A 72,089-nucleotide genomic window follows, 5' to 3' on the forward strand; every position below is an offset into this window, starting at 1 on the left:
GTAGATCTCGAAGAGATCTGAAACAAGGAGAAGCGAAATCTGTTCAACTATTTCCCATCATTGAAACCAGCGATAAAAGCATGTTCAAAAGGTGAAGATCTATACTTTTTCAATCCAATAGAATTCAACAAAAGGAAGTGATCCTGCATCTACAAAAAAATAGCAAAACAAGTGAACTAAATTTAATAGAAGTCCAAGGAATGCATTTCACCTTTAGAAGATAAGTGCTTGTGCTTCAGTAGTTTGACCAATGACAATTTCTATTTTTCATGTTCTTGGAGGACCTGGGAATATAAGAAAAGTGCAATGCATAATTAAAAAAATAGTTAACTTCAAGAGGATTTAACAACATAAACATTGTAGTCACCATACAATAGAGTTGCAACTTGCCATATGCACACAATCAGGCAAGAGTGACGAAGAGGTAGAGATTTTCACTATCCCAGTTTTGAGAAAAATTCTCTCCTTCGTTAAATACTAAAGGGTCAGATTCCTATATGCCGGCACTAGAAAAAATTTTCAAGAGGGCTCTAGCTGCCACAAAATGTAAAACATTTGCATGACTAATGCACCAGAAGTCATCTTGGTGACATGACATTCGGTGATATCGTTGTATCTAGATATCTGATAAATGAATGAAAAATGATGACTCCATTGACTACTTATGTATTACGGGTATGACTCCAGTGTCCGGTTGATAAAAAAGTGATAAATTGAGCAAGCAGCCAATGAGGGGTTCCACTTAAAAAAATAACCAAATTTATTTCCTCTTATGTGTTGCTAGTGTAAATAGAAAGTCAAAAAATAGGAACAAAATTATATGATTACATGCCTAGGACATTTATAAAAGTTCACCTGTGTATAGATCTTTTCTTCTGAAGGAGAAAAAGGACAAAAGGGTGTAACTGAAAAGCTTAGACATCTTAGGTTGATCAACTCCAAATATGTAAAAGAACGTCGTCACATGACCCTTCAGCAAGGAGTATCATAGACGAGGAACTAGTCAGGTTGACCAAACCAGAATATGTATTTTTACAAAAATAGAAATGGGCAGATGGAAACGTACCGGATGAGTACTTGTGACTTTAACTTCTAGGGAGCTTACATGTGAAAGCTTCGTCAAGAAATTCTGCCAGAGATGCAACTTGTAGTCAACCTCATCATGGTTGAGTAGTAGGGTAGCTTCATTTATGGAGACATTGAAAATATGATTGTCACAAACTTGACCCTTGTACTGAAGATTCTTCAGGTTTGGCGTTCTTATCTCCATCTCTTCAATATCAAAACATGACTCTATTGTTAATCTCTTCAATTGAAGATGGTCAATCTTTATTGAGTTTAGGGAGTCACAGTAACTAATAGTTAAGTCCTCAAGAAGAGGGGAGCCAAGAATTATCTCACCTAATTGAACACCATTAATTGTCACACCATAGAGAGCAACACTTCTTAGGGCTTTGTAACCCTTTAAATCATGCGGAGCTCTAGTATGCACCAAGTTAAGTCAAGAGATGATATTGATAGACAAGAGAAAAAAGAGTTTGGCATTCTCAATGAAGGTTCTCTTATGGGAAATGTGTATTTTTTTTTTTTTTTGCAAAGATATGATGCTACAAAAAGGAAACAACAAAAAGTTGACATAGTGGGTAAGATAGTATATATTGGTATCAGGTAACATATCGAATAATATTCGATCTGATACATACTGTCTGCACCATGTGTTGCACTTTATAAGACATGTATCATATTTCAGGGCTCTACGATACCATATATCCAATACGTCTCACTTGATATGTTATATGTCTTGGTGATTTAGGCACCCTTGGGTAAGTGGACCAAATTAAGAAAATCCATAACTATTTAAAAGTGCTTGAGGGAAGAGAAGATTATGTTCACATAAAAACTAATTAAAAGATAAAAAGAGGCAAGCATAGTTGTGGCCAAGAGGAAGTAAACCAAAATTTGCATATGAGTTCTAGTAAAATCACAAAAGTTAAGCGTAATAAGTTCTTATTGGAAGCAAAATGTGAGGAGCATGCCTATGTCAATATTTAAAAGACAAGATTTGGGAGAAATCTCATCATGGAGGCACAAAGAAGCTTTATGTCCATGACAAATGAGGTGATAATGAGAGGTTTCAACTCAATATGGTCACAATAAACTTTGTTTAAAGGGTGCATCTTTTCACAATTGGATTATTGTCAATTTCATATTTATGATAAGATGATTCTTGAGGCATTAAATCGTCGTGTTAAGTTATTTTATGGTGTTTATATGTTCATAATTAGCTTTAAAATATCTTAATGCAATTAGATCTAAAGGGGGAATCAACTAGGGGTCTTAGCTTATTCCTTTATTATTTAAGTGCCTTATCTTTGAGTATATTTTTGTTACCACAATTAGTTATCAATAGGAATAGTAATGCTTCCACTAACATTTTTTCTTAAAAAGGTCTCAACATGAATTCTACTTTTAATGAAGGGAAGTGAGTAGTAGGCAAGAGAAAAATGGAGCTGGTACAATCTATTAGGTCCAATGAAGGAGAAATCTTGGGGGGGGGGGGGGGGGGGGGGGGGGGGGGGGGGGTGTTGGGCGTTCATGCCACTAAATTGACAACAAAACTAACTTACAAAAATTCATCTTCACTTAGATTTACAATCACAAACTAGGCACATAATCCTGACCATTAAAGGGGTTTCTAGTAGCAAAGTAGACTACACATGCCTAGAGCTTCACAAGGATTTATAATAACTTATTAGGTACTAGCCTAGACTTAAGAATGAGATTTTCAAGAGTGCTTGGCTACATGAGGACTTATATCACACAATCATAGTAGCAATTCTTTACAACATTTCTTTTTCAACCACACATGAAATTGAGGTTAGGATGGTCTTGTCTACCCAATGCTTGACCCAATTTACAAGGGTTACTAGCTTCCTAATTGGTAGATTTTATAATCTAAGAGAAAATAATAAACACAACCAATTCTATGTACCTATATATGTAAGAAAATCTCAAATAGTCTTTAATCATTAGATTTCAAAATATAAGTCCAAGGTAAATCTTGGATTGGTTTTTAAAGCAAGGGTTGCACTCAGCTCAATGGAATCAATGGTTTGAAAGTACAGCTCATGTGTAGTAGTAGTCTAAACATCAGCGATTGATTTAAAAGTACGATGACACTACTTTAGTATTCTCAATAAAATACAATTTAAGATTTAAATGCAAATGCATGTATATACTTGGATTTTTAAATTCTACCCCAAACTTCTAATACTATGTAAAAACCATTTTAAATACCCTAATAAATCAACACACAAGAATGTATAATGTGATTAGAAAATAAGAAGCTCAAACAAGGGGCTGATAAACTAGTTTTGAGTGGTAACCATTCAAACAATCAATCGAGTATTGATTCAAATATGATCTTTGAATCAATAGGCTCACATTCAACAATCATAGTTCTAAATATTTAAACAATATTTAAAAGAAAAAACATTGATACTATTATCTCTAGGAGGAAATACTCAAGTTCAGGTTTTGACTTCCTTTAAGAGCTTGAGATGGTTAAAACCTCAAATTTGAGTCTAGGAGCATGAGCACTTCAAAACATTTCTGTGGTAGTATGTTGAAAACAAGTTTGTGGGAGATCTTCTTAAATAGAAATCTCTCCAACATTAAATAAAAACCCATTAGAGTTAGAAAATGATATTTTGTCACTTAGAAAAACAAGGTAAAAAATAAGTCAAAAAAATCAAATCAAATATATATTAAATCCTTTTTTATTACAAAACATATTGGTATGTCACTTATTGATCATTTGGGAGTGTTGTAACATCCAAATCTGGGCCTAACTTTTTGAAAAATTGAATTTTTGAAATAAGGGGTCGACTCTTGTATTGGGGCCGTAATCTTGTTTTGAAAATTTGGCTTGTTTGAGCAACACATGTTGTTGATCCCTTCCATGGGGTCGTCTGCTTTCTTCTTAATTCAAACATAAGTAACTTAAGTGTATGTTGTCATAAAAATTATATCCATGAGGATCTTGAGACCGGCACATTCATCCTATTACTCATGTGAAATGATCCTTCTTAACTAAGTTATTTTGGTCGGTAGTAATTAATTTAGCCCATAAGGTTCTTGATAACTACTATATGAAACATAAATATGCCTAAATGTATTTATTTATCATGCGTTGTCTCAAGTATATCTAGTTGAGCGTTCCTAACTACATTATTTTGGAGAGTACTAAGTAATTTAGCTTCAAGGATATTGGCTAACTACTATAAGAAACATTCATATGCCAAAAGGTATTTATTTTGAATGCTTTCTCACAAGTAAAGTATATCTAGCTTTAATACTGATTTGGTAACATAGAGTTCATTGCTTCCAAGATTCTTTTGTGTGATTAAAGGCATACATAGAACTGATATTTGGTATCACCCACAACTATGATTGCTTGGAAGACTTGTGCACGTAACCACCCCCGAAGGAGGGGCCTCAACCACCGCATACTCATTTGATTTTTTTATCTTACTTTGACCAAAACTTAGTGGATTAAAATTTGATTTGGAAGGGTTAGTATTTAAGTGTCACTCAGACAATTTTGAATATAGAAGTACCACAATTTCCATATCCTAAAGATTGATTTGCAGATTTAATTCAACAACTAAATATATTATAAGATTGGTGGTACACATGATTTACATGCATAGGGACTTCGATGGTTAATTAAGAAAATTAGATACTTCCTTGTATTTGGTAGTGTTTATGGCCAACTCAGAAGGATGAATTTCCTTTGACACTTTATCCAAAAATCTACAAAGTATATGTATGCAATTTTTCTTTTTCCTTATTTAGTATGCATTTCTATCTCAATATGCATGGTCTAAGATGTGTACTACATGTTGAGTATGGTGAGTCTTGTCTTGAATTTTTCAAGAGAGCAACTTTAAATGGTTTTATCAATCAATTTAAACCAAGAGGATGTAAGCCATATGTTGTGCCCTTTTGGAATTGATAATATGGGTCAACAAAAAGGGGGCAATTCAATGAAAATTAGCACAATAGTAGGTATTATATTATTTCCATATATCTTGCATTAAAGGCCAGATTGAGCTACCGTATTGCAAGTTTCTCAAGAGTGTGCTTGCTTTGTTGAGCGTATGCCATTTGGAAAGAAATTTTATCAATGTTGCCAATGATAGAGGTGGACGACACATTGACTTTACTTTAAGAGAAATTGACTGAATTGCCTTGTTATGTGAAATAGATAATTTCTTCTCTCAAGTATCTACTTTCTCCATCGAGATACTCAAAATGGAGTTGTATTTTCTATGCAAGCTACCAGATTGCAAGCCGCCTAGGAGTATGATTGTCATGTCAAGGTCTTTGATGTTTTCTGTATCGGCTGTAAGTGACTTCAAGATTTTGAACCACTATGGAGAATGAAACTCTTTGCTTCAACAAATTTTTAGAATTTTGGTGATGAACCGGGTCCTCTTGTTAGGAAACTCAAGAGTTTTATCTTCCACTCAACTTTTGCTAGAAAAAAATATTCCTTTGTGACTAAGAAGAGAAAAACGCAATGACAAGAACCCAAAGTTTGCATTGTCCTTCTTTCGACCAATGCATTGGATCGAATGACTTTGATGCCTTTTTTTTTTCCTTTTTTTTTTCTATGCTTAATTCACTCTTCACGGGCATTAAAGCTGCGAGTAAAATCTCAGGCACTTGCTTGCTACTTTTCTTGAGCATGATTTCTAAACATTTTTAAAAAAAAATTCTATATGTTGATTTCCTATTTTACTGATTGGTAATCCAATATATAGATGATCTACAATTAAGGTATATATAGTCTGATAAAATGGTAGGTTTTTTAACTTTTATTCTTAATTTGAACTGCTTTTACTTCGTTCCTATGTGCTTTTAATTAATTCAAAATCGAAGGTCAATTTTAAAGTTCATGTTCACAATGAGCAATGACATTCGTAGAAGCAATTACATACAAAGTACACATAGGATTTTTAGGGTGGTTTAAAGTCCTTCTAGCTGATTGCGAGTCTACCCCCTCAAGATGTTTCATAATCTTAAGGAGCCACTAATCTTGGCTTGCCCAAAAACATATAAAACAAATCACCTCGAAGGCCAATTGCAATGTTGCCCACAAATGGACTTATGCAATTTAATTGACCATAACAACCAACTTACAATGGTACTCCCTCAGATTTAACAACTAATTAGGCATACATGCCTAGACCCACAATGAGATTTTTAATCAATTGACAAGGTAGACCAGCACATAGATTTTCAACGACTCACTAGGTACACGAATCTAAGACCCACAAAGAGATTTTCCCCATCACCTACCTACACAAGGTTTTATGACTGGAACAACTGCAAACACAACTTCCCACCTTCAATTCCTTAGCCACAATTTTTTTTTCTTGAATAAATTTGGGGTGAGGATGGTCTTACCAAAGGAAGGTTTGACCCAATTGTAAGTATTACTTTTTTACAATGTAACGCAATATTAATTATCTCTCAATAGGAAAATTTTATTAATCTTGGTACAAACAAATAGGTACATCTATCCAATGTAATTAGTAGTTTAAAATAGTCCTTAGTGACTTGATTTTAAAATAAAAACAACTCATAGTAGTCATTTATGATTTGATTTGAAAATATAGGCAGCAAAAGATGTGTTCATTTGAAAATATCGGCTCAATTTAAATATGGGATTGGCTTTTCAAGTCGGGGGATGTAAACAATTGAACTCAAAAATAATAAATTTCAAACTATAACCCATAAGTAGCATTATAAATTATAGTAAATGATTTTTCAAAGTGTACTTAGCACCAGTTCATTGTACTCGACCAATTATCATTGATATATCTCAAAGTATATAAATGTAAATACTTGGATTTGAAATTCTATCCCAAAGTTTCAATACTTAGTAAAAGTTATTTCAAATGCCCCAATAAAAATAACATATAGGCATGCATTAATATGATATGAAAATAGAGGAGGTTGTAAAACTAATTTCAAATGGTTGTCAATAACACAACTACTCACAATGCAATGGTTGAATCAAATATGGTCTTAAAATCCCATAGCACATGTTTAACTAACTGAGATTTAAGTATTAAAACGAACAACACATAATTTCTTAGCTCAATAAAGAAAACTATCAACCTTTTAAGCTAGCTTTGAAGGAGGCAAAAACTTCTTAAATCATGTGCAAGAGCTTAGGAGGCTTGGTTTTCATTGTGAGAAGAGAGAATTTCATTAGAGGCGAGTTTGGGTTAAAGAGCAAATTCTCCAACATTTACCAAAAAAAGGTGAAAACAAAGGTCTAAAATTTATGAAAAAAATCAATTGTTCCTATTTTTACTACCGAACATATTATAGGTTACTTACATAATTTGAAAACATATAATTTTTTGATTTGGACTGATATTCAGGAAATTGAATTGCTACGACATGGCTTCCACAATGTTTTCTTCTAATAGCTTGATTTTGTAGTCGAATCCTCCCCAAAATTTGAATCCTCTCCGCCCCAGAGTTCAACTCCTCTTGCTTTTCCACCCTATAAGGGTCGACTGATTTTTTTTATTTCAAAACTTTTTAGTGCATAGAGTCAAATCCTTTTTGTTGTTTTTCACTCAGATGTGGTCAACTCCTTCGATGTTGTCGACTCTTACTATATGCACTTTAGTACAATAATCAACTCCTCCCACTATTGTTTTCCTCTGTTGTGGACTCAATAGCACACCAAGTCACACAATGAAGGAGGCAACAACAACTCACTCAATAGGATTTATTTCGTATATTACTTTGAGTAGGATTTATTTCTCATATTATTTTAAGTACGAGTTACTTCTAATTACTTTTATATGTAGGGGCATTATGGGGAATTATTGTAACCCTAACCCTAAAACTCCATGACGTGATCTATTTAAGGGAATGGAATGAATGAAATAGGTAAGCTTTGAGATTTTAGAATAACCTAGTGTAAACAGGTTGAGATCACCTCTTGATCTTGAGTTTAAGGTTTACTCCAAAAATCCAACCTATCCTTCACCGTCCATTGCCATCCATCTTCACCCAACTTCATCCATCATCATCCATACTAAGAAAAGGAACTTCCTACCCCTTTTTTGAGCCCAAAGAGAGGGTCTTCCCTCCTCATCAACGTCAACAACAAGTAGGGTTCAATTCCCTCTTGACAAGCAACAAAAAGGGAAGAGTCCTAGTTCTTTCACGTGAAAGATTAAAGCAACTCTTCTTGTTGGGAAATCATCATGGAAATAGAGCAAGAACAACCATCAACGTGAGGCAAGGTTGCTCCCTAAGCTAGGCCTTCAAATCCTAGCACGAGTTGCATCAAATCAGGGTTGAAACCCTGATTTACGTGAGCATGAACAGGTATTTTTCCATTATCTCTCCACCTGAATTAATTCCATTCTAGCTATAACTTTAGCACTAGAATGAGTTCGTAAAAAGGGAGACTGATCACTAGTGGAAGATTAGCCAAAGAAGGGATCTTTAGGCCTCCTTACCGAGTCCAGCAACTCAGTACCAGTGCTGGATTAATAAATCCCATGCCGTGTCACTCGAACCATGACCAAGGACCGTAACAACTTGGTATCAAAGCAGGGCAACATGGGGGATAATATCAGCAATGAAAAAATCCAAATCAGGATACAAAAGATAGAAGATAGCCTTGAAATAGCACAATCATTGTTGGGGAAGGTTTGTGGTTTGGAAGAAGAGATGAGTTGAGTCATCAGCATGCTAACGGAGTTGAGGGCAGAGAGACATCAGAGTCCAGAGGTGAGAGAGGTTGCTCAACCATATTACAGAAGAGGGGAACAGTGGCATGGGCGCACTGCTGTCCAAGGACCCCAGCATGGAGGCACAGTTCCAAGGTACACTAAGTTAGAGTTTCCCTCTTTCAATGGTTCAGTTGATCCCTTAATTTGGTTGCATAGATGTGAAAAAAAAAAATTGAACCAAGGGACTACTGAATAGAATAAGGTGCAACTAGCCTCGTTCCATATGACAGATGAAGCCATGTTATGGGTTACTCAAGTAGAGAAAGAGAGACCAGGGATGACTTGGAGAGAATTTAAAAATCTATGCACAGTTAGATTTGGTCCTTCCCCAACAGCAACCCCCTGGGAGAGTTACTCCTAATGAGACAAATTGGTTCGGTGGAACAATATCAAAAACTGTTCCAGGAAAAGTTGGCTCGTGCTGGTTAGAGGGTATTGGTTGACCAGTAGGTCTCCCTATTCGTAGCAGTCTCAATGAGTATTTACGGCTAGAGGTAGAACTCCTTATGCCTACGGATTTAGCTTATGCAATGGAACAACGACAATAGTTGCAGCAACGTAAGTCGGGTTGGTTAGGTGAGAGGAAAACTTCCTCCACGTGGCAAGGGAGCCGCTATAATTCATCTCAGGGAGCATCTCTGGGTAGCCCCATCGAGACACACTCCGACGACGACTCGGGTAGCCGATCCCCGCCCTGGTAATTCCCTACCAAGCTTTATAAAAAAATTAACGAGTGCGGAGATGGCAGAAAGGCAGTCCAAAAATTTACGTTATAACTGTGATGAGCAGTATCGGGTAGGACACCAATGTAAACGATTATTTTGGCTCGAGGTGGAGGATTCAGAGGATCGAGAGGAGCCAGAGGATATTATTGAGGAGGAACCACTGGAGATATCCTTGCATGCTATTACTGGCCAGAAATCGCCTAATACAATGCAAGTTTGAGCTCATGTCATCGACCGAGAAATGGTGGGACTAGTCGACTCAGGGAGTACACACAATTTTTTGAGTTTGACAGCCGCATAGCATCTCCAGCTCCAGATACACACTCATCCGACAGCCACCGTCTCAGTGGCCAATGGCGAGAAGGTCCCTAGCTATGAGATTAGTAAGGCGGTAAATTTTTCCATTGGTTCTACTTAGTTTAATGCTGAATTTTTTGTTATTCCCCTGGCGGGATTTGATATGGTATTAGGCACTAAATGGTTACAAACATTGGGGCCCATTCTGTGGGACTTTTCGGCTTTAACCATGAGCTTTGATTTGGCCGGGAGTTGGGTGCTCTTACAGGGCTGTCAGGTGGACAGGGCCCACCGCATGCACGCTTTGTAGACACATGAACAACGTGAGAGTACTAATGAGGGTCTGGTTGAGGAGTTCTTTGACCTCTTCCAGGAGCCTTTGGGTTTGCCTCCCATGAGGCACTGTGACCACAAGATCTGTTTGAAACCAGGATATGAGGTAGTGGTCATGCGACCGTACCGTTACCCACATCTTCAAAAGGACGAGATAGAGCGTCAGTGCCAGGATACGTTGAAATAGGGTCTTATTCATCCCAGTCGCTCTCCGTTCTCTTCACCCGTCTTACTTGTGAAGAAACATGATGAGAGATGGAGGTTCTGCGTGGATTACCGGGAGTTGAATGTGCAGACAGTAAAAGACAAGTTTCCGATTCCGGTAGTGGATGAGCTCCTGGATGAGTTACATGGGTTGTGGTTATCCACTAAACTCGACCTCCGTTTGGGATACCATCAGGTTCGGATGCACCCCTTTGATATCAAGAAGACGGCGTTCCACACGCACCATGGCCACTTTGAGTTCATCGTCATGTCGTTCGGGTTATCCAATGCACCCTCCACTTTTCAAGCTTAGATGAACTAGGTATTTAGCCCCTATCTTCAAAAAATTGTTCTTGTATTTTTTGATGATATTTTGATATATAGCAAGTCAGTTGAGGAGCACTTGGCACACTTGAGAATTGTTTTCGACTTGTTATGAGCACATCAGCTCTATTTGAAACATTCCAAGTGTTCTTTTGCGGATTCACATGTGGGGTATCTGGGACACATTATCTCACATGAGGGGGTTACGGTGGATCCTGAGCAGATCCGAGCTATTCACGAATGGCCGCAGCCACAGTCGTGTTCTACATTACGGGGTTTTTTGGGTCTTGCGGGCTACTACCACAAATTTATTCAGAACTATGGGCCAATAGTAGCACCATTGACCAGTCTACTCAAGAAAAATTCTATTATTTGGAATGAGGAGGCCACCAAGTCATTTGTGGCACTCAAAGGTGCCCTCGCATCCGCGCCAGTATTACAACTTCCCAACTTTGCCAAATTGTTCGTGGTAGAGTGCGACACTTCGGGCGTGGGCATTGGGGTCGTTTTACAGCAGTTGGGCCATCCTATTGCGTATTTTAGCAGACAGTTGGCAGTCCGTCATCACAAACTGGCAGCCTATGAGCACGAATTGATTGGGTTGTCCAAGGTGGTCCAACATTGGAGGCCTTATCTCTGGGGCTGGGCTTTTCTCATACGCACTGATCACTATAGCCTTAAATTCCTACTAGAACAACATTTGACAACGTCGCCACAACAACACTGGATCAGTAAGTTGTTGGGTTTTGACTTCTAGGTGGAATATCATGCGGAGAGATTAAATAAGGTGGCAGACACCTTGTCACGGTGTTTTGAGGATCAGCAGTCGGTCTATTCGATCAGCCAACCGAGATTTCTCATTGTGGACTTGGTAAGAGACGCACATGCCACTGACCCTGCACTGCAGGGACTGCATCAGAAGATTTCAGAAGGGACAATGAATTCGAAGTGGTCCATCTAGGATTCACTTATTTATTACGAGTAGCGGCTTTGCCTTCCTCCTAAGTCCGAGTTGATTCCAGCTATTCTCTCAGCCTACCATGACAATACACACGAGGGGTTACAAAAGACCTTGCACAGAATTCGAGCTGATTTTTACTGGCAAGCAATGAAACCCTCTATTGCGACTTATGTGGGCGACTGTGAGGTCTACCAGCACAACAAAGCCGAGCACTTGAGTCCAGCAGGTCTTCTCCAGCCTCTGGCCCTTCCTAACCAGGTTTGGGCCGACATTTCGATGGATTTTGTGGAAGGTCTACCCCTGTCCTCCAGCAAATCCGTACTTTTCGTGGTGGTTGATAGATTTTCCAAGTATGGACATTTTATACCGTTGGCTCATCCTTATACAGCAACACGGGTTGCTCAGACTTTCCTGGAGTAGATAGTCCGCTTACATGGCATTCCAGAATCCATTGTGAGTGACAGAGATGCAGTTTTCACGAGCACCTTTTGGCGGGAACTTTTTCGCTTGAGCGGGACTAAATTGAAGTTCTCCTCCACCTATCATCCATAGATAGACAGAGGTGGTGAACTGCACCATCGAGATGTATCTACGGTGCTTAGTGGGTGAACGTCCGTGGCAATTGGTTCAATGTCTTTCGTGGGCCAAAAACTGTTACAACACTTCGTTCCACTCTGCCTTGCAAGCCACTCCTTTCTGGGTTATATATGGTCGGGGTCCAGCTTGCCTTCTCTCGTACAACCTAGGGTCCACCTGTGTGGACGTGATTGATCAGGCGCTCATGAACAAGGATCTACTGCTACAAAATATCACAGAATGGCTTTGACACGGCCAAGCTCAGAAGAAGGATGTCTATGACAAAGGCCACCGTGAGGTCTCTTTTGAGATTAGGGAGTATGTGTTGGCTATGGCTTCAGCCCTACTGTCAGCAGTCTCTCCCCAATTTTTTTGACCGTTTCTCATTCTTTGACGCATGGGACCAGTCGCCTATCAACTCAAATTACCGGACATGGCCAAAATTAATGATGTGTTTCATTTCTCTCTTTTGAAGCCACATTCCGAGGCGCAGCCTACATCCGCTCCATTCCTACCACCGGTTGATCATGGCAAGTTTATTCTTAACCCAGTCACGGTGTAACGCGCGCGGTTGCCCAATGACCATCGGGAGATTCTCGTTCAATGGACGAACACTGACCCCAACGCTGCCACATGGGAACGTGTCGACATCTTCAAATTGGTCTACTCACCTTTTGAGCTTGAGGACAAGCTCTTTCTCCATGGGGAGGTAGAAGTTGTGGACTCAATAGCACACCGAGTCCCACAACAAAGGAGGCAACAACAACTCACTCAATAGGATTTATTTCTTATATTACTTTGAGTAGGATTTATTTCTTATATTGTTTTAAGTAGGAGTTATTTCTAATTACTTTTATATGTAGGGGCATTATGGGGAATTATTGTAACCCTAACCCTAAAACCCCATGATGTGATCTATTTAAGGGAAATGAATGAATGAAATAGGTAAGCTTTGAGATTTTAGAATAACCTAGTGTAAATAGGTTGAGATCACCTCTTGATATCGAGTTTATGGTTTACTCCAAAAATCCAACCTATCCTTCACCCTCCATTGCCATCCATCTTCACCCAACTTCATCCATCATCATCCATACTAAGATGAGGAGCTTCTTGCCCCTTTCCCGAGCCGAAAGAGAGGGTCTTCCCTCCTCATCAGCGTCAACAACAAGTAGGGTTCAATTCCCTCTTGACGAGCAGCAAAAAGGGAAGAGTTCTGGTTCTTCCACATGAAGGATTAAAGAAACTCCTCTTGTTGGGGAATCATCATGGAAACAGAGCAAAAACAGCCATCAACGTGAGCAAAGGCTGCCCCCTAAGCTAGGCCTTCAAATCCTAGCACGAGCTGCATCAAATCAGGGTCGAAACCCTGATTTACTTGAGCAAGAATAGGTATTCTTCCATTATCTCTCCACCTGAATTAATTCCATTCTAGCTATAACTTTAACATTAGAATGATCATTGGTGGAAAATTAGCCAAAGAAGGGATCTTTAACCCTCCTTACCAAGTCCAGCAACTCAGTGACAGTGCTGGATTCACAAATCCCATGCCCTGTTACTCGATCCATGACCCGGGACCGTAACATGCTCACTCCATCATGACATGAGGTTGATTCCTTCCATAGGGGTCAACTCTTCTTGCTCCGATTTCACCACATGCTTGACTCCTTAATTTTGTCTTTTCATTTTAGGCTTTCATTTTTTTTCACTGATTATGCTTGATTTTTATAGATGGGTTTGACTGCTTCGACTATTGGCACTTCAATTTTTATTTCTTCCTATATGGTCATCTCCTTTTGCGCATTTTATTCTTCCTGCCTTTTTTGGACCGGTTGTTTCCAAAAAAAATGATTCTTCCTTTGTCTTTTAAGTCAAATGGTGCTACTAGATGTTGATGGTGCGCTTTCTAGTATGAGCAAATTTCTTCCCTTTTCTATGGATCATTGAAATGGGCCATGGTGGATCAAACGAATATGCTGTTAGAAATTTTTTTAAAGGGCTTTTTTTATGCGCCTCATACTTAACATATATCATTAGTAATATTATCTTAATAGGGATCTTGGGACCAACACAATATATAAAATCATTTACTCTTTTCTAATTATATACTTTTTACTCCCTAGCTTGAACATGATTGTGTCCCATTCAAGTAAACAAGACTTCATGCAAAGGCTACATGTTTAGACATAATTCAACATACATTCAAATCAAACAACCTAAGTAGGAGTGTGCTTTTCGGAAGTAGTTCATAGCCATCTTCAATTGAGTTGCTCTAACTTCTTATGCTATAGGAAAATTAATGTTTCTCAAAATTTTTTCTTCTCCATGATTTTTTGTTGAGATAAGTATATATTTCTCGATGAAATTTGAATGTTGTCGAGAAAAAGATTCCCACTAAATGGAGAGAACCAATTATTCTCAATGAAATTAAAAAATCACCAAGATATTCTAGTCGAAACTATCTTGTCAATAATAAGCTAGGAAAAAAAAGAAAAATAATTCACTTACTCTCAAATAAATTCAAAGATTAAAAAAAAATATATTATTTTTGAAAAATTATTTCACCAAGAATAAGAGGGGAAATTAAAAATAAAAATATTCACTTATTCTCAAAGTAATTAAAAAATCACCAAGAAATATATACTATTCTAGACAAAAAAAAACCTCGAGAATAAGTTAGAGAAAGACAAAAAAAAATATAAACTAATTATTGGAAAATTTTAAAAATCTCTTAGAAATATATGCTATTCTCGACCAAATAATGTCACAAAAAAAAGGGAAAATAAAAATAAAAAATAACTTATTACTGGTGAAATTAAAAATCTTTATGAAATATATACTATTCTTAGAGAAGTAATTTCTCTAAAAAATAGTTAGGAAAAAAAAAAAAATATCCACTATTCTCTATGAAATAAAAAATCATTGAGAAATAGATTTTTTCTCAACGAAATAATTTTGCCAAGAATAAGTAGGAAACATTAACAACAAAAATTAATTGAGAAATATCTACTTATTCTTGATAAAATTCAAAAATTCTGGTAAATATATGCTATTCTCGATAAAACAATTTCATTGAAAATAAGTAGAAAAAAAAATTACAGAGAAATATTCACTTATTCTCAGCGAATTTCAAAAATCATCAAGAAATATATATTATTCTAGATGGAATAATTTTATCGAGAATAATTTGGAAAAAAATATAATCACAGATAATTAATCACCTATTCTCACATATAGTTATATTTAACATTTCCTCTTACTACCAAGTATAACATTTTTATCAATGGAATAAATAAAACAATTAAAATTAGAATTTAAATTTTCATTAAAAATTATTATAATTTATTTTTTGTATTTTAAGAAAATATTTAATTAAAATATTAAAGTTAAATTCAAAAAAAATTAAATGATCAATCAACTTAATTTGGTTAACATAATATAAAAATTAATTAATATATTTTAATTAAGTTATTTATTTGATATTATTAAAAATTTTCAATTATCCTTATAATTATTTTGATAAAAACTTTTTCTATAGATTTTCTTAAAATGGAAAATAGAAATTAATTAGTGAGATACACATAAATTCTTTTTATATTGATGGAAATACTTTCAAAGTTAGAAAAAGTAAACTATAAACTAAATATAACTATTTGGTTTGCGATTTAAATTATTAATTAGTGAGAGTATAATAATTTGCATGATCATACTGATGCACATTATAAATTGATCAAGTCATGTTAATGTAATATGACTTATGAAGTAACTAATTGAGTTATTGATCAAGTAATTAGTTAATATCAATTATTAAATATAATTTATTATATAATTACATTATTATCTCATAGATGATTTATTCTTATCCCAATGTTACAGAAAATATTTTTAGGTAATTATTAAAATAAATAAATTAAAGACTTGGTTATTATTAATAATCCTCGGGAACCTTTCGTGCGATTTATGGACACTATTTAATAGTGAAAAATTAAAAAAAGAAGAAGAAGAAATCCTTTTTATTAACATTCGGACTGTGATTGGTCATATTTATTTTTATAGAGAAATAGAAAAAGCCATACAAGGGTTTTGTTAGGCCTAAGCTATGTAATCATGTGATACTAAGAGAGCAGTAAAATTGTGATGTAGTTTTGAGAGGGAAAGAGCCACGAGGGTTACGAGTGTTAGGGTTTACTTTAGCTTTTATATTCCGTTGCAATTTTTTAAAAATATTTCTAATAAGTAACAACATTTGGATGAAGTTAATTGTGATCAACCGATAATGGGAGATGTAGATCGTCTCATTAGATATAAGTTAGCAGTTTGATTGACTGCTATAATTGCATTTTTTCACATAACTTTTGTAAGCATTGAATCGGACCTAATCTTACCCAGTTCAATTATGATCGGACCGATGGGTCAAGTTCGGTTCTAACAGCACTCGTCCATGTGGCTGTTTGCCTAGTGGCACTTTTTGCTTCCATCCTGAAACAGTTGCTGACACAGCAACATCTGTCACGCCCCGTTGTCAGGTTTGCATTGTTTGTTACCATCAGAAATGTGTAAACAAGAGATATATAAAGCAGGAGAGACATAAGAATAATGAGAGTGGAGGGAAAGAGAATCAAGAGTGTTTTATCTTTCCTTTCATCTTTTTCTTCTTTTACGTTTTGTAAAGAAATTGCAGCAAAGAAGAGGAACAACATAGCTATTCAAAGTTGTGATTACTGTACTGCAATTGATCCATTTGTAAGCCTTTTTCTCATTCATTCATCTATTTAAAATGTGCAATTCTGATGCTTTCACTATCGCTATTTGAATCCTCTTTGCTTTTTTTTATTTAAGGGTGCTTTCTTATATCATCTGAACTCTATTTAAGTTCATTTTCTTGCTTATAACAGGTAAACACGACGGGGTCCTAACAAGAATTTTATTGGAGCTCCTCTATTACCTAAGATATTGACAAGTTCAACTATCCAATTTTTCAAATTGAAATGCTCAACCCAACCGGTATAGATGCTGAAGTGGTTGGGTTGAACATTCAATTTGACAAATGTGATGGTTCAAGGTAGCAGCTGGCTGGGTTGAGCATTCAATTTGAAAAACTTGAGTTCTAGTGGTTTACATTCATGGATAGATCAAAGAAGAAATCGAGGTCAAGGATGAGCATCTTAGTAATTTCATTCAGGGAGGGGATGTCTTTGAAAATTGGCTTGTCAAAAAATCTACCCTTCTACTCAAGACTCTTCAAGTTTGGCTTACTTATTTTCATCTCTTGGGCCGAAGATGATCAATCTTCACTACTTTCACTTTTTAGAGATTTCACTCCCTTGAAATCGTAATGAGGCTCCTTTATGCATCAGGTAAAGTTGAATGCAGTTATTGATGGACAAGAAATAAGAGTATGTGATGACATCAAAACATGACTCCACTATTAATCTCTTCAGTGACTTCAGGGAATCGCGGCAACTTAAAGTCAAGTCGAATTATCTCACCTAATTGAACACCATTAAGGGTCATGCCATAGAGAACAACACTTCTTAGGGCTTGGAAACCTTTGAAATCATGCGGAGAGGCTCGACTATGCACCAAGTTAAGTCGAGAGATAATATTGATGGACAAGAGAACAAAGAGTTTGGCATTCCTCATTTATTCATCCCCCACCTGATATCATCATCATCAGTCGTGTCGGAGTGCCTTACACTTCCACTCAAATCCAGCACAAGCTCTCCAACTCCTTTGACTTTGAGATTTGAGGCCCTTGAAATCGTAATGAGGCTCCTTTTTTGCATTAGGTTAAGTTAAGTGAAGATATTTATGGACAAGAGAACAAATAGTCTAGTTTTTTGAATTTCTTCATCCTCTGGTAATCATCAAGTTCAAACTACTTAACCCCACTCGAATCAAGTTCAAGCTCCTCAACTCCTATTGTAGACAAATCAATCCACATCGAGAGATTAAATGAGTAGCTCTCATTGGGATCAAAGAACAGATGAATAATATTGTCACACAGGTTGCTGATCTTGTTGATGTTGTTTATCATACAAAGTCAATATTTTGTAACTCCCCTAATTCTCAAATAAATTGTAAAGACAAGTTTTCAGTGTATAATAATGAATCTTCTCTGGGGTTAATATTTGTTCCATAACTTCTCCCCTCAATAGGATTGTTTGCTGCATAGAATTTTGTTTGTTTAATTTATTTCCTTTTTAATTTTCTTCTAGTTAATTTACTAATTTTTATCTTGCTAATTAATTTTATCTATCGTCCCTTTGATTGAAGTAATTGTAAGTCTCTTTCATAACCCTCTTTTATTTTTCTCTCCCCTTCCTCTTTTCCTTGTCATTTTGATCTCTTTTCCTAGAATTATGGTAATCCAAGAGCTTGTAACGTAATAGTCATATTTTCTCTTTCTCACTTGAAATGAGGACGAGGTTGAGAGAAAAGGAAATGAAGTTGAGACAAGGTTTAGAGAAAGGGGAATGGTTGGGTTTCAGGGTCAAGCTTTAGTATCGGAATTTACGTTTTCAAGAACTCTACAAATCCTACGTGTGCCCACCCCTAGGATTCGATATAGCGAGGAGAGGAGTAAACATGTAAATAGGGATTTCAAATTTGTTAGTGATATTAGTCCCCTCTAATAACATGAAAAGGATAAATAAAATTGGTCTACATGGAAGAATGGTTTGTCCATGGGAAGGGAACCAACCCATTGCTAGTACATATGTACTAACAAATCTCACAAGCTATTAGCAAAAACTCCTAACCATATATATCCAACATACCCTTACATCAAAATGTAATACCTTAATTAAAATTATAAAATACTATTTTACACCTAATAAAAAGTAAAACTTCCCAATGGAGCTTCTTTGAAAGACATACAAATGACTCCAAGGCATTAGTGTATACAATGTAATCCTTAATGTTTGTATTATAAGATGAGCAAGGAAATTACTAGGGGTAAGTTAAGTTTAATAGGGTCATTTTTGGCATTTGGACGCCAAGCATGAGAAAGGGAGGGGGGTGCCACCTTCGGGTTAAATGGGAAAAGTTTTGTTAAGAGAAGCCAAAAGGTTGGTTAATGTAGGAGTTTTAGGGGGTCGGTCTTAATTTCTTATTAGGCGTTTCATAATTCTTATTTGATATAATCTCTAGTGTTGTATTTGATGTATTTGAGTCTGAATTGAAGTAGGAATTGCCATATTATTGTTTTCAAGACCCAAGGGTACTAATAAAAAGTCTCAAAAAGATTTCAAACACCCATATAAATAAAACGACCAACCAAAGCAATGCTGAAAGGTTTGGCCAAAAGGTTAAGTGAGAGTCAAATAAATGACGATAGGAGAAAAGAGTGCCAAAGGCTAATGGTTAATGAGGAAGATAGGGTGTGGAAGTTGGGTTCACTATGTGTTTTATTTTTGTAAGAAATTCAAATCTTCATTAGAATAACCAATGACGATAACAATCAGTAAATAATGAGCCTAAGACAAGCAATTGAGGAGTTTTTCTTCAATAAGAATGTCTCAATCAAAGAGACACAATAGTAGCAAGACAAATGGGCCAATGCCCAAATAACCGGTAAATAATGGAAGTCCTTCAGAAAACTGGATTGTTTGTTCTCTTGTCCATCAATATCTTCACTCGAGTTTACTTGATGCATAAAGGAGCCTCATTACGTTTTCAATGGTCTCAAATCCCTAAAAAATGAAAGCAATGAAGATTGATAATTTTCGGCTGAAGAGATGGAACCTGAAGAGTCTTAAGTACAATGGTGCAGTTTGGAACAAGCCCACTTTCAACAACACCCTCCCTGGATGAAGCTACGGAGATGCTCACCCTTGACCTCGAATTCTAATTTGAACTATCCAGGGATATAGATCACTTGAACTCAAGTTTTTGCCCAAAAAATAGATTGATTAACACAATACTTTTTTTGTTTTTTCAGATCACAAATAGTAGTATATAACAATCAAAAAACCAGTCAATGGACTTTCTGCATAAGAGAACCTTTACTGAGAAGACTGAAAATATCTACAAGCTACCAAAAAATATTATTCATCACATACTCACTTTTCTTCTATTGAAGTGTACAGTGATGACATCAATTTTGTCTAGGCAATGGATAAACATGTGGAAACCCCTAAGGATTTACAACACTATTACAGGCTTCACAAGGAGTTCACAACAAATTTAAAGAAGGCATATTATGTACAAGTTGTCTACCAACTTCTACAACTCCATACTCTGGACAAGATTAACAAGCTTTGCCCGTTCTTTTGTCCCGGTGACAGATACTCATCCGATCTCACAGAATGTATTAAATTTGTCAAAGTCGAAGGATTTGGGGAGCTTGTGCTTGATTTGAGTGGAAGTGTAAGGCACTCAGACTCAACAGATGATGATGATATCAGGTGGGGGATGAATAAATTCAGAATGTCAAACTCTTTGTTATCTTGTCTATCAATATCATCTCTCAACTTAACTTGCTGCATACTGGAGCCTCTGGAAGATGTCAAGGGTTTCAAAACCCTAAGAAGTGTTGCTCTCTATCGCATGACCATTACTGGTGATCAAGTAGGTGAGATAATTTGTGGCTCGAGGACTTGAGTTTGAGTAACTAGGACTCCCTGAAGTTAATGAAAATTGATCATCTTCAACTGAAGAGAATAATAGTGGAGTAAGTTGCTTGAACTTGATGATATTCGATGGATGAAGAAATTCAGAAAATTGGACTGTTTGTTCTCTTGTCCATTGATATATTCACTGAACTTAACCTGATGCATCAAGGAGCCTCATTACAATTTCAAAGTTTTCAAATCTCTAAAAAATAAAAGTAATGAAGATTGATCAACTTTGGCTAAAGAGATGGAGATAAGCAAGCCGAACTTGAAGAGTCTCGAGGTCAAGGGTCGAGTTGTGACATGCCCACTTTCAAAGACATCCCCTCCCTAAATGAATCTACCGAGATGCTAACCATTGACCTCGACTTCTACTTCGAACTATCCAGGGATGTAGACCACTTGAACTCAAGCCTTTCAAATTGAATGCTCAACCCAGCCAGCTGCTACTTTGAACCATCACGTTTGTCAAATTGAATGCTCAACCCAACCAATTCAGCATCTAGACTGGTTGGGTTGAGCATTTCAATTTGAAAAATGGATTGTTCAACTGGTCAATATCTCAAGTACTGGCGGAGCTCCAATAGTGTTTACCTGTGATAAGCAAGCAGGCGAACTTAAATGGAGTTGAGAATATTTAAGAAAGCACCATTAAAGAAAAAAAACAAAGAGGATTCAAATAGCAATGGAGAGAGCACCAAAATTGCACATTTTAAACAGATGAATGAATGAGAAAAGGCTTACAAATGGATTGATTGCAGTATGAGAATCCAGTCTCCTAGAAGAAAGAGGATCACAAGTTTGAACAGCTATGTTGTTCCTCTTCTTTGCTGCAATTTCTTTATAGAATGCAAAAGAAGAAGAAGATGAAAGGAAAGACAAAACACACTTTATTCTCTTTCCCCTACCCTCATTGCTCTAACTCTCTCCTGCTTTATATAACTCTTGTTTATGTATTTCTGACTGTAACAAACAATTCAGATATTCAATTCACTCATAAAATTGGTTGTAACAAACCTAAAAGTTGGCTGTAACTTGTAAGACACCAGCAAATCGGTGGTCTCCCCTACTCTTTCCTGCATTATATAACTCTTGTTAATGCATTTTTGGCTCTAACAAACAATGCAGTCATTGATTGCACTCATAAAATTGGTTGTTACAAACCTGAAAATTAATTGTAACTTGTAAGACACTAGGAAATAGGTTGTTGCAAACCTGATGATGGGGCGTGACAGATGTTGCTGTGTTAGCAACCATTTTAGGATGGAAGCAGAAAGTGCCAACAGCCACATGGATGAGTGGTGTTAGAACCAAAACTGACCCATCGGTTTAATGATTTTTTGTTTCTTATATAGGGAAAATAGATTTAGCTTAAAACCGGAAGATCTGGCCCGTTACTCTGGCCCTATCGTAATTGGACCGAGTAAGATTACGCCTGTTTCAATGCTTACAATGTAATGTGAAAAAATTCAATTATACCTTAATGGGGTTTCGTTGAGTTATGAAGTTTCTTTCCACATGATTTTCGAGATTTCTTTCAAATAATTTTCTGAGTTCAATAAACTAAACGAGTTCCTAGACTATAGAAATAAGAAATAGAATGTGGTTACCTGATCCAGTGCAATGACACATACATTGAGTGAAATATTATGGGTAAAGTCACTTCTCTTTGAATATACCTTGATGAAACTTCATTGTGACAATCAAACAATTATCTACAATTCAGTCTTTTCTAAAGGAACAAAACATTTTGAGATTGATTATCATTTTTTTGAGAAAAATAAATCAGGTGGGATTATATCCCTTGAATATGTCTCTTCCCAAAGCCAGGTGACCGATATCTTCGCTAAAGAGATTCCAATGAGACCACTTTTGTATACTTGTTCCAAGTTGGGCGTCTATGATGTGTATGCACCAACTTGAGGGGGAGTAGTGGAGAAGTGAAAAGACTATATCGTAATTTTTTTTCTTGATTTTTTTGTTATATGTCTATCCATCTATTTCACTTATATAAAAGGGCAACTTTGTCTAAATTCAGTCTTTCCAGGGGAGAAGAAAGGAACATGCTCTAAGCTTCTCTTTCTTTTCCTCTTAATTCTCTCTCTCTTGTGTAGCTTTCTCCTTCCTCTTCTTCTTCCTCTTCTTTCTCCTCTCTTCTTCAATTTCCTTCCTTCTTCTTCTACACAACCTTAAGAGAAAACTCAAGATAAATTAATGGAATCCTAGAATATAAAATTTCTAATTTTATATGAATAGTTAAAGTGGACCATAGCCAATCAAATGGATATACTACTAGAAATTTCCTTTGAGGGATTTTTAAACTACACAACATACTTAAAGCATATAATTGGTAACTTGAGTGTTTGTTATCATCAAAATTATCTCAATGGAGGTCTTAAGATCAACATTCCCTCCATTTTTATGATGACAAACACTCATAAGTTTATAGTGATACATATGTTACGAGTGCATAAAATGAATACAAAAATTTTCTTTGAGGAATTTTTAAACTACATAACAACCTTAAGCCATATAATTGGTAACTTCGGTTTTTTTTATCATAAAAATTATCTCAATGGGGTTCTTAAAACCAAAATTCCCTACATTTTTATAGCAGACACTCATAAGTTTTTAGTGATACAAATGTTATGAATGCATAAAAGGAATACCAAACATACAAATCAAACCCTTTCATCGTGACTCCCCAAAGTTCAATGCTATGTTGACTTTGTGTGGATTTTTAAACGTTCACTCCAAATTTTCTCCCCCTTTTGATATCATCAAAATTTATAATGGGGACTATAGGTATGCTCCCCTTATAGTGATTCTCCCCCGACGTCATGCGATGCTCTCTCTTTTGCTATTGCATTCTACTACCCCTAAGATATGTACAATAGCTTGTAATTGTACTCCCCCTTAAATTTTAACTCCCTTTATTTTCATGCATTCAACCATCCTTAAGTAGGCTCAAGTAATATCACAATCAAAACACAACTCTTTTTTTAGGGATCTTGGGACTACATGTCGCATTTCATACTCGCAAAACCATATACAATGACTAAAACACTGGTAAAAATTGTTAGTCAATTTTCATTTCTAAAGTTGAGCTAGCATGGCTCTACTGTCACCTAGATTTACTAAGTGGTTCCCTAGAAGCTAATTTTCAAGACCCTTGTCTAGAGTATATAACCTCCTTTTGGGCGACATTTTTTCGTTCTTTCCCCTACTGCTTCTTTCTCCTTTTCAATTTTCTTACCAACTATGCTCAATTGACACTCTTGGTCTCATGACCAACTTTCTCAACTTAAGGTGACTTCATCATCTCTTTTATGCACCACCCTTCATTTGGTTTCATGCACATTTCTCCCAAATTCTTCTATAAACTAGCCCAATGCTCCATTTCTTTCACCATACTCTATAGTTCCTTTTGAGCCTTTAGTTTTTCATTTGCAGACATCAAATGAGATTTTGGGATTTTAGCTTTTCAACTTATCTCATTTTTGTGGCTTCTTTATTTGCTAGCCTCTATCTCAAACTCCTTATGAGGTTGCTTTCTTCTTCTTTTACTAATTCAAAAAAGATATGTTGATTTTAGAATATGAGTTCTATCTCATTTCTTCATTCATGCTTCTTGCACACTATTCATTGCCTGAATTTACCCTATAGACTCAAAACAACATAGCAAACAACTCACAAAATCACACAAATATATTAATGGATTTTAAAATAAATACAGCCAAAACATTTATTATATCCAAGATGAATCTCATCATCAATAATTTTAAAATTTACGATATTCAAGATGACTTTCTTACTCTCACAAACTTACTCCTAGTTTGAAATCAAAAGAAATGTAAAAGAAGATATTGAATTGCTACATCGTGAACTCTAATGATTTATAATATCCAAAAATATTCAAGAAATAAAACAGCTTTATGAATAATTTTAACTTCTATTGCCTTTAGACTGAAAAATCTTAGCTAAGGTGTAGTTTTGGGAAATGTGGTATCCCATAAAAATGATATCCTTTCACATTAATTAGAAATGACAATTATTATTTTGTAGGTGACTTTTCAATTTTATCCAAAACTACACCTTAGTTAAGATTTTTTTAGTCTTTGTAGTTTAACTTGCTATAATTAGCAACACTAAAAAGTAGACAAGGTGGGTAATGTGTTAAGTATCAACCTCAAGAATTGACGTAACTGATAATATCTGTATCATTACATCTAATATGCATCATTTTTTGGATTGTATTTAGTTATGTATCATCTTTCAAAGCTAATCAACACACCCAAAGTCCAACACATATTACTCGATACATGATATAAGTGACAAACGCATCCCTTGGTAAGAGGACTAAAAGCTCCAGATCCAAAATGATGGTTTTTAAGTGTTTCAGAAGAGAAAATCACAAAAGGCATCCCATTAAATTTCATGTATGGTCTTCCTCAACCTTGTCTAGGATAGATAAAGGAGGTGATTGTGAAGCAACCAATTGATGTGTTGGAAGATGGGCTCCAGCCCACACGACCAAGGAAGGCCCACATATCTAAGAGTATTATAACATGGGCCATCTGACCAAGAAAGGCCCACAAGATGGGCCCAAGGACCATCAACCATGATTACCACAAGCTGACATCCTTATCACATTAGTTGGAAGATCAATAAGAACTCACAAAGGCATCTTTATCTTATGGTCACGTCCTAGAAGAGTTCTAGTTTGAGTAATGTTTGTCTTTTACCTATACTGAGTTATTTAATTATACTAGGACTTATCTTTAAGAGTTAGAGTTTGGGTGTAATTGGGACAAAGGTAATTTTATTGTAATTGGACTCTACTACCTTCCTCTATTATAAATAGAGGTTCATGTACTCTGGTTATAATAAGTCAATGAAGTATTTCTCTTTTTCATAAATTCAACATGATGAAGGTGAGAAAATTCAAGCAATCATGGAAGATTTGAGAAGGCGCTTCAATGCACAAGAACAAGTCTTTGAACCACCAACAGAGGAACAAAAAGAATTGCTTGAATTGAATCAGTGTGAAGACATAAGTATACAAGGGTTTACATAGTTTTCCAAAATCCCACAAAATGGGAATACAAAGGTTTGAATTCCACACATTGAAGTGTCTTAGTGTCGTCTAGGTGTCTTTACCAATTTGAACAAATCAATGGGTTGTTCCTTTCATTCTTCTTCTACGATTATTGGATCTTGATCCTCTTCACTTTAGTGATTCATTTGTCCTTGATTCTCCCTTTTATTGAGTAATTTGTTAGGATAATTATCCTTGATTGATTTTGATTAATTGAGTATGATTTGTAGGAGAATCTTGAATAGCTAATTTTTCTTGTGGTGTGACCCTCATGTGGGTGATTGTAGGATAACTAATTATAGAAGATCCTTGAGGTGGCTGAGATTCATCCATGCTTGAAGACGTCCCCCTTTGCATGTTTTGCATGACTGAGAATAATGTCTCCTTTGCATGGGTGTGAACCTATCTTCTTGTAGGTTTTCCATGGGCCTGATTTCTATGTTAATGATTCATTCCATGGGCATGTCTTCTATGTTCATGTTTCTTCGTGTAGCTTTAGGTTGTGCAGCAGAGGGGAAGAGTAAGACTCAGGAGTAAAGATCCCCTTCCAATACATGTGTGTGCCACACTCACAAGAAAACAAACACAACTAAGAACTAGTTCCTATGGTTTTTGCATCACAATGCTATGAACACTTGGCATGAGACTTAAGACAGAGTTTGAAAAGGATTCGTTCAAAGTAAACTTATAGGGGGTGAATAGGTTTACTAAAAAATTATGAACTTTAAATCAATCTAGCATAATTACATCCACAACACCAATATTTAAAGTGGTTCACAATCACTATCTTAGATTGCGGCTCTACTCCCAGGGATCTCTTGCCTTGGAGTTAAAGGATCCACTATGTAAAGCCAAACGACATCTACAAATTAGAACCACACAGGTTCAATTACAACACCTTCCCCTAACAGTTAGGGGCTTATCGTTAACAAAATCTAAATAAAAAACCTATAACAACACTTTTTTTCACACAAGGACTTACTAAAACAACAATAACAATAACAACAATAACAACAATAACAACAACAACAACAATAGCAACATCAACAACAATACTTGCCCACATATGGACTTATGGAAACAACAACACCTAACCGGACATGGTCTTATGGCAATAGAAAATACTAACCCACATAGATCTTATGGCAAAAACAACACTTGTCCACGTAGGGACTTACGACAACACTAAGTATAGATGCTTAGCAAGTTAACAAATGACTACATAACAAAGGTCTCTTGCTTTTCAATCAAGCACAATATGCCCCTTGATAGATAGATAGATCAATGGAACAACATAATATAATATAAAAAATACTTAAGTGGTTCTACCAATATGATTGGCACCACTATGTATAAAAATTAAAAGTATACAATAATCTCTTCAAAGAGTTTTGATATCAAAATTCAAAACTCAGATAAAGTAATTTATCAAAACTCAAATCAACCAAACAAAGTACTAAAATAACTATGAATGTAAAAGAAAATACTTAGCATGCTTGAAAAACTCAAGTTGAAGACCTCCATTCTTCTAATTTCAGAGTATGGGACAAGTGGATCACAGAGTATGAATGTGAGGCACTTCAAATTCATGGCTAAGTGTTGAGCATAGGTTGACTTCTATGTTATTTTTTATGATAACATAACTAAATTGATCAAACAATTTGAAAAACTAAGTATTCAGATATTTCACCTTCAAGAGTCAATGCATCTCAAGGTTTAAAACTTCAAAATCAAGCCTACACAATATCTCGAGCATCAATGAAGGACATCACTAGAAGAAGCACCCACGAGGAAGAAGACAACGAGAAGACTAGAGTTCAAATGTAAAAATTAAATGTCCATACTCAGTCACAATGTAAGAGAGTATTCCTAAACTCCCTTCGTTAAGTGCAATTGTGAAATTGGAGCTTTAAGTCACAAAATGCATATAGATATGTTTAAGAACATCACTTAGAACTTGTTAGAGAACTTAGAGAAAAAACATTCTCATATTTTAAATGTCAACGTAGTTGAAGTGACACTGGAGTGATCGATCATCTAGAAGGGCAGGGGCCAGAAATATAAAGCATGATTGAGAAACCATAGTCGATTGATCCATCATCCAGAACATGACTATTTCATGCTATGGAGCCTGATCAATCATCCCATTTGGATTGATTGATCAATTCTACCCAGGCAAACAAATTTTACATGGAATGATTGATCACCCCACCTGATTGATCGATCAGATATAATCTTGCCAATCAAACAAAATCTTGCAAGTCTGAGGCATAAAACATGATTGATCATAGGAAATGCACTAATCGATCATATTTGTATTGCATAGTCAGAGGGAGTTCTGATTGATCGATCATCCCGTAGTCAATGAATGAGTAACTTAACTTTTCTAGACCAACTGTAACATATTGATCAATCAGTCCATCGATCAATATGTCACTGTCTAATAAAAAAGTAGTTGTTATGATCAATTGATCGATTAGTCACATAACAATGATCAATCAATCAAAGTACTGATTTTTGATAACGGGAAAAAATGACTAGTTTGAGTTGGTAAAGTTTTTAATACCCCACCAAACATTGTATTGAAAATTTTAATGAGCATTATTTTCAAATATCCTAAGCATTTACTCTCAATCTTGCAAAATCTCTGAAAAATGATTTAGAGTGAAGGAGTGACTCATATTCTTTGAAATTTCAAGTCTCTTTCCATCCCATCCTTGCTTTCATATAGTCAAGCTCCTTCAATCACTTCACATTGTGTTGCAAAGGAAGAGGAAGCTTGGATCTCTCAAGGAGAATGATCTCTCCAAGTAAGGGTGTACACTTTTCATTTATATTTACTTAAATTTATGAAAGGTACACCAAGAACCTATAGAATCTAATAGAAATCTCTTGGGAAGATTGGTGTTGTAAAATACATGTATTGAGCTACACGTGGTTTAAAGAAAACTGAAATCTCTTTATGTAATTTCGGCTATTAGAGCTTTTGAATAGTGGAATTTCCCAAGCAATGGTTCTCTCACAGTGAATACCAATAGGGGAACTTCAATAACAAATTTTTTTTTGTCTCCTATGGGGTGTGCATGTTTTGTTTTACATCGAATTACTTTTATGCATGATTTTTATTACACGTGCAACTTAATGTTAATTCAATATTCCCAATTCCTCCTCCCCTTGAGAAGCCATTGGGCCAACAATTGGTATCAGAGTGGGTCCCGATTGAAAATGAATTCAATAAGCTAACTAGGAAAGAGAAAGGGCAGCTCAAGACAAACTCTAAGGCCTTCCACCTAGAACCAAATGAGTTCAATAGGGTCCCCACATGTAAAATTTTCAAGGAAATTTGGGAAAAACTAAAGGTCACACATGAAGGAATCACTAGAGTAAAATACTCTATAATTAGCTTATTGCTAGCCCAAGAAGATGAATTCAAAATGAAACTACGTGAATCAATAGCTGAGATGAACTCTAGGTTCACTCATATAATTAATGAGTTGAACATTCTAGGAGAAGAGATTTCCTTGTATAGACAAAATGACAAGCTACTCAAGGCACTTCCAAAGTTATGAGAGGCAAGGAAGATAACCGTGCATGAGAATGATAACTTTAGAACTATAAGCTCAGAATAGCTACTATGAATCCTTCTCACTTATGAGATGGAACCTCAAGATGTTGAGGAAGAGCAAGCTAAAAAAATTGCTCTTAAGCCCAAGACGAGTGTTGAAAGTAACTCTAGTGAAGAAAGCTTTGATGACGTAAGTTTCATCACTAGACTTCTTCAAAGAATCTATAGGAAAAATAAGAATTTCATAGAAGGCTAGAACTCAAAATGACAAATTCTATAAGGAAACTGATGTTTGTTTTGAGTGTGGGAAACTAGGACATAGAAGGAACAAATATCCAAAGCTAGAAGAAAGAACCCCATCTACAAGCAAAGATCCCAAGAACAAAAAGAAGAAAGTCTTGATCTCAGTTTGGGAGACAATTGAAGAAAAAATTCTATTCTTTGTCTAAACAAATATAAAGAAAAATGCAATGCTCAATTACATAATATTGCAAGGCTCAAGGGAGAGCTTGTTGGAGGGTAACGAAAGATATATAGCAAATGCCTCAAGACAAAATGAATTGATAGACAAGCAATCATGTGATTGGCTTGCATTTTAAAAGAAGAGTTTAGACTTAGAACATCAAGTCAAACTTCCATCTCTCAAATCCACATCTAAGAAGAAAGTTGGAAAGAAGAGTACAAAGCAAAATAAGAAAATTTCTCCCATTCCTCACATTAGATGCCACTATTGCAATGAGATGAGTCACTATGCCCACATTTATGAAATTAAGAATGAAAAAGGCATCAAACAAACATGGGATACCCAAATCAACCAGAAAGGTTGTAGTAACCCAAAAGAAGTTGGAATAACAAGCTTGGAAACCCAAATCAACTAGAACATCAAATTTTATCCCAAAAGGATCCAACCTAAAATAGATCTCCGAGGGTTAGACTTTTCGTGATGTTGGTATGTCTCCAAGCCAAGGCTCAAAAAAAATTTGGATTTGGATAGAGGTTGCTCCCTTTCCCTCGACTCCATCATATTCGGAAATATATTTAGGTTTTCAAAAAACAACTCAAGCAAGTAAAAGTTCCAAAAGTAGAAAATTGATTCTTACCCACATGTGTTTCTGTTTCCTTGACCTTGTTATCAACCAAAATCTAACCCTCACTCCAAACATGACCTCTAAACCCCACCTTGGCCAATTCCAACCCTGCTCATTTCTTTTTCCCACAACCTTATTTCTTGACCTGTGTGTTCAAGGCCATGTTTTCAAAAACCCAATTCTGAACCACAACCCTAAACCCTAAACCTTAAATACAAATAATAAATAAAAGTTAATGTCTAAATACAATATGCATCAACTAATGCATCATACATATAAACAATACATTCTTGATATGCCAATATTTATCATAGATACAGAGAAATCCTCTCCTCCTTGCTTATCTTCCTCGTTCGTAGATGAAAAACTGCCCTGAAGCGGAAAATACTGAAGAGAAGAGAAACACAGCTGAAACGGAAAAGAAAGAAGAAGAACAGGGACAAAAAGCTGAAATGGAAAATAAAATAGAAGAGAGAAGAGCAAAGAGACTAACATGTGGGAGTCAGAGCTGAGCGTGCAGAGACGATGATTAGATGAGCAGCGAGTTACAACAGCAGAAAGACGTTCGCTCGGTAGATTTTCGGCAAAGAGTCATAGTCAAGATCGAATCTAATTGAGTTTAACTGAAATCGGTTCCAACTTGTCAAACGGAAATCGCAATAGGTTTTGAGATTTTGTCATTATCACTTTCGTTTCTTTGAAGATCCAAAATCAATCTGATTTTTTGTTATCTCTCGGATTTTCACTCAACTCTCGTTTTGCTTAAGAGGTTGAGGGGGTGAGAGGAAGTAGCGAATCATCTCTTCAATGCAGCAAACAATCCTGTCGAGGGAACAAGTTAAGGAATAAATGTACAGCCCTCAGAAGATTCATTACTGTACACAGAAAATGTGTCTTTACAATTTTATTGAGAATTTGGAGAGTTACAGAATATTGATTTCGTATCACAAACAACACCAACATAATATTCATTTGTTTTTTGAACCCTGTGGATTGATTTGTCTGCAATAGGAGCTCAGTAGCTTGAACTTGATGATATTCGATGGATGAAGAAATTCAGAAAATCGGATTGTTTGTTCTCTTGTCCATCAAAATATTCACTTGACTTTACCTGATGCATAAAGGAGCCTCATTACATTTGCAATGGTCTCAAATCTCTAAAAAGTGAAAGCAATGAAGATTGATAATCTTCGACTGAAGAGATGGAGATAAGTAAGCCAAACCTGAAGAGTCTTAAGTACAATGGTCGAGTTTGGAAGAAGCCCACTTTCAACAACACCCTCCCTGGATGAAGCTACAGAGTTGCTCACCCTTGACCTCGAATTCTAATTCAAACTATCCAGGGATATAGATTACTTGAACTCAAGTTTTTGCCCAGAAAATAGATTGATTAACACAATACTTTTTTTGTTATTTCAGATCACAAATACCAGTGTGTAACAAACAAAAAGCATAAGAGAACCTTTACTCAGAAGACTGGCAATATCGGCAAGCTACTATAAAATATTATTCAACTACATCCACTCTTTTCTTCCATTGATGTGTGCAGTGATGACATCAATTCTATCTAGGCAATGGATAAACATGTGGAAACCCTATGGATTTACAACACTATTATAGGCTTGACAAGGAGGTCACAACAAATTTAAAGAAGCTATTATAGGCTTGGCACTATTATGGATGTACAAGTTGTTTACTAACTTCTACAACTCCATACTCCGGACAAGATTAAGAAGTTTCTCCCATTCTTTTGTCTCAGTGACAGATAGTCATCCGATCTCACAGAATGAATTAAATTTGTCAAAGTCGAAGGATTTGGGGAGCTTGTGCTTGATTTGAGTGGAAGTGTAAGGCACTCAGACTCAACAGAGGATGATGATATCAGGTGGGGGACGAAAAAATTCAGAATGTCAAACTCTTTGTTCTCTTGTCTATCAATATCATCTCTCAACTTAACTTGCGGGATACTGTAGCCCCCACAAGATGTCAAGGGTTTCAAAACCCTAAGAAGTGTTGCTCTCTATCGTGTGGCCACTACTGGTGATCAATTAGGTGAGATAATTAGTGGGTCCCCTCTTCTCGAGGACTTGACTTTGAGTTGCTGCAACTCCCTGAAGTCAGTGAAGATTTATCATCTTCAACTGAAGAGATTAAGAGTGGAGTTAAGTAGCTTGAACTTGACGATATTCGTTGGATGAAGAACTACATAAAAGTGGACTGTTTGTTCTCTTGTCCATTGATATCTTCACTCAACTTAACCTGATGCATACAATTTCAAAGGTTTCAAATCTCTAAAAAATGAAAGTAATGAAGATTGATCAACTTTGGCTAAAGAGATGGAGATAAGCAAGCTGAACCTGAAGAGTCTCAAGGTCAAGGGTCGATTTGTGACAAGCCCACTTTCAAAGACATCCCCTCCCTAAATGAAGCTTTCGAGATGCTCACCATTGACCTCGACTTCTACTTCGAACTATCCAGGGATGTTGACCACTTGTACTCGAGATTTTCAAATTGAATGCTCAACCCAGCCAGCTGCTACTTTGAACCATCACGTTTGTCAAATTGAATGCTGAACTGGTTGGGTTGAGCATTTCAAATTGAAAAACTGGATTGTTCAACTTGTCAATATCTCAGGTACTAGCGAAGCTCCAGTAAAATTCTTGTCAGACTCCGTAGTGTTTACCTATGATAAGCAAGCAGACGAACTTAAATTGAGTTGAGAAGATTTAAGAAAGCACCATTAAAGGAAAAAAACAAAGAGGATTCAAATAGCGATGGAGAGAGCATCAGATTACATTTTAAACAGATGAATGAATAAGAAAAGGCTTACAAATGGATCGATTAGAATATAGGAAACCACTCTCCTAGAAAAAAGAGGATCACATCTTTGAACAGCTATGTTGTTCCTCTTCTCTGTTGCAATTTCTTTACAAGACAGAAAAGAAGAAGAAGATGAAAGGAAAGACAAAACACTCTTGATTCTCTTTCCCCTACTGTCATTGCTCTAACTCCCTTCTGCTTTATATAACTCTTGTTTACACATTTCTGATTGTAACAAAAAATTCAGACATTCAATGCGCTCATAAAATTGGTTGTAAAAAACCTGACCATGGGGCGTGACAGATGTTGCTGTGTCAGTAACCATTTTAGGATGGAAGCAGAAAGTGCCATTAGGCAAACTGCCACATGGATGAGTGGTGTCAAAACCGAAACTAACCCATCGGTTCAATGATTTTTTGTTTCTTATATAGGGAAAATAGATTTAGCTTAAAACTGGAAGATCCGGCTCGTTTGTCTGGTCCTATAGTAATTGGACCAAGTAAGATTAGGTCCGGTTCAATGCTTACAAAGTAATGTGAAAAAAAATTTGTTATACTTTATTGGGGTTTCGTTGAGTTATCAAGTTTCTTTCCATTTGCTTTTCAAGATTTCTTTCAAAAAACATTTTGAGTTCAATAATATAAATAAGTTCCTAGACTGTAGAAATAAGAAATAGAACGTGGTTACCTAATCCAGTGCAAAAGCAACATAGAGAGCAATGACACATACATTGAGTGAAATAGTATGGGTGAAGTCACTTCTCTTTGAATCTACCTCAATGAAACTTCACTGTGACAATCAAACAACTATTTCAGTTATCTACAATTCAGTCTTTTCTAAAGGAACAAAACATAATGAGATTGATTATCATTTCATTTGAGAAAAATAAATCAGTTGGGATTATCTGCCTTCAATATGTCTCTTCCCAAAGCCAGGTGATTGATATCTTCACTAAAGAGATTGCAATGAGACCACTTTTGCATACTTGTTCCAAATTGGGTGCCTATGATGTGTCTGCATCAACTTGAGGGGAGCATTGGAGAAGGGAAAAGGCTAAATTATAATGTTTTTTGTTATATGTCTTTCCATCTATATCACTTATATAAACGGGCAACTTTGTCTAAATTTAGTCTTTCCAAGGGAGAAGAGAGGAACATGCTCTAAACTTCTCTTTCTTTTCCTATTAACTCTCTTTCTCTTGTGTATCTTTTCTTTCTCCTCTCTTCTTCAATTTCCTTCCTTCTTCTTCTTCTACACTCAACCTTAAGAGAAAACTCAAGATAAATTAATGGAATCATAGAATCTAATATTTCTAATTTTATATGGATAGTTGAAGTGGACCATAGCCAATCAAATGGATATGCTACTAGAAATTTCCTTTGAAGGATTTTTAAACTACACAACATACTTTAAGGCATATAATAGGTAACTTGAGTGTTTGTTATCATCAAAATTATCTCAATGGAGATCTTAAGACCAACATTCCCTCCATTTTTATGATGATAAACATTCATAAGTTTGTAGTAATACAAATTTTATGAGTGCATAAAATGAACACAAAAATTTTCTTTGAGGAATTTTTAAACTACATAACATACTTAAGACATATAATTGGTAACTTGAGTGTTTGTTATCATAAAAATTATCTCAATGGGGTTCTTAAAACCAATATTCCCTACATTTTTATAGCAGACACTCATAAGTTTTTAGTGATACAAATGTTATGAATGCATAAAAGGAATACCAAATACAAAAATCAAACTCTTTCATCTTAAATCCCCAAAGTTCAATGCTATGTTGACTTTGTGTGGATTTTTATACGTTCACTCCAAATTTTATCCTCCTTTTGATATCATCAAAATTTATAATGGAGACTATAGGTATGCTCCCCTTATAGTGATGCTCCCCCGACGTCATGCAATGGTCTCTCTCTGGCTATTGCATTCTACTACGCCTAAGATATGTACATTAGCTTGTAATTGTACTCCCCCTTAAATTTTACCCTCCCTTTATTTTCATGCTTTCAAGATTTTTGTAGTCTCAAGTAATATCACAATCAAAACACAACTCTCTTTTTAGGGATCTTGGGACTACATGTCTCATTTCATACTCACAAAACCATACGCAATGACTAAAACACTGGTCAAAATTGTTAGTCAATTTTCACTTCTGAAGCTGAGCTAGCAAGGCTCTACTTTCACCTAGATTTACTAAGTGGTTCCCTAGAAGCTAATTTTCAAGACCCTTGTCTAGAGTGTATAACCTCCTTTTGGGCTACAGTTTCTCGTTCTTTACCCTTCTGCTTCTTTCTCCTTTTCAATTTTCTTACCAATTATGCTCATTTGACACTCTTGGTCTCATGACCAACTTTCTCAACTTGAGATGACTTCTTCATCTCTTTTATGCACGACCCTTCATTTGGTTTCATTCACATTTCTCCCAAATTCTTCTCTAAACTAGGCCTAGGCTCCATTTATTTCACCATACTCTGTAGTTCCTTTTGAGCCTTTAGTTTTTCATTTGTAGACATCAAATGAGATTTTGGGATTTTAGGTTTTCAACTTATCTCATTTCCGTGGCTTATTTATTTGCTGGCCTCTATCTCAAACTCCTTATGAGGTTGCTTTCTTCTTCTTTTACTACTCAAAAAAGATCTGCTGATTTTATAATATGAGTTCTATCTCATTTCTTCATTCATGCTTCTTGCACACTAGTCATTTCCTTAATTTACACTATAGACTCAAAACAACATAGCAAACAAATCACAAAATCTCACATATATATTGATGGATTTTAAAATAAATTCAGCCAAAACATTTATTATATCCAAGATGAATCTCATCATCAATGATTTTAAAATAGATGATATTCAAGATGAGAACATCTCTATGAGACTTTCTTACTCTTACAAACTTACTCCTAGTTTGAAACCAAAAGAAATGTAAAAGAAGATATTAAATTGCTACATTGGGAACTCTAATGATTTAGAATATGCAAAACTATTCAAGAAATAAAACATCTTTATGAATAATTTTCACTTCTATTGCCTTTAGACCAAAAAATCTTAGCTAAGGAGTAGTTTTGGATAAAATTTAAAAGTCACGTACAAAATAATAATTTTCATTTCTAATTATTGTGAAAGGATATCATTGTTATGGGATACCAAATTTTGAATTGTTAAAAAAGAAAACAAAATATATATACAAATATGTTTTTCCGCCCTAACCATTGCATTACGAGGGAGAAATTAGCTAGTGGCAAAGGAAAAATGGGAAAAAACGGGTACTACACGAGGACTGCCTGGGAGGTCAACCATCCTAGTACTAGTCTCATCCAAGCGCACTTAACTTCTGAGGTCTGATGGGATCTAGTGCATTGGTGCTAGTATGTTCGCACTCATTTGTGTTACCCTCTCCATGCTACCAATCCCTTCCCCGGCTTCACTATACCCCCCATGTTCTGTCAGTCTTTTCCACATTCCCTACATAAAATAAAATAAAAATTATAATCTTATGCAAAAATTGAGATTTAAAAAATAAAAAAGGAGCGCCATTTTGTTGGGTTAAAGAATAAAACATTGATCGTCCGTGTCGAAAGTGTAGCGAACTGCATTAATAAAGAAAAACTAAAAAAAATCATACTTTTTTTCCTTTTTTCCCCTCTTCTCTTCTACCCAAAAGTTTCAAACTGTTAAAAAAAAAAACTATATATACAAATGTGTTTTGTCACCCCCTAAACGAAGCAATGCGATGGAGAAATTAGCTGGTGGCAGTGGAAAATAAGGCAAAAAGGGGTGCAACACGAAGACTTCTCAGGAAGTCACCCATCCTAATTATATAACTAGAATGTGTTTAATTAATTAGATAAGTAAGTTATTACTACTTTTTCTATTAAATAATTGATTATTTATTACATTGAATAGGTCACTTGGCCGATTAATTAGCATAAATCATCGGGTATTTAATTATTTCTTACTTAATCAGTAATTATATGATTAGTAAATACATAATGTCATTAATTAATTAGTATTAGCTATGATCAAGATAGTTATGTATTACATTAAATGTGTTATTTAATTAATCCTGACCCAACCCTTGCCCCCCACACAGCCGTGGGTGAGGATATAGGTGAGGTGCGTGGGTGAGCCACATAGGCAAGGCACGTGTGTAGGTGAGTGGCACACATGCATTCAAACTATAGAGGCTGGCTATCAATTTCTTTGTCTCGTTTAAAATTTAAATTTTAACTCAGATCGATTCAAATGCTCTTGAATTATATTTTATGAGCTTATTTAGGCATTTGTGACAATGCCAAGTTTGAATTTAAATAAAGGGGTAAACCTCGTCCTTAGGTGGGAAGATCATACTGATCCAAGTAAGATGAAGGGATAAGGATTCTTATCCCTAGTTTGCATATAAGTAGGCTTTGTAACCACAAGTGTAAACCATCTTCATTTTGTGCAAATAAGTTTCCCTTATTTTCAAAGCTCTTTTTTTTGTTCTTTAAAGTTATTTCTTCTTCATTTGGGAGGCAAACTAGCCTTCTTTCATCATAGTAAGTTAGGCCATATGTTGGGATTCTAAGAGTGTCCATGAGGAAAGATTGTTTTGCTCGAAGGCCATATGAATATGATACTGCAATTAACTCCAACTAATTTTCTAGTTAAACTCCATGGTGCATTCCCCCTTTCTCCAAGGTATATCTCCATTGTATTTAATTTATTATTAAAATTCTTGTAATTTTTTTGAGTCAATTGTTTAGTCAAACTCTTGTGGTCAACATTTTTAGTCAATTTTTGGTCCTTTGGTTAGTTACTATTCTGGTTAATTTTTTGTTATCATTCTACTTCTTTTGTCACCTTCTTGGTATAAAACAATGGTTACTTTTGTTAGTCCTCTAGAAATTCTAGAATTTTGAAATAGGTAATGAAATTTCTTGTATTTTTTTTATCACTTCAGAGCACTGGCTATACTTCCTACATAGAACAAGAGTGCACCCAACAGTCAGAGTGAGTTAAGTTTTTTAATTCACCAAAGTAGTATATTTTTGTGAGCTACCATTAAAATTGTGAATACTCTTTCTTTTTTTCATGCACTAAAATTGGGTATGTCTGTCTTTGAAATTGAAAGGAGTCTTTTTTCAAACATATACCATTTTGAAAGGAATATGGAGTTTTATTGTTTGGCTAGAGTGATGCTTTCTTCTCTCATATTTGCTATGTACAACTTGGGCCTCTTTAAAAGGAAAGGGTCACTTAATGGAGAGAAGTAGAAGGAGAAGTTCAAAAGAAGAGGTGTTGAGAAGTAGTGGTGGTAAAGAACATCTAAGTAAGGAGGAAGATAGAGATGAAAATTTCTTTTCATGCGAAGGTTATGAACTCCAATTTGAGAGGAGTGTTGAAGAAGCGAATATGGAAGAGTCTAATATGATTTTCATGGTAAAGAAGTGTCATGGTGGAAGAATTAGTATGAAAAAGTCTTATTTGAGTCTCATGGGAAAGAATCTTGCATAAGAAATCTTTTGATTCTATAAATTTTTTGTAATAGTGATTTACTTTGTTTCGTATTTGGAGTTTTATTCAAGTTGTAAGTGGAACATGGGAAGGTTTAATTTTAAATAGAGAAACAATGTACTCATTATGCAATCAATTAATTGTTTTCTCTCTTAATATTTTAAGAATCAATTCCTATGCCTAATATTTTTAATGACTCAAATAAAACAAATAGCAAATAAAACATGGTATAAAAATAAGATATCCAATTATAACTTCAGAACTAAAAGCATGGTTCTCCTCATTTGTGCTAATTTAACTCATGACATTACCAGAGGATTTCATAAAGAACAACAAATTGCATAACCAAAAACGTGTCAGTACTTTATCAACTAGAGTCTAATACGTTAATCTTATAAAAAAGAAATAGAACATGAGATAAAGAGCTGATATGAAAGAGTCATATATGACCAACCAAGAGAAAATGTGATGACTTTGCTAATGAAAGAGTCATATATGTCAGTGCTATTTAATAGAAGAAATGACCAACAAAGAGCTTAATTATTACCATTCAGAGGAATAATATTGGAGTAATCAAAATTCGGAACATATAAAGTTTGAAGAATAACAAAATAAACAACAATGCTTACTAAAACATGCAATGGAACAGTAAATTGAATATTTACCCACGTAAATAAATTCAAACAAATAAATCAACATGTGATTAGGCTTAGATTATGACACATAAACAATTTATATCACTTTATAATGGCATCATAAATTTATCTCTAAAGGAATTTTCTATTATTGTGGGTGACTAACCAATTGTTTTAAATGTTTCTATCCAATCCAAATTACTCACTTAAATATAACAATTACTACATGAGGTTAAATTATAAGCTTTCCATGGTTATTCTCAAGTTTGTATGTCATTAACTTTATGTGACTAAACTTAATGTCACTAGACATTTTTCATAATTAAGAATGTTGTGGTTATTACTTAATTATTCAAATGTAAACCAAAATATTACATCAAAATAATTGACTAAAATTTATGCCAATTATTAATTTCTTATATTTTGGTCGATCATAATATGCATAGAAGATTAAGTATGAATAAAAACAAAATAAATTTTTATACAGATAAAAATTAACTAACACATGCATATTAAAAATTCATATATGTATTTCCAATTATTTAATTCATATGAACTAAAATGAAAAAGAATGAAAAATAAAATATTCTATTTTCCTGTTATTTATATATGAATTAAATGTATCCAATGATAACACTGGGCTTGGATGGGCCATGAGCACGTTTGGTGCTCTTGCGCATATAGTGGTGCGGGACAGCCGGCGAGCACAATGTCGTGCACCAGGCCTTGGCTGCGCTCCAATGAGAGCATGGAACACCGGCGCACGAAGCACAGGTCTCTACTATGTTCGTTCATGCTGCTCTCGGCTGCTCATAGCCAGGCATCTCGTCTGTTCGGGACTCTACTCACCATCCCCACGACGCCGTCTCCTTCCTCTGGTGCTATTGTCGCCGGTGTGCGTCCGACGAGTGCAACACGTCGGTGTACACATGCTTCCATTACAACGTCTCTCTCTCTCAGTGCTTTGTGACTGTTCCTCTTTGTTGTGCTTCGACGCAAAATCTGGTGTTCATTGCCACCCACCGAAGCAACATTTCTTGATCGAGAATCAGTTGTGTGCAACGCCGGTCTCCAGGCGACTGGAAGTGAGGAACGGGACCAACCGGGAGATGGGAAGAAAATGCCCAAAAAACGTCGATGGTTCAACGCCAGCGCACACAATGAGCCCTGTCGTTCGAATCCCCTCGTCGACGATCCCCTCTGCAGACCCGAACAACGGCTGACGGCTGGCTGTGGGCATTTTCTGTTCCCACTAACATGCCGGCACCTCCAGCGCACTAAGTGCAACCTACTATGAAGCACCATTGCAGTCATCCTATCTGGCCGAGAATGCTGTTCGGAAACATCATTGCCTCTCTTGGACGCTGTCTAGCCAGGGAGCGCCAATATGATTGAGATCCAATAGGCACACAATGTATTGACAGTTGCACGTGCCACCACTGGTGATCGAAGAAGCGCGGGGCTCATAAGGCCTCATCGTAAGGCTACATCCTCCTCTACTCTAAAACGACAAGTAAATTTTTATTTTTTTTACAGCAGAATAAAAGCATAGACAACATTTTAGAAAAATAAATAAATAATGGAATTTTAATCAAGATGAGAGATTCCAAATGAAATTCAGAATTTTGAAAGCAATATAAAATTCATAAAAAGAAAATCGGAAACCCAAGATGCATACCTTCAATCATGGTAGACAAAATTCCAGGAATTTGCGGAGAAACCCATTGATGGAGAAAACTCAGGCTTATTTCTAGACCAAATCCCTTTTAACATATAATCCAAACTCAGGCTCACTATCCTTACATCTATGGGAAACTACCTAATAATGGGTTAAACCTAAAAAAGGGAAACAACTATCAAAGGGGTCATGGGCCATTCTGAAAGGAGGGAGTGGAGGAAGAGTCATGAGATACTTGGTATTGGGATTGTAGAGATAGTAACTGAGCTTGAGATTAGTGTGGATTTTCTTGCACTAGAAGATGACCCCATTGCATAAACCCATATTCTTGATGTTCTGATGTGAAGGGAAGATGAGGGAGTCTTGGAGCGTGAGTGATCCTTTGTCGTCCAAGCGACAAAACATACATTCACGTATGAAGCTATAGTCGTAGTATTTGAGATAGACTAAACCGAAGTCAATTGATTTGGCAATGAAAGAAGCTTACTTTCTTGATCATATTATGTCATTTCTTTAAAATAGCTTCACAATTGAGATGTCTTTTTTGAGGACTATGGATTCTGGTCCACAGCACACGACTCTGTTGCCAAAATAGAGACGTTGTACGAATAGAGTCCCTCAACCGGAAGACTTTGTCTCTATTGCCAAAACAAGGACATTACTCGTAGAGAGTCTCGTATTTCATTGTTTGTTCACTATTGAGAATAATCATAATTTGTTTTATTTTTTGTGATTTCTTGTTTGCTTAGACAAAGAGGGGGCGAGGGCACATAGAATACATTTTGAAAAGATTTTTGGTGGGAACAAGGTAGGTCTATTACGCACTTTGGGCGGTTGACTGGGAATGGCAAGTCACCTCATTGTTGGCAAATTGTGTGTGCTCTTTCGTGAATTGCGTGGCGACTTGCGAGTTGGGCTGGAAATCGGAAAGTGACAAAAAAGTATAGAAAAGGCAAGATTTAACAGGCACTCTGTTGGCTGGACGCCGATGCCGGAGCTGTTGTGTGATGCCATTGGCGTCGCCGTTGCCGGTGCTGTAGGGCGGGACTTCAACTTTGTTTCCGAAATAGAAATAGAGTACGAAACAGAGTCTCTCGACATAAAGAGAGACTCGAGAAGAACGACGATGTTTCCTTCACCGTTGCAGGAGTTACCATTCGTCCCCGTTGTTGTTGCCGTTATCGGTGCTGCTATTTGAGGCTGTAGTCGAAAGAACAAGGTCTAGGACTTACTAGAACTGAGAGGTTTACAGAACTCCCTCGGAATTTTGTATCGGTGCCTGTGTGTGCGCCAGGAAGAAGAATCGGGGACAAGTTTCGGTCTCACCGAAACTCATTGAGATGAAATAGAGAGAAGACTCTCTCGGGTAGTATTTCTGGTGTGAGAAACATACTGTATTGTCAAGGAAGAGGAAGCTTGGATCTCTCAAGGAGAATGATCTCTCCAAGTAAGGGTGTACATTTTTCATTTATTTTTATTTAAATTTGTGAAAGGTTCATCTAGAACCTATAGAATCTAGATACAAAGGGCCTCCTAGAGCTAGAATCTAGTAGCAATCTCTTTGGAAGATTGGAGTTATAAAATAAATGTATTGATCTAAAAGTGGCTTAAAGAGAGCCAAAATCTCTTTATGTAATTTCGGCTATTAGAGGTTTTTAATAATGAAATTTCCCAAGCAATGGTTCTTGGGCAGTGAATACCAATAGGAGAACATCAATAACAAAAAAAATAAAAATTGTCTCCTATGGTGTATGTATGGTTTGATTTACTTTTATGCATGATTTTTTATTACACGTGCAACTTAATTTTTATTCGATATTCTCAATTCATCCTCCCCTTGAGAAGCCATTGAGCCAACAATTGGTATCAGAGTAGGCGAAACACTAAATTGAAATCAAAATCCTCTTAATTTTGAAAAAAAAATAAATGGCATCTCAAGACAAATTGTTCCTTACCGAAGAACAATATGCCAACTATCCACCTTTGTTCAATGGAACAAACTATGGATATTTGATGGTAAGAATGAAGTTCTTTCTTCAATCTATGAATTTGGAAATATAGCATGTAACCAAGAATGGTCCTTTTGAGCCTCAAAAACTTGAATATGGCCTTCCAATTGAAAATGAATTCAATGAGCTAAGTAGGAAAGACAAAGAGCAGCTCAAGACAATCTCTAAGGCCTTAAACCTAGAACCAAATGAGTTCAATAGGGTCTCCACATGTAAAATTGTCAAAAAAATTTGGGATAAACTAGAAGTCAGACATGAAGGAATCACTAGAGTAAAAGACTCTAGAATTAGCTTATTGCTAGCCCAACACGATGAATTCAAAATGAAACTAGGTGAGTCAATATCTGAGATGAAATCTAGGTTCACTCATATAATTAATGAGTTGAACAATCTAGGAGAAGAGACTTCCTTCTATAGACAAAATGACAAGCTACTCAAGGCACTTCCAAAGTCAAGAGAGACGAGGAAGATAACCTTGCATGAGAATGTAACTTTAGAACTATAAGCTCAAAAGAGCTACTGTGAATCCTTCTCACTTATGACATGGAACCTCAAGATGTTGAGGAAGAGCAAGCTAAGAAAATTGCGCTTACGGCCAAGACGAGTGTTGAAAGTAACTCTAGTGAAGAAAGCTCTGATGACGTCAGTTTCATCACTAGACATCTTCAAAGAATCTATAGGAAAAAGAAGAATTTCATAAAAGGCCAATATAGAACTCAAAATGACAAATTCTATAAGGAAACTAATGTTTGTTTTGAGTGTGGGAAACTAGGACATAGAAGGAACAAATATCCAAAGCTTGAAGAAAGAACCCCATCTACAAGCAAAAATCCCAAGAACAAAAAGAAGAGAGTTTTGATCTCAGCTTGGGATGCAATTGAAGAAAAAATTCTATTCATTGTCTGAACAAATATAAAGAAAAATGCAATGCTCAAAGAAGAGCTTGTTGTCATGAAGGAAGCTAATGAAATATTTATAGAAAATGCCTCAAGAATAAATGGATTGATAGACAAGCTACCATGTGATTGACTTGCATTTGAAAAGAACAGTTTAGACTTAGAACATCAAGTCAAACTTGTCTCTCAAATCCACACCTAAGAAGAAAGTTGGAAAGAATAGTACAAAGCAAAACAATAATTTTTCTCCCATTCCTCACATTAGATGCCACTATTGCAATGAGATGAGTCACTATGATCACATTTGTGAAGTTAAGAATTAAAAAGGCATCAAACCCAAATCAACCAAAAAGGTTGTAGTAACCCAAATGAAGTTGGGCAAACAAGTTTGGAAGCCCAAATAAGCTAGAACCTCAAATGTTATCCTAAAGGGTCCCAACCTAAAATGGATCTCTAAGGGTTAAACTTTTCATGATTGTTGGAAGAAAAGGCTCAAGCCCACACGACCAAGGAAGGCCCACATATCTAAGAGTATAATAAGATGGGCCAAATAACCAAAGAAGGTCACAAGATGGGCCCAAGGCCATAATAAGTAGGGCCCACAATGATTACCATGAGTTAGCATCCTTATCACATCAGTTGGAAGATCAAGAAGGACTCAAGAAAGTATCTTTATCTAATGGTCACATCCTAGAAGAGTTTTAGTTTGAGTTAGGTTTGTCTTTTATCTATATTGAGTTATTTAATTATGCTAGGACTTATCTTTCAGTGTTAGAGTTTGGGTGTAATTGGGACAAATGTAGTTTTATTGTAATTGGACTCTACTACCTTCCTCTATTATAAGTAGAGGTTCATGTACACTGATTACAACAAGTCAATAAAATTTTATCTTTCCCATAAATTCAACAGTGATGTAGGTATGTCTCCAAGCCAAGGGACCAAAAAAAATTTGGATTTTTGATAGAGGTTGCTCGAGCCACATGACCAGTGATAAGAAGAAGTTCATTGAACTCAATCCCAAAGATGGGGGTCATGTAAGTTTCAGAGACAATAACAAATGTACCATAAAAGGAATTCTTAAAATAAGTACCTCAACCTCTTTCATATCTGATGTGTATTATGTAGAAGGGTTGATGCATGACTTGCTTAACATTAGTTAATTTTTTTATAAAGGAAACAAAGTTTCATTTGAAAAGGACAAATGCTTAGTAAAGAAAGAAAATGATGAACTAGTTCTAGAGAGACATAGCAATAGAAATCTCTATGTAGTGAACATAGTCAATTTACCCTCAACTAGTGCCATCTGTTTGGGTGCAAAAATGGATAAATCTTGGTTATGGCATAAGTGACTAGGACATATAGGAATAAATTTCTTGAACAAACTAGTGAAAAAGAATCTAGTGAGAGGACTACCAGATCAAAAATTTGTAAGAGAGAGTCCTTGTGATACTTGCCAATTAGGAAAGCAACACAAAATTTATTCCAATGCCAAGAATATAGTTTCAACCTGTTGTCCACTTCAAATAATCCACATGGACTTAATTGGACGTACTTGAACAATAAGCCTAAATGGGAACCGTTTCACCTTAGTGCTAAGGGGATAAGTGAGAGTCAAATAAAGGATGGTTGGAGAAAGACTGCCAAATAATAAAAGGATAATATGGGTAATGAGGAAGATAAGATGAAGAAGTCGGGGTCATCATGTGCTTTATTTTTTCAAGTAATTCAAATTCATCATCATATGAACCAATGCCAACAATAGTTAGCAAATAATGAATCTGAGGCAAGCAACTAAGGATTTCTTCTTCAATAATAATGTCCCAATAAAAAAGACACAATAGCAGTTGCGGTAATGAGCCAATGCCCAAATAACACGTACCAAATATGCAGTTATATAGTAACGGATAACTGGTGCATAATGAAATTTCTTAATAAGGACACATGAAATAAACTACAATGAGTCCATCCTTGAATAAGGAAGTTGTACACCAAGTAATAAGTTGATGATAATCCAAGGTAATAATCCAAGTAAAAATAAAATAAGTCACGCCGAGTCAAGGGCCCAAGTCAAGATTCTGGGTGAAGTTGAGTCAAGAGACCAATCTGGCTCTACCAAAAATTAAGACTCAAAATAATGGGCTAAAATTCAGAATAATGGACTCAAAGTCCGAATAATGGGTTCATGAGTCTGAGTTAACCTGGTTCGAGTCAGGCTGAGTCAAGAGGCCCAAGCTTGGAACTTGATTCGGTATTATCAAGCAAATTTTAGGGGCTCTGAAGTGTCACTCGTGCCTTGAACTGCACAATCCTGGCGTGCCCCAACCTTGGTTTCAGAAGTTAGATGGAAGCCAAATAAACCAATTGAGATTCATGGCTCAGAATAAAACTACCGGCTGGGATTCATGGCTTGGAATAAACTTCCAGCTCATATTGAAATCACTTTTGAATGAATATACCAGCCAATGAAGCTGCTAATCAAGAAAGTTTTTGAATGAAGATACCAACCAGCAAGATACATAGCCAACTTGATGAAGCCTGAATAATAAGGATTAATCCAATTACAAAGACGTCCAAAACTGCAATAGAGATCTTCAGTTCCAACTGGGATTAAAGTAAGCAAAGATATAGAATAAAGATACTTCGGACATTAAATTATCAATCGGAGAAAAAACACTCTGTTGCCAAACCAGACATGACTTCCTCCATAAGCTCAACACTTTTCTAAATGAAGAAACACAGACCAGGATTTTTTTATCTGAAGGAATGGTTCCATCTGCCAGTGTTGGACCAGATAAAAAACTGAACAGAAGATCAAAAGATTAAGTGGGCCTTCTGGTAAAAAAACAACTTTCTAAACAATGATTAAATCTCCAAGGTGGCTCAGGAGATAATGGAAAGGCCAGCGAAGGAGACAAGCCAGAAACAACGAAGGTTCCAACCGAAAATAGCAATGCAAAACAAAGAAAGATATGAAAACAACAACTTTCTAGTTTAAAATATCCAAGCCAAGCAACACCGTGACATAATGCAGTCAATCCAGCAATTTTCCAAGATAACTTAAAGTAGAGCTTTCCAAGATAAGGAACAATGTTGTTCAATCCTTAATTCAGATAAATCACTAACTTTTCAATAATTACGATGCCAACAGAATGCTAGATTGTCCAGAGAACAATCAGCGAAGTCCAACAGGAATGCTAGCTCATCCAGAGATCAATCAGTGAGGTCTAGTAGAATACTAGCCAACAGGATGATTAGCATGCTACGTGATACTAAAATCTGCCAACAACAGAATCATTGATGACCAAAAATAGTAAGTAATGACTTTTGATGAACAAAATAGAGCAAGTTACTGAAAGAGTAATCTTTTTTTTCTTGGATTATTAGCAAAATAATCAACAACAACCAGAGAGATTATTCAGCAAACAATCGAATATTAGCATACGTGGAACCAAAGATATTGCATGTTGATATGCTTGAAATTCCATTTCTGGAACATGGGGTCGAGTCCTTTGCTTTGGGATCGAACCCGTTTGATCCAATGACCCTTTTCAGGTTTAGTCATCTTATGTTTTCCTACAGGAGGTTGACTCCTTGGAGTGGAGATAAAATCCTATACCTTGGTTCCTCCTATAGCGGTCAACTCCTTAATTAAATCAAAACCTTTTGTAAGTTAGATTTGACTGATTTTAGCTTATTGTTGAGTTCATGGGTTTGACTCCCTAATTATGCAGTCAACTCCATATTTCTAAATTGATATTTTTTGGATTTTGAATTTTTTGAGTTTGTGTTTGTCTGTTTGTGCATGTGCTCGACTCTTCTTTTCAACCATTGTTTATAACGACTTTTGAACTCCTTTCTTAACAATTGATGAATATATTCAGCTCCAGAGACATGTGCTTGACTCCATCTATCATATGCTCAAATCCATCAACTTTTAAATCATTGCTTGTAACAAATGTTTAAACTTTTTTGTTGACAGTAGTCAGCTCCATGGATATGTGCTCGACTTCATCATCTTACAATTGAGTTAAGCAATGCAACTTTGAATATTATAACCTTCTACTCATTCATGTTCTTGACTCCTTTCTTGTGGAGTTGACTCTTTTTGAGAAATTCATACTTTGTTCACACTCAAAATAAAAAAATCAATAGGCTATATTTTTTATCATCAAAACATGGATTTATGGAGAAGACTTTGAGCTTACTCTTCCTCAAACTTCTAAGTTGATGATTGGTTCAATATAAAATTACAACCTTATTAGGAACCTTTTTTTTCATCTAAGACAATCAAAATCTCTTATCAAGTGTATTAGAACTCAAATAGGTATGATGAAGAACAAATCTAAAGTGGGTGAGTTGGAGGGTTGGTTCAATTTAAAGTACAACGCCAATATTCAAGCAAAGTAATTAGGTACATGTGGAAGCAATACAAACAAAGTACACATGACTTTTAGAGGGTTCATAGTCCTTTGTAGAATGCTAGTCCAAAATCCAAAATTATTTCCACCTTAAAGCTCTGCTAACCTTGGGTTGTCCTATGACATCTATAGCAAATCACCTCTAAGGCTAATTGAAATATTGCCCACATAGGGACACAACTTAATTGACCTCAACAACTAACTTACATACCACTCTCTCACTTAGATTTGCAACAATTAATTAGGTACACTGGCCTAGACCCACAAAAGGATTTTTCAGTAGCTAATTTAGGCTACACAAGCCTAGATTTAAGGGATTTTTAGGACCACCTACTTACACAAGGTCTTATTCTCACACAACAGAAAATACAACTTCTTACCTTCTACTCAACCACAATAGGTTCTCCAAAACACTTTGGGGTGAACAAGGTCTTGCTACATAAGGCTTGACCCAAATTGCTATGATTGATTATAATATAGTTCATTGTGAATTAGCTCTCAATAAGTAGATTTTAATAATCAAAACACAAACAAACAGGTACTCTAATCCTATATACCTAGTCAATGTAATCAACAATTCAAAATAGTATTTGACTTGATTTGACAATATACTTAATAATGATGATTTAAAAATATAAGTTCAATAGAAACTTGGGATTGGCTTTCAAAATGAACAACGAGTTACCTTGGGTTGTCCTGCATTTATCAAAATGTTAGAGGTTCTCAACAAGTTGTAGAGACAAGCAGAGATGGTAAAGCATCAACTAGAGCAGGTTAAGATTGGCTGGCGGAGTTACATTTTTGAAAGCTTTGACGAGCTTAACAGTTGTGAACCCCTTTTAATTTTTCTAGGTCACAGGTTCTTCTGCTGAGATGCTACAACCTGTATAATCATAGAAGCAGTCGCCCCACTTTCCTCTCCATTTCTGCATGGCTTTCAGCTCCAGTCCAGGTTAGTCTCTCTTCACCAGGTTCTCCAGGTTAGTCTCATTCTCAACCATGTTGTACATTGTTCATGTTCAATAGTCTTCTCCTTCGTTTGGTTATTTATCATCCTATTGTCGGATTAAACCTACCTCTTATCATGCTAATGGTCATGGACACAAAGCTACTTCATGCCCTCATGATGAGACCTTCAACAGCTATTAGGTATTAGTACTTATATCTAATTATGGGATTTTCAGTAGTTACCGATTAGTTTATTCAAGTCTTGATTAATGATTTACAAATGCAAGGGTTGTTTGTCTAAGTTAAAGCACAATTGAGCCTCTTGATAAACAAATATTATAATGAAACTCAAAACAAGATTATACTCAATCATAAGGTGAATCTACCAAAAATTTAGGAGCTCTAATGAATAACTATTAAACTAAAAGACATTAAAAATACAGCTGCAAAGCAGGTAATGCTAGGAAGTCTACTAATCAATCACTCAATACGAAGATGTTGAGCCTTCTATGATATGAAAATCAAATGAAAAACTCCCATAAATCAAGTAATGAAGTATTTGAATCATATTTTAAAATCCAAGAACTAAAATATTTAGCTTTAACTGAAAAACTTTATAAAATGTTAAAAGACACCCATGTGTGTAGGGGTGGCATGGCTAGTAAATAATTATGCAAGTTGGTGTATGTCCTCTTATGTCCTTTTCCTTTTGAAGAATGTAGCCCTAAGGGCATTTTAGTTATTATAAACACCCCCACAACTATAAATATAACATCAAGGTACGGAGTAGAGCATTCAAGCATCTTCCTATTGGCACAAATTCATTCATACACATCTATCTTTTTTCCTCTTTTTTCTCTTCCTTGGTTTCTTCTCTCCTCTCGATTCTTCTCTCCTTTGTTCCTTGGTTTCTTCTCTCCTCTCCTTTCTTCTCTCCTCTCTTCCTTGGTTTCTTCTCTCCTGTCCTTTCTTCTCTCTTCTCTTCCTTGGTTTCTTCTCTCCTCTCTTCCTTGGTTTCTTCTCTCCTCTCTTCTCTCCTTCCTTTGAGATCTCTTGTGTTAGTGTGTTGTCCTTTGAAATCAACATGGTATTAAAGTGGGCAAAGATTTGACATGGAAAAGGAGCAGAAGATGGACAATAAAAGGATGAAGAAGAAGAAAAATAAAAAGGAAAGGAAAAAAAGAGTAGTTTCTCATTTTTACCTTTAGTCTTCTTTCCCAATTTTTTTTTTCATTGGATTTCTCACTTCTTACGATGATTTTCATATAGAAAATTATATACTTTTGGAATATATCTTTGAGTCTAAATTCCAATTCAAAAATAATTATTGCAATTAGATTTTTATAGAAAGAGAAATTGACATTTGAAGTAGAAATGGTCAAGTAGCAACAAAAAGTCTGAACTTTCTGAACAATTTATACCAACATGACTGAAAATTTATGTTGAGAATTATATTTAAAACCGACATAGTGTTGAGACCAAGTTTTCATTGATCTTGCCATGGCATCCCAACGACATTATTTTTAAAATAGTTTGGGTGGAGGAATTCTCCTCCTTTCTCCAATCCAAGTAGTTCAATTATATCAACACCGGTAAGGGAGATGATCCTAAGGGGTAGGAAAGAGAAAATTATGTAAAATGACAGCCACATTTGTAGGGGTGGCATGACTAGTAAATAAGGAGAACTTCCATAGAGATGAGAGAGAATCGTAAATATACAAGTTGGTGTATGACCTCTTATGTTTCTTTCCTTTTTAAACATGTAGCCCTAAGGGGATTATAGTCATTGTAAACTCACAACTATAAATATAGCCTCAAGGTATGGGGTAGAGCATTCAAGTCACTTCCTCTTTGCTCAAATTCGCCATACCTCTCTCTCTTTTTTTATTTTGTCTCCCTTAGTTTCTTCTCTTCTCTCTTCCTCGAGCTAGAGTCTCTTCTCTCCTCTCCTTGAAATCTCTCGTGTTAATGTATTAGCACTAGAAATCAACATGGTATCATAGCGGACAACGATCTGAGATGGAAAAGGAGAAGAAAATGGAGAGGAAAGGGAGGAGGAAGAAGAAAAAAAGGAAAAGGAAAATAAGGGGAATCTCTCGCTTTTTTCTTTAGTCTTCTTTCCCAATTGTACTTTCTGATAGGTGGAATTGTAATTTCTATGGCGTGAGTGTCAGACATAAGCAAGTGGTATTGACAATCCCTTTGTCTATTCTTGTATAGCCTATTTAGTTGCTGGAAGATCCTTTTGTGGGTCTAGGCTAGTGTGCTTAATTAACTATTGTAAATCTTAGTGAGAGTGTGGTATACGAGTTGGTTGGTGAGTCACTGTGGATAACATTATAATTGTTCTTAGAGATTATTTGTTGTAGATGTTGTAGGACTACCCAAGCTTAGAAGTATTAAGTTATGGAGCCTAATCAGTGCCTTATGTTGAGTCGGTACACAGATCCACGATATATTAACTGTTGTTTCATTAAGGGCAGCTTGGGAATTTTACTCTTGTATCGTGGTTGCCTAATTTTCTCTTTATAATTGAGAGACGTTGTTGTTAGGGTTTTATCATCACCAAGAATGAGCTGGAGTTGTATCCTGAGAGAGGTTAGAGAGAACACTTGTAGGTGTGTGTAATTTCTGTTGTAAACTACTTCATCTTGCTAGTAGATTACTACAGTAGTGGAAGGCAGGACGTAGTCTCACCTTGAAGCAAACCTGTATAAATCTTGTTATTTTTCGTGTTTTCTTTTCCTTTGTTCTATATTTATTATTATTGCTATCATTGGTTTGGAATTATGGTGTCTAATTCCTAACAAGAATAGCTTCAAGGTGTAAAAACATTTATGGGGTGGACAAGCAATCCACATAAGGATTGTGAAGCCTCTAAAAATCCATTACGTACTTTTTATATAATTGCTTCCATGTGTACCTTCATTACTGTGCATGAATGTAAACTATGCAATTGGCATTATAATATACATAATCACACCCCCCCCCCCCATGCATGTATGTGACCATGCATATATGTGAAGGTTCTAATACACTTGTAAGAGAGATTTTAGTTGTCATGGATAAAGTCAAAGCTCCCTAATAAGGTTGTAATTTGAGATTGAACCAGTCATCAACCTAGATCCCTTCACAAGAGTCTTACACATGCCTGCATCATTTGGACACTTCACAATCACCTTCATTATCTATCCTATATGCGAAATTTAATGGGTTGTCTTTGTAATCGCTCCCCTCAAATACTTATAACATCATTTGGAATTTCATTCCTTTAGTTCTCTTACCAAGGGATACCATTGTCACTTATATCGTGTGAGTAATATGTGTTGGGCTTTAGGGGTGTTGATATTAGCTTTGAGAGATGAAATATACCCAATCGAATCCAACACATGGTGCATATTAGAAGTAACCATACGGGCATTACCTGTTATGGTGATTCTTGAGGTTGATACCTGCCACATTACTCTAACTCACCTTGTCAACTTTTAAGTGGTTCCTAATTGTAGAAAATTAAACTAAAAAACCACCTTTCCCATAATAAAGCTATCCTTTAACTTAATTAGAAGTGACAATTATTATCTTGTAGGTGTTTTTCCAATTTTATCAAAATTACACCTTAGGTAAAAAAATTTAGTCTAAAGGCAATAGAAGTGAAAATGATTCATAAAGCTGTACAAGTATCTTATACAATGTTTCTACGTTATTTCTTTCAATTTTTAATATTTTTTATATCTAGAATATTTTTGGATATTCTAATCATAAGAGTTCCCAATGTAGAAATTCTTTATATTCCTTTACATTTCTTTTGGTTTCAAACTGGGGTAAGTTTGTGATCGTAAGAAAGTCACATAGAGATGTTTTCATCTTGAAAATAATCTCTTTTAAATTACAAAGGTGATATTAGAAATGCCAGCCCTTGCTTCTCCTGCCATAAGTGTCACCAAATAGTGATTTTATCTCTTCAATGAAACTCATTTAAGGGACAAAAGACAGCCTCCGATTTAATCTCCTCAATCCCATTATATTTCATTTAGAAAACAGAAATTGAACATGCCTCTATAAAAAATTATGCATAATTGAATAAGATATACCTTTTTTATATTTTCTTGGTTATTTCTAGCCTTTTTTTCATTCGATCTTTTAGAGTGGACGGAGTTTGTATGCCTCAATAAAAGAAATCAAGGAGGTTGATCTTAATCTGAATGGAAGCATAAGGCACTCCAAATTGATCGGTTATGATATTCGTTGGATGGAAAAATTTTGAATGTCAAATTGTTTGTTTTCTTGTCATTGATATCTTCTTTGAACTTGACTTGTTGAAAAATGGAGTTTCCTTCAATTTTCAAGGGTCTCGATGTCGGCCTAACATAACCTTTGAGATCATTTTGATCAATGTACACCAACATTACTAATGATATGCTTTAAGTATCTTGTGTAGTTAAAAAAACATTGAAAAGAAATTTCTGGCAATATATCCATTCGACTGGCCAGGGTCCACCCAATGGTCCTTACAAAAAGAAAAGTAAGTAGCTCATTCTAGAGAGTACATCATCTAGACAAACTCAGCAACAATGTCTAACCAAGCAAGAAAAATGGAGATTTATTTCGCACAAACAGTGAACCCAAAAGAGACAAGAAGAGTAAAATAGGCAAGAAGAGTCGATCACATAACAAGACATCAGCTACTTCTGCTAGAAAATTGAAGAAATTGAAGTGCCAAGAGTTGAAAGAGTCAAGCTCATGCATAGAAGTCAAACACGTTAGTAAGAAATATGAAGCCCTCAACTGAATGAGAAAAAACATGAATTAAGCATTTGGTTAAAATGAGCAAAAAGAGTTTACCCTTGTAGAAGGAGCCGACCCCATATCATGGCAAACATATAAAGAGATTTGAGTGCAAAGAAATAGAGAATTTTGAAGGTGAAACAGAGTGGACCCCATCAAAGGAATCAACCCCTCGGTAAAGGAGTTGACTCCATCAAGAGGGAGGAGGAAAAGGATTCAATTATGACCAATAGAAGGTTTTGAAAGAAAAAAGAGTTGACCTTCATTATCCAAAGTCAGCCCTATAGAAGCAAAATGAAGGAAAAGACAGAAAAGAGTCAGGCACAAGGAGAGACACTCTAAAAAAAAATAGATTCCAAACTAGAGAGGCTCTACATGGAAAGACTCACTCTCAATTGAGGTCCACATGCTAGTGAGGAGCGATCTTGCTTGGTATTAATAGTCTTTGGTGCATCACCCTCAATAATGCAGTATTGTGTTTGTCAAACTACTAAGGTATTTAAACAAAATTTTGAATAAAGTGATCAATTGTTTATTGTCACTTTAAATGGCAGGGCCACTTAGACTATAGCATTACCTTCACTATCTCAAATACCACTCCCACCAAAGACTCCATGGAGGTGACCTAGAATCAATCTATAGAAATTTTAGTTTAAATGGCCAATAAAATTTTGGCTCCATTTGGCAACACAAAGTTGATTCAAAGGCAGATTCATCGCCACAAGCCTCAATTCTAAAAAGTTAGATCTCATGTAAAGAATAGTAGTTGAACTGACAATGGAAGGATGAAATTTCATTAAGTCAACATCTCAAGAAACAAGGAAATAAGGTGATATGTGTTGTTTTAAATCTTTGTCGTTCCTCTATTTCCATATGGATCACATCTTTGTGTGAAGACACAAGATCACAAAAGTTACTCAAACATCTCTCTCCATGCAAAGAAGAACGCCTGAATTCATGCAAAATAATAATCAACCTCCTCTATTTCCCATGAAAGATAAAGTACAAGACATGCCACCTACAAGAGCTCACTCAAGGGACCCATGTTCTCTCTCTTCCATGCAAGACAAATTACAAAACATGCCAGCTACAAGATCTCACTCAAACGACCCATGTCCAACTGTATCAAAAATACATGTGGTTCAGAAAAATTCTTTCATGCACGTTCCTCGTATCAAGAAGAAGAGATATTCACCAACTAGGCACTTACCTAAAAATACTCAATCAAGATCACACAATCTAGACCACATAAACAAGGGTCAAGAATAATTAAAATTTAAATTCTTACATAAATTCTCTAGACTCTGATGGAAAGAAACCTAGACCTTATCCAAAGATTTTGAAATGCATCCTTATTTCATTGTAGAACATAGGAAAGAAATTTGTGTATCTTGTATGTTTCTCTCATTAATAAATCATGTTTGATAGTTACAAGTTTAATTTGAGGTGTTTTAAATTTGAAAGGTTTTCACATGGTATCAAAATCGACAGTCTGATCCAAGGAAAAGTCATTCAATTCTGAAAAAGAAGGAAACCTCACATCCATCTTGCATACATACGTCCTCTCCTTCTTCCTCTCATTCATCATCATTCTCTTTGTTCACTATTTTCTCGTCTCGAACACCATAAACAACTCCATCTTTTCTTCTAATTCATCTGGACCTCCCATTTCTGTAAATTCATTACAACACTCATTTTTGTTAAACTATCTTCCAAAAATTATTACTGTGGAGAAGTCAATGGATTCAAGTCTTATGGTCACAACCAGACACTTACCTAAAAACTCCCACTCGAGATCACACAATTTAGATTCTATAAGCAAGTGTCAAGAATAATTCAAATTCAATGTCTTACCTATCTTGCCTAGACTCAAGAGGAAAGACATCTAAACCTTATAAAAAACTTTTTAAAAGCTTCCTTATTTTACTATAGAACATTGGAAAGAGAGTTGTATATATCTTGTATGTTTATCTCAATCAGTCAAGCTTGATAATTACATTTTTAATTTGAGAAGGTGTTTTCATTTTGAAAAAAAAAATCATACTTTGCCAAAAAAAAGGGCATATCAAAGATGCCACATTCCATTATTAGAAAAGGATTGACAAAACATTCAAAAGCTCATTTTCAAAAAAACATAATACAAACCTACTATCCTTGGCATTCAAAAATCTTGTCGCATGCTAACAAAGAAAAATCCAAGCAATTCAAGAGAGCTCAAATATGCTTTGTGGACTCTATAGCTTAATGTCATCACACACAAGCTTCTGATAACTTTAAGCTACATCCATTTTTTATATGGTACAAGAGGCAATTTATCCTTCAAAGTTACCCATAAAATCTACTAAATCCCAGAGTAACATTTATTTTTTAAGTCACTCAAAAATAGTCCAAGGTGCCTTACAACTCTGTGCATGAGTAAATCATATTTTTTTTTATCAAATTAACAAAAAATGGCCTATCAATTCAAATCTACTAATTCATCTATCAGGGTAGGGATATTTAGTCATCTCCACATTCTAAATTATTTCAACAATACATGATAGCCGAATGCGAATTTTATAAACCGTGTAGATAGATCAAGAAGAAAATTAATGTATTAAGTATATGGTGGTTGAGACTCATTTGGTAGGTGATAGCAAATAACAATACTATTTCCATTTTCAATCTTATGAAAGAGTCCTAAAAGCAAGTAAATAACAATATTGGTTACTTTTCTATAGATGATGTTGAAAGCTTTAGTGGAGCAAACATGCAAAGTTCATACCTAGAGGCATATACATGTTTCTCATAACAACTGGCAAGAGCTCTTCCGGCTGAGTTAGTATGTATTCTCCTTTCACAGTTGAAATCAAACAAATTGTGCCACCTCCACACATTTTCCCAAATGATCTAAATGAATGCCTAGCTGATCCTTTTACCAAAAATCTATTGTGACCAACCCTTCATCCTATTCATAACCTATTTTAATGGAAAATAAAAACATACAAAGCTACCTAAAATATTCCCCTTTAGATCTAATAAACTTGGTATATGCTAAAGCTAGTTGTGAACACATTCATATCTTAAGAACAACTAAGAAGAGGATTTAATGGCTTAAGTTTCATGTTATCATTAAAAGGAAACAAAAAATAGATCATAACGTGATTATCAAAACAATAATTCACTTAAAATTAAAGTTTGTCATGATCATGTAGGCCAAATTCAAGCTAAACCTCTTCTTAGCTTATAATTGGCTATGAACTTAAAGTTTCTTTCTTGTCTCAATGACAAGATTTATTCCAAATTTTATCGTCAAATTATGATATCAATCATAAGGAAATAGAAAATTATGTTTTTGCTACACACTACTATTTTTTATTTTAGAACCTCTAGCCTGAATATGATTCTATTGATGTAAATAGAAAATGAACGTGTTTTTAAAATTCTTCTCTAAGGAAAATGATTATGACTAGCATAATGTTAAGACCAAATAAAAAATAGTAGTGTGTAGCAAAAACATAAAAAGGTTAGGAATAAAAATACTATAAAATGTCACTCAATGCAGTTTCAACAAATGAAAATCTTATTCATCATGTTTCTCTATTATTCCATTGATATTTTCAATGTGGACATCATTTTTTATCAATAAATGGATAAACAAGTGTAAAACCTCATAGATTTATGACGCCAATGTGGACTTTGAAGATCGGTTTACTATTGGATTAAGAACAACAAATGTGTGCAAGTTGTACACCAACTTTGTTATAGCTCTATTGAGAACAATGAATGTGTGTAAGTTGTACACCAGCTTCATTATAGCTCTATGTTCTCGAGAAAGGAGACAATATAGCTCCATGTTGAGAACTAAACAATATATAGTTTCATGTTCCCCATATCTCCTACTGTCTGCAAAATGTTGTGGAATCAATCCTAGTATTTTGCATAAGTATGATGGTACTAATAGGAAGTAAACAATCACTCTCAATAGTTGTGCCAATAAGAATTTTATTTTCAAGTGAATTTTTTTGTGAATGTTCTATGGCCAATTTTGAGTTATAAGTCTTTGTACCTTGTTTCAATATGAAGATTTTTCAAAATCTATTATTACATTAACACACAGAAGTTACAATTTTCCTCATCTTTTCAAACTTATGCATTAGCTTGCATTATTTTGCATTGATTTGTCTGACTAATGATTTTTAAACTTATCCTTTTCTTTTTCTCACTAAGAGATGGTTTCACTTAAATATATGTTTTACAAAACTTTCCGGTATCCGTTGGCATGAGGAGCTTTTCTTGTAGACCATTTACTAGCTTTGAACTATTAAATATGTCATAATAGATTTCATTTTACAGGAATCCTTATTTGATATTGACCTCTTTCACATAATAGAATAGTAAGTAGTAAGCTTCTTATTTATTTTAATGAACTAAAATGCCAAAATACTTTTATTAACAATCAGAATGAAGAAATTTTATATGAAATTTTTCAAATTGTTTCTAATTCTTATATATTAAATTTTACAAGGAAAGGATCATTGAATACCATTTATTTATTTTTAAAGGGCCTTAAAGTTTCATTAAAGTGTCATTATTGCATAAATATGTTTATCTTAACTTTTAAAAATAAAATAAAAATACAACTAAAATCTAAATTTTTAATTTTAATGCCAATCTAAGATTTTAAGAACATGTTTCCTTCTCTCTTTATAAATATGAGGAATTCATGCAAACCAGATATAAAGGTATCGCATATGTCACTCTTCTAGGCCACATGGATTTATCTTAGTTCATATCTATTAATTAGACATAAGTTTAAGGAACAATTCAACTATATTGATAGTTATAACCTCTCTTTTATCAAGTTGAAATCCAAGTATTGTCATAAACACCATAGATAGTTAAGAACATCTCTTAAGTATTCAAAAGAATGCTTTGGTTTCTATGCTTTTAGGCATGTGACAAAGATAACTTTAGACCTTCTCAAATTGTAAGAGAAGTTACAAAGTTATTTGTGGCTTATGTATTACCTTGGTTCCACAAATAAACAATAATTCATAATGATGATTATGCTATTTATAAGACACAAATTTTCAGCCAAAGTTCTCCTCGAATATCTTTTAGCTAAATTTTGTGATACCTCTTCCCTACAACTTTTATAATTTTCAGAAAATGTAATCGTGATTATGATTTCCTCAAATCAACAACACCAATGGGCTTGCAAGATGATGGTTCCAGGTACAAATGATAGACTAAAAACAATAACCATCATTTCGTAATATACTGAGCCATTTTTTTATGTGAATGAGTTACCTAAATTTGTTACTCTATCTTGCAGGCAAGAACATCCAAATGAAGAAGACCTTATGAGCCAACTTACCAAAGCTGCAACATTTCAACGAGAAAAGATAAAACTTATAGAAAAACACTTTCAAAGAATGAAGGAACTGCAAAGGAAGCAATATGAAGAAGAATTGGAATCCGAGATTCAACATAATGAACATCTAGATGAACTCATGGCCAAGTTCAAGCGAAATGTTCTTTAATCAGTTGCACCTTCTAGTAGTTCTTAAAGGTGAGTCATGCAACTTGCAACTTTTGCTATGGTTGACTCATGCTTTCAACTTTTGACAAGGTTATAAGAAATTACCTCCCCTAGGGTCATGTTATGTTAATAAGATTGCTGTTAAGATCATTTAACAATCTAAATAGAGTTTCAAGAATTTAGCATAAGCGAATGGTGTATTATATAAAGAGTTTTTTCTCATTTTGAGTCCATTTAACCATGAAATTGCTATGAAATAAAAGAAAAACTCTTAGAAAAGGATAAAATGTATGTAAAAATAATTTCCTATGAGTTTTATGGTCTATATATGCAATTTTTATAAAGAATTCACCATACTACCTAATACTTTTACTTAAAAAATATGAAGTATTAAATTAACCTCTATTTCTTCATTATGGAGACCCAACAAATCATAAGTACTCTCTATATCATACACCTAAAAAGAATCTCAATATTGCTCACACATTTGTTGGTGGTTGATTTTGAACAAGAGTCTAATTGTAAAGGCTTTGTTTTCTTCCATGTCTTGGCAGGTGAGGTCTTATCTAATATAGCATCTTAATAATGAGTGTACTAATGAATTTGTATTATCTTAAGTATAATTTTCATAATATCAAGGGAGTGGGTTGGCTAATGGCCTAGGCTCCTCAAGGCAAAGGAGTCTCTAGCAACTTAATTTAACATAGGTCGTGATGTTCAGGGATTGGTAGAAGAGAATGTTACACCCTTGTTTTCTCTCCCCAACCTTGGACAATTTTACCTCTTTTAGGTGGTGTATTCATAGGCCTACTATAGAATTTGTGTTGCCTCAAGTACATGTTCTCATAAATTTCCTTTGTGGACTAGTCATGTATGTGTCATGTTGACTCGCTTTTCACCATTAAGGGAGTTGGCAAGCTTGTGGCCTTGACTCCTCAAGCCATGTATAGGCACTAAATGGTGGTCTTTGCTATCTTTGTGGTTGTATCCTAGAATGAGATTCAATATAGTCTATAGAATATAAATAAAGTTAAAAATCAAGAGAGATGACACTTAAAGGGCTACTAATATTAATCTATTGGTGTGATATGGAAGTCAAACAATACTTTATCTATATGTGTATCAATTTTGTCAATAGATGCCAGATGAAGAGCCCCACAATTTCAAATGGACAGGAATAGGGACAAAGGAGTTATTGTTGTATTTCGACCATTTTATTGTATTTGTACTATATAATATCAAAATTATTTTTTAGGCTCTCTACATTTCATTAAATCCTAAATTTACTTATTAGAGGTAAAGTATCCATATATATCATCAGTCGATAATAATTAATTTATATTTTTACATTAGCGTGAGACAAGGGATGAGCATGGGTAGAGGAAATAAATCGTTGGGTTTCAGGACGAGGATGGGGCAAGGATTAGAAAACTAGATGGAGACGAGATGGGGATGGGTTGGAGATATGGTGATGGAGAGGAACAAGGCGAGAAATGGGGTTTCGAGACGGGGTTTGGTTAGGAGTCGAGGTTTCAGGGATGGGATTTTTCATGTTTTTTTTTTTGGGTCATGTTTTGGGTTCATGGTTTGGGTTTAAAAAAACTAGACCATGACTCAACTCGTGCCCACCCCTACATGAGGCCTAGAAAACTAGTAAAGTTACCCCATTACTATTCTCAACCCTAAATGTTGTTGAAATAAAACCATATGAACATACCTTGTAATCTTCAACCACCATTTATACTCTACAATGGAGTGACGACAATCTATGCCAAAAGTTATGCTTTCTAACTCATCCTTACACTTTTTTGGTCTTATCAACTTACAATCTTCTACCAAGTTATGATTGGTATGTGCAAATCTAGTACTAAACAGTAGATTATAAAGGGTTCTAAATTTATATTAATTTTATGCAAGTGGAAAGACTTCCATGGTAAAAAATTGAGCATACTATTATTGTTGCCATGCATATATAGCTTATAACAAGCATCCAAACCGAATTATTAACTCCTATTATTCCACAGTCAGATCTAGAGCCTTCCATTTCTGCAGCTACAGTTCACAGATAAGTAAGGACAATTCGTCCTCCACAGCTTTTCTCACCTACTTTGAATTATATTTTGTTGACATATGGTGGAGAACTGTAGAGTTACGAAGAAATCTTGAAAGATGAATATTCTAGCAAGTGGGAGCTGGGCATGAAGGATGAGATGGATTCCCTATTAGGGGATCAGACATGGGAGTTGACAAAACTTCCACAAGGGAAGAACCGTATTGATATGTTGACAAAGGGTGTTACTCTTGAGAAACTGAAGTTGTGCGCAACTTCAGTTGGTCTTCTAGTATGATGACAGGGGCAGTGGGTTACAGAGGTGGAGGATATCATGTTTGAGGAAGAGGGTGATGCAGTTGGTGTACCAGTCTCCAAGTGGGAGAATTGTTGAGGACTGTGGAGCCTAGTGCACTGCACATGACTCTGTTGCCAAAAAAGAGGCGGTGTGCGAACAAAGTCCCTCGATAGGAAGACTTCGTCTATGTTGCCAAAACAGAGACGTTGCGCGTTGAGAGTCTCTCGGGAGAAAACTGCGACTCTGTTGGCGAAATAAAAACCCTCAGGGTTTCCAAACAAGGTCAGGGCAAAAAATAGAGAGCGACAGAGGAGCTCTCGGCAAAAATAGAGAGGGGTTTTTTGAGAGACCTTCAGGCAATGCCGTGGTCAGGAGAAAGAGTACTCAGAGGCTCGATGCCACTGCCGTCACCGCTGTCGGAGCTGTAGTACGATGCAGTTGTCGATGTTGTATAGCGGGACTTTGACTCTATTTCTAAAACATAAAAAGAGTCTCTCGACATAAAGAGAGACTCAAGAAGAACGATGATATTGTTGTCGTCGTTGTCGAAGTGACTGTTCGTTGCCGTTGCTGTTGTCGTCACCATTACCACTGCTGCTATTTGACACTGCTGTCGAAAGAACAGAGTCTGGGACTTATCAGAACAAAGAGGTTTACGGAACTCCTTCGGGATTTCGTATAGGTGCCTGTGTGTACGCCAAGAAGATGAAGCGGGGAGAAGTTTTGGTCTCGCCGAAACCCGTTGAGACGAAATAGAGAGAAGACTCTCTCGGGTTGTATTTTTGGTGTGAGAAATAGACTGTATTGTGATTCTTCAATTTATCTATAAAACCTTCTACATCTCCCGTGGACGTAGGCAATTTTCAGAACCATGTAAAATATTGTGCCGTGCATGATTACTTGTTACTTGTCTTGTTGTCATCGACGATTTTTCCCTAACAGTCTTCGGGCTCGCTAACCTCCATTAAAAAAATATTAGAGTAGTAGGTCGATCCCCAAGATGCAAGAATAGAGCAAGATCCGACAACAAAGATGGAAAACGTGGACTAAAGGAATATGGTATGATCCGGCAATGCTACAAGGAAAAAGAGAGCAAGTCCTAACTCAGTTATATATAAACCGAAGAGGCCACCTATTCTAGTCTAATTTGGAATCCTTGCTTCCCTAGAGTTTCCTTTTACGTAATACTTGCTAAACATGGAGCTCTACTTTCCTTCCTTGATATTTCGCTGACTGGAGATTTCACAGTGGATAGTTTTTAAGTCATGGTGTAGTTCTAGCGCCAGTATATTGAATTTTGTCATCTATAGATGCACCTTGTTGTGCTATGGAGAAAAAGTAAAAGGATCGATTGAAAAAAGTTTAGATTTATGCAATTGAAACATAAATCTAAATAACTAAAATTATATTTTAATCTTCAACATTTAAAAGAAGAAGTTCATTAATTATTACTTTGAATTTTTGTAGCTTTAATTTTTTTATTTAATTATTAATAGATTAATTAAATATTACTTTATAGGTGGGGTACCATTGCACAAAAGTAAAATTTTCTCACAAAAATTATAGAAAATGAATTGATCAAAATTTGAATTTTAAGTGGTTTTAAGAATTTCTCACTCAATATGCCCTACATGAAGGTTGTTGTTGTCCATTCTAATTACACCCAATTACCAACTCATGTAATAAGAAGTATTTTGTGGAAAATTATTATTATTATTATTATATTTCAAGGTCAGTACCCAAATATTGGATTTAAAATTTTAATTTACCTGAATAATGACTTTTTAAACTTATTTCCCAAATTATTTGATTTCAACCTTTGGAATCCTCATACAATCCGTCAACTTCCCACGTTAGTAAAGCTTGTCCATATAGCACCATGCCAGCCCATCCTTTAAGACCTAAAATTCTTCCTTTCCCCATTTTAGTTTTATTTTGATTTTGTGAGTTTTCTCTATTATAAATAGAGAAACAATGTACTCATTATACAATCAATTAATTGTTTTCTCTCTTAATATTTTAAGAATCAATTCCTATGCCTAATATTTGTAATGACTCAAATAAAACAAATATCAAATAAAACATAGTATAAAAATAAGATATCCAATTATAACTTCATAACATGAACTAAAAGCATGGTTCTCCTCATTTGTGCTAATGTAACTCATGACATTACCAGAGGATTTCTTAAAGAACAACAAATTGAATAACAAAAAATGTGTCAGTACTTTATAAACTTGAGTCTAATAAGTTAATTTTATAAAAAAGAAAAAGAACATGAGATGAAGAGCAGATATGAAGGAGTCATATATGACCAACCAAGAGAAAATGTTATAACTTTGCTAATGAATGAGTCATATATGTCAGTGCTTTGTCATAGAAGAAGTTGATCATCAAAGAGCTGATATGGAGAGTGACAATGGGTATAACCAAGAGAGATTGCCAAGTAGTTTATGAATAGGATTGTTGAAAATCAATAAACATGGGTAGAGAAGAAGGAGTTTCAATGCTTTCATTAAAGCACTTTCTTCATTAGTAAAAAAAAAAGGGAGATATGTATTATCATGGGAAACAAGTCAAGAAACTTAAAAAACAACACTGGACATTGCAAATTGAATGGAAGGCAATGGGAAAAGTTTGTCCAAGCTGGCATTTTCTTGGTAATATGGAGAAGTGGTTGTAGAGAATATGATATGAGGATTTAGGAGAGGATAGAAGAGAATATGGAAGAACTTAGTTTTGGAAGATCACAAACTTAGGGTCTCTTAATAATATGACCATATTTACTAAGTACATATTAATAGAATTTGAATGATCAAAATATAACTGTCCTTAACTCTTCTCTTTATTTTTCTCACTTCTATGTTATATAACCGAAACACCCTAATTAACATAACTTAAACCTACCTCAGAACTCTTATTACAACTATGCCACACCACTATCACTAATCCCACATGGTAATAGAATTTGAATGATCAAAATATAATTGGCTAAGCTATAAATCAAAGATACGGCGAAGGCTAACTATGCCTCCATGTCACCCTACCAACATAATCTATTCCCTCCCTCATAGGGTGAATCCATAAGGTTGTGTTTGGAACATAGAAAGTATAGAGAAAAGAAAAAGAAGAGAAGCGAAAGAGAAAGAGAAAATAAAAGAAGTTTTCCTACTATCTTTTTAAGAAAAAAATGTTAGTAGAAGCATTACTATTCCCATTGATAACTAATTGTTAGTAGAAGCATTACTATTCCCCTAGTTGATTCCCCCTTTAGATCTAATTGCATTAAAATATTTTAAAACTAATTATGAACATATAAACACCAAAAAATAACTTAATACGAGGATTTAATGCCTCAAGAATCATCTTATCATAAATATGAAATAGACAATAATCTAATTGTGAAAAGATGCACCCATTAAACAAAGTTTATTGTGACCATATTGAGTTGAAACCACTCCTTATCACCTCATTTGTCATGGACATAAAGCTTCTTTGTGCCTCCATGATGAGATTTCTCCCAAATCTTGTCTTTTAAATCTTGACATAGTCGTGCTCCTCACATTTTACTTCCAATAAGAACTTATTACGCTTAACTTTTGTGATTTTACTAGAACTCATATGCAAATTTTGGTTTACTTCCTTTTGGCCACAACTATGCTTGCCTCTTTTTATCTTTTAATTATTTTTTATTTGAACATAATCTTCTCTTCCCTCAAGCACTTTTAAATTGTTTTGGATTTCCTTAATTTGGTCCACTTACCCAAGGATGCCTATATCACCAAGACATATAACATATCCAATGGGACTTATTGGATATATGGTATCGTAGAGCCCTGAAAGATGATACATGTCTTATAAAGTGCAACACATGGTGCAGACAGTATGTATCAGATCGAATATTATTCGATATGTTAGATGATACCAATACATACTCGATCTTACCCACTATGTCAATTTTTTGTTGTTTCCTTTTTGTAGCATCATATCTTTGCTAAAAAAACACATTTCCCATACTTATGGTATTCTTGTTTGACGTTAGTTACACAAAATAATTGTGCATCAATTAGAAAGGAAAAATATTATTTTGTAGCTGCTCTTTCCAACCTTATCCAATTTTCACATCAACAAAGTTGTTTAAGGCACAAGAAATGGAAAATAGCCATAAAGCTGAAAATTAGTATCTTCAAACAAAATTATCCAGATGACATTTCTTCATAAATTGTTACATAAACCATTTTTATGTTGTTCTTATTTTTAATTTCTTATTTTATTATTATGTTAGATCCTAATACTTTAATTGTTGAATCTTAAGATTTCCAGAATCAAGTAGCAATTCTTGAACTTCTTGCTAAATTTTTTCCTTTGGTTTAAATTTATGGAAACATTTGTAACTGTTAGAAAAAAAATATAGAAAAAATACAAATACAAAAGTCTTTATCCACATAGAGATATTTTTGTCTTGAATGCCATCTATTCCAAATAATGAAATGAAAAAAATTGAAAAGCTCCTTATTTCTCCTACAATAGGTATCATTGAATATCAAAGCATTGTTCCACATGAACTGGGGTAGAGACTAATCATAGGTGGTAGTTGTGATTGGCATTTGTAGAGCCTTTGAAACAAAAAGCAATGATTAATCTCGTTAACGGGATTCATTCATAATTAATCCCTAAGTGAACAAATGGACAAATTATTTCCTTCTAATGCAATCGATATATGTATAATTTTTTTGTCCAAAAAAAAGCTTTTGAATATCTTTTTGCAATTTTTTTGTCCAAAAAATAGATTGACTAACACAATACTTTTTTTGTTATTTCAGGTCACAAACAACAATGCATAACAAACAGAAGGTCACTCAATGGACTTTCAGCATAAAAGAACCTTCACTGAGAAGAAAGATAGTATTAGCAAGCTACCAGAAAATATTATTCACCATATACTCTCTTTTCTTCCATTGAAGTAAGGAGTTGGAGAACTTGTGCTTGATTTGAGTGGAAATGTAAGGCACTCTGACTCGACAAATGATGATGATATCAGGTGGGGGATGAATAAATTCAGAATGCCAAACTCTTTGTTCGCTTGTCTATCAATATCATCTCTCGACTTAACTTGGTGCATACTAGAGTCTCCACATGATTTCAAGAGTTTCGAAACCTTAAGAAGTGTTGCTCTCTATGATGTGACAATTAATGGTGTTCAATTAAGTGAGATAATTCGTAGGTCCCCTCTTCTTGAGGACTTAACTATGAGTTATTGTGACTCCCTGATGTCAGTAAAGATTGATCATCTTCAATTTAAGATATTAACATTGGAGTCATGTTTCGATTTTGAAGAGATGGAGATAAGAACGCCAAACCTAAAGAATCTTCAGCACAAGGGTCAAGTTTGTGACAAGCCTATTTTCAATGATGTCTCCTCCATAATGAAGCTACCCTACTGCTCACCCCCGATGAGCTTAACTACGAGTTGCATCTCTGGCAGAATTTCTTGATGAAGCTTTCACATTTAAGCTCCCTAGAAGTTAAACTCACAAGTACTCATCCGGTACGTTTCCATTTGCCCATTTCTGTTTTTGTAAAAATACATATTCTGGTTTGGTCAACCTGACTAGTTCTTTGTCTATGATGCTTCTTGCTGAAGGGTCATGTGGATGATGTTCTTTTACATATTTGGAGTTGATCAAGCTAAGATGTCTAAGTTTTTCAGTTACACCCTTTTGTCCTTTTCTCCTTCAGAAAAAAAGATCTACATACAGGTGAACTTTTATAAATGTCCTAGTCATGTAATCATATAATTTTCTCCTATTTTTTGACTTCTTGTTTCCACTAGCATGACATAAGAGGAGATAAATTTGGTTGTTTTCTTAAGAGGAACCCCTCATTGGCTGCTTGCTCAATTTATCACTTTTTCTCAACCGAACACGAGTCATACCCGTGATACAGAAGTAGTCAATGGAGTCATCATTTTTCATCCGTTTATCAGATATCTAGATACAACGATATAACTGAATGTCATGTCACAAAGATGACTTATGGTGCATTAGTCATGCAAATGTTTTACATTTTGAGGCAGCTAGAGCCCTCTTGAAGTTTTTTTCTAGTGCCAACATATAGGAATCTGACCCTTTAGTATTTAACGAAGGAGAAAATTTTTCTCAAAAATGGGATAGTGAAAATTTTTGCTTCGTCACTCTTGCCTGATTGTGTGCATATGGCAAGTTGCAACTCTGTTGTATGGTGACTACAATGATTATGTTGTTAAATCCTCTTGAAGTTAACTATTTTTTTAAGTATGCATTGCACTTTTCTTATATTCCCAGGTCCTCCAAGAACATGAAAAATAGCAATTGTCATTGGTCAAACTACTGAAGCACGGGCACTTATCTTCTAAAGGTGAAATGCATTCCTTGGACTTCTATTAAGTTCAGTTCACTTGTTTTGCTATTTTTTTGTGGATGTGGGATCACTTCCTTTTGTTGAGTTCGATTGAATTGAGAAAGTATAGATCTTCACATTTTGTTTTGAACATGCTTTTATCGCTGGTTTCAATGAGGGGAAATAGTTGAGCAGATTTTGCTTCTCCTTGTTTCAGATCTCTACTGAAAACAGAATTTGAATCTGCGTTGTCTCGTGTCTTTAAATCTGACTTATGTATTAAATTTTGGTTAAATCAGACTTTGTCCTCTCAAATCAAGGAGATAACGAGGAAGGGAAGATGCCATGCTGAGTTGACTTGATTATTCTTTCTCTCTCACAGTAGAAAAGATTTTGTAGCTTTCTAGTGTGTTTGTTGCTCTACTGGTCATCATGAAGAAGAAAATGCATCAGAGATTACGAGGAAACAAGCTCATAATTCTATTCATCGGGTGAATGACATAGAATAGAATTTCATGGCGGGGAACAAAAAATTTAGGATCATTATTAGGTTCTTTGTTTAAGTTTTTATCAGTAATTTTAGTATTTATTATTCAATCATTTTTAGCATCAGGATCTTTTTTAGGTGTTTGTCAGCAATTTATGTATTTATTACTCAACCAATTTTGTTTTGAATCTACTTGTGTTGTGACACACTTGTCTGTTTTTAATAAAAAGAGACATTTTTTTCCATTAAAGTCCACTATTTTAAGATTTGGTTATTTTTTAAAACCAGAAGTTTTCATTTTCTCCAACGACAAGTAAAACAAGTTGGTGAGGCACATAGATCCAAGTTAGATTTTAATCATTTGAAGAAAAAAAAAGGTTAGAATTTCAACAAAGGGTTATCTATGTATTTATATGATTTCATGATTTTTAATATTATATTTATTTAATAACTTACAAAGAAATTAAATATTATAAAAGTAACATTTAATTATGGGGGTATTTTGGTACTTTTATGATAATTTTTTATTTGATATATTTAATTTAATATAAAACTTTAGTTTAATTTTTTTATATTAATTAAGTAAGATATAAACTATTTAACTTAAAAGTATTTTATTAGTAAATTATTTTTGTACTTTCCATTATATTTTTAAAGAGCATTCTAACACACAAAATTATTTTCTAGTGTACTTTCTCTTGAGCACATTAACACAAAAGAGTGCATTCTTTAAAGAACCCTAGATTTCGCCTTCTCTCTCTCTTTCCCTAAGGCCCTGTTTGGAACCCATAAAACAAAAGAAAAGAAAATAAAAGGAGAGAGAAAATTATTTTATGTTGTTTGGCAGCAAGGAATCTATTGAAGAGAAGATATGGAAGCCTCTTACATGACTCTCACAATAAGTAGTCTTACAAAGCCAAAATTTATTATGAAGGATGTCTCATAGAAGATTTTTAGTTTAAGGGTGTTTTAGTTATATTAGTCTTCTATTTTGGTTGATTTATTTAATTAAGCTATTAGTTATATTAGTCTTCTATTTTTGTTGATTTATTTAATTAAGCTAGGACTTATCTTTAAGTGTTAGAGTTTGGCTGTAATTGGGACAAGGGTAGTTTAATTGTAATTGGACTCTACTACTTTCCTCTATTATAAATAGGGGTTCTTGTACTCTGATTACAACAAGTCCATGAAGTTTTTCTCTTTTCCATAACATCAACATAATCATTGAGGGAAAAGAAATTTCACTTTCTCTCTTAATTAATATATTTTCTCTCACAAAATGATATAATTTGGGGAAGAAAAAAAAAATCTTAATCATCAATATTTTAAAATATTAGTAAGTTTCTTTTCTTTTTCATTTTCCATATGCATCCAAACAAGAGAAAGTATATTTCTCTTCCCTTTTCTCTTTCATTTTTCATGGGTATCCAAACAAAAGAAAAAACTTCTTTTCTTTTCTTTTCTTTTTTCTTTCTCTTTCTCTTTCTCTTTCTCTTTCTCTTTTTTTTCTTTTCTTTTCTCTCCACTTTATGTGTTCCAAACACAGTCTATAGGTTTGTTTGGAAGCAGCAAAGAAAATAAGAGAGAAAAACACTTTTTCTCTTAGTTGATAAATTTTCTCTCACAAAATGATGGAATTTGGGGAGAGAAAAAACGAAATAGAAACTTGAGAGAATTTTAATAATCAAAATTTTAAAATATTGCTAATTTTCTTTTCTTTTTTCATTTTTCATGTGCATCAAAACAAGAGAAACCACATTTCTCTTTCATTTTCTCTCTGATTTTACATGGGCATCCAAACAAGAGAAAAAAATATTTTTATTTTCTTTTATTTTCTGTTTGTCTTTCTCTTTTTTTCCTTTTTTTTCTTTCCACTTTATAGTGTTCCAAATACAGCCTAAGTGATTTGCTTTGGCAATTAATTGTAATAGTCCCACGCAAGTGAGGAGCCATAAAACTATAAACAAGTACTTATTAAAGAGAATGTTATAATATCCTCATCAGTTTAATTTAGAGTTTGAGCTAGAGAAACAGAAAGAATAATCACATGAACTTTATAAATAATTTAGACATATTCGATTTGCATTCTACGCAATCAAACTGTATGCGCCTTCAGATTCATAAGCTATATAAATAGAGAAAATAATCACGGTTTACATTTCTTCGATCCAGTTATCACAGGCAGAGACACCTGATTAACCATTTCTCCGGTGCTGAGAGCCTTTTTCACTTGGTCGCCAAAACTTCTGCAAACAAAAACAGATGGGATAGTTATATTTAGTTATATTGTGCACATATTTGGCCGATTCTTCAGTGTTATCCGCAATGAAAACAGCTGATGCTCCCACCTTCTGAGCACTCCAGACTTTCAGTGCAAAGTAGCAATCTGTAAGATCATAAACAAGAATAAGAACAATTATGAAGAAGATGAGGAGAATTCAATAAAAAAAATACTCAAGTGAAGCACCTGTATACTTTCTGCGACGGCCCAGGTCTTTCCCCAGAAGGAGATGCCAAAAATGATCAAAGTCTTCACAACCATATTGATTATCGTTCGCCTGGGCAGTGTCGTGATTCCCCTTCATACTTTCTGGGGGAGGTCACTCTTTAAGCTGGTTCCCGGCGCCGGAAACAAGAACAAGCATAGGAAGACAAGAAAGTAGCGCCAAATCTCACAACTACCTCAAGGAGGAAATAGATATTGATTACACAGGTGGATGATTGATGTGACAATAGTGGTCATTTCACATTTTTAAATCCCTTTACTGTATACCGTTGACTTATACTTTATATCTTGGGATCAAATCATTTTGGATAAGCCTTCATTTTATATCTCTGTCGTTTCTTTGAAGATCCAAAATCAATATGATTTTATGTTATCTCTCGGATTTTCACTTAACTCTCGTTTTGTTTAAGAGGCTGAGGTGGTGGGAGGAAGGGTTGCGATCTTAGTGAACTCCTATTTCCTCTCTCGTTCCTTTGGTATATAGATAGATCTAGATATATAAATAAATATAAATATAGATGAGGTGAG

General features: G+C 35.0%; 2 protein-coding genes and 1 pseudogene across 2 annotated transcripts; 2 read left to right on the forward strand and 1 right to left on the reverse strand.

Annotated features, from left to right (window-relative positions):
- The first annotated feature begins 9,575 nt into the window (after positions 1–9,575).
- On the forward strand, positions 9,576–12,504 carry LOC137942980 (uncharacterized). The gene is made up of 12 exons (XM_068788693.1): positions 9,576–9,642; positions 9,895–9,950; positions 10,125–10,133; positions 10,230–10,312; positions 10,394–10,424; positions 10,485–10,672; positions 10,778–10,780; positions 11,264–11,327; positions 11,475–11,588; positions 11,703–11,936; positions 12,020–12,094; positions 12,235–12,504. Exons 1-12 carry the CDS (start codon positions 9,576–9,578, stop codon positions 12,502–12,504), a joined length of 1,194 nt encoding a protein of 397 aa, XP_068644794.1.
- A 24,212-nt stretch (positions 12,505–36,716) lies between these two features.
- Positions 36,717–36,835, reverse strand: LOC137943345 (5S ribosomal RNA; annotated as a pseudogene).
- A 6,353-nt stretch (positions 36,836–43,188) lies between these two features.
- Positions 43,189–43,776, forward strand: LOC137942981 (uncharacterized). Its single transcript, XM_068788695.1, has 2 exons — positions 43,189–43,278; positions 43,324–43,776. Exons 1-2 carry the CDS (start codon positions 43,189–43,191, stop codon positions 43,774–43,776), a joined length of 543 nt encoding a protein of 180 aa, XP_068644796.1.
- The last annotated feature ends 28,313 nt before the right edge of the window (positions 43,777–72,089 follow it).

This window comes from Aristolochia californica, unplaced genomic scaffold (assembly GCF_029961685.1).
Source record: "Aristolochia californica isolate CCGP_79_NKW_82.1479 unplaced genomic scaffold, dmAriCali1.0.hap1 SCAF_10, whole genome shotgun sequence".
NCBI lineage: Eukaryota > Viridiplantae > Streptophyta > Magnoliopsida > Piperales > Aristolochiaceae > Aristolochia > Aristolochia californica.

Excerpts from the sequence above, each read along its gene's own strand:
- LOC137942980 (XM_068788693.1), top strand. The coding sequence starts at position 9,576 with ATGGCAGAAAGGCAGTCCAAAAATTTACGTTATAACTGTGATGAGCAG. Across the intron at positions 9,643-9,894 it reads GTATCGGGTAGGACACCAAT|CCACCGTCTCAGTGGCCAAT; the intron begins GTAAACGATTAT and ends CTCATCCGACAG. Across the intron at positions 11,328-11,474 it reads AATTGATTGGGTTGTCCAAG|GTGGAATATCATGCGGAGAG; the intron begins GTGGTCCAACAT and ends TTTGACTTCTAG.
- LOC137942981 (XM_068788695.1), top strand. The coding sequence starts at position 43,189 with ATGGCATCTCAAGACAAATTGTTCCTTACCGAAGAACAATATGCCAAC. Across the intron at positions 43,279-43,323 it reads CAAACTATGGATATTTGATG|CATGTAACCAAGAATGGTCC; the intron begins GTAAGAATGAAG and ends TTGGAAATATAG.